Source organism: Phoenix dactylifera, chromosome 10 (genome assembly GCF_051530095.1).
Source record: "Phoenix dactylifera cultivar Ajwa chromosome 10, Ajwa_hap1_PhDact_Kaust_v1.1, whole genome shotgun sequence".
NCBI lineage: Eukaryota > Viridiplantae > Streptophyta > Magnoliopsida > Arecales > Arecaceae > Phoenix > Phoenix dactylifera.
In genome coordinates, this window is record NC_143199.1 from 26,742,840 (window position 1) to 26,803,787 (window position 60,948).

The 60,948-nt window shown below is 36.9% G+C and overlaps 4 protein-coding genes across 8 annotated transcripts in view; 2 read left to right on the top strand and 2 right to left on the bottom strand.

The window, feature by feature from the left end:
* The window catches only part of LOC103722574 (protein CCA1-like), a 19,393-nt gene extending 9,358 nt beyond the window's left edge, over nt 1–10,035 (top strand). For all 4 annotated transcript variants that reach the window (XM_008813175.6, XM_008813176.6, XM_026810575.4 and 1 more), the window contains 3 exons: nt 7,618–7,845; nt 7,964–9,385; nt 9,477–10,035. In XM_008813175.6, the coding sequence (XP_008811397.3) occupies nt 7,618–7,845; nt 7,964–9,385; nt 9,477–9,845 (2,019 nt within the window). In that variant the 3' untranslated portion in view covers nt 9,846–10,035. The remainder of the gene's footprint in view (nt 1–7,617; nt 7,846–7,963; nt 9,386–9,476) is intronic.
* Nucleotides 10,036–16,077: 6,042 nt separating this feature from the next.
* On the bottom strand, nt 16,078–23,138 carry TIM13 (translocase of the inner mitochondrial membrane 13). Its single transcript, XM_008813174.5, has 2 exons — nt 22,921–23,138; nt 16,078–16,588 (listed from the first exon to the last, which is right to left on the bottom strand). The coding sequence occupies exons 1-2, from the start codon at nt 23,035–23,037 to the stop codon at nt 16,439–16,441; spliced, it is 267 nt and encodes an 88-aa protein (XP_008811396.1). The 5' UTR covers nt 23,038–23,138; the 3' UTR covers nt 16,078–16,438.
* A 16,081-nt stretch (nt 23,139–39,219) lies between these two features.
* Nucleotides 39,220–41,185, top strand: LOC103722572 (B3 domain-containing protein Os03g0120900-like). Of its 2 annotated transcripts, XR_016396667.1 has the most exons (2): nt 39,220–40,748; nt 40,961–41,185. XR_016396667.1 is itself a non-coding variant. In XM_089925851.1 (1 exon), exon 1 carries the CDS (start codon nt 39,643–39,645, stop codon nt 40,528–40,530), a length of 888 nt encoding a protein of 295 aa, XP_089781977.1. In that variant the 5' UTR covers nt 39,220–39,642; the 3' UTR covers nt 40,531–40,864. The 2 variants fall into 2 exon arrangements, 1 of the variants encoding a protein (XP_089781977.1); XM_089925851.1 differs by lacking the exon at nt 40,961–41,185 and having other exon boundaries at nt 39,220–40,864.
* A 9,037-nt stretch (nt 41,186–50,222) lies between these two features.
* LOC103722571 (uncharacterized) lies at nt 50,223–60,672 on the bottom strand. The gene is made up of 6 exons (XM_008813172.6): nt 60,061–60,672; nt 55,106–56,389; nt 54,799–54,974; nt 51,554–51,775; nt 51,296–51,467; nt 50,223–51,192 (listed from the first exon to the last, which is right to left on the bottom strand). Exons 1-6 carry the CDS (start codon nt 60,584–60,586, stop codon nt 50,507–50,509), a joined length of 3,066 nt encoding a protein of 1,021 aa, XP_008811394.3. The 5' UTR covers nt 60,587–60,672; the 3' UTR covers nt 50,223–50,506.
* Nucleotides 60,673–60,948: the final 276 nt, after the last annotated feature.

Here is a 60,948-nt window from a genome sequence, read left to right on the forward strand (position 1 = left end):
CGGAAGAGAGGGAGAACGAGAGAGAAAAAGAGAGAGAAGAGGGAGGCCAGCGGAGGGCTAGGGAGCCGCCAGAAAGCCGTGGAAGAAGGGCTCCGCTTTAATCCCCTGTTTTGTTCAAAATAGGGGCCAGAGGGGGCCTTTTATTTTTGAGATTTTTAAGTGAAAGTTGGCAATGGGTTTGCCGATTTTCACTTAAAAACACCAAAAAAAAGGGGCCCCTTCGGTCCCTGTTTCGAATGAAACAGGGGACCGGAGCGAGCCCCTCTTTCGCAGCTCCCTCCGCGCGGCAGCTCCTTGGCCTCCGCCGGCCGGCCTCGACCTTCCTATCTCTTCCTTTTTCTCCCTCTCCCTCCCTCGTTGTCTCCCTCTTTTCCTCGTTCTCCTTTGTCTTCTCTCCCTTTAGTCCCTGCCTCGTTTTCATCACTGGAACCGTTCTGGTTTGCACCCGGTATGACTCGGGGCGCCCCGAACCGTCCGGTTTGGGACGGTTCCACTGACACTGGATGACAACCGTGCTTCATGAAAAGCATATGCTAGCGAATTATCATGATAAGTTGTGCAAACAATTTGTGACTTTGAAGTAGGCAGCATGTCGGTGGCAGAGTATATGCAAAGTTTGATGACTTGAAGACTAGGAGCCAAGATGTGGAGGATCCCATCAATGCTTGGTTTATTTAAGGTTGGTTAGAGGCTGATATATGGACAACATTAATTTGACAACCAATTTATAGCGTGGAACATGCATTCCAGGTAGTTCTCAACATGGAGGAGTATTTGAGGTTCCCTAACACTAGAAAAATTAGATCTCAAGCTAGGGAGCCAAAGTTCCAAGGTTGTTGAATAGAAGAATTTGGTGAGCTAAAGACTCAAGTTGCTGCTGAAGATACGAAAATGCACCTCACATCCTAACCAAAAAGTACTTTCAAGTTGAGAGCAAGAAATCAGATGTTATTTGTGCTGTAGAATCTCAAGAAGTGAAAGAAATAGCTATTGGTTATGACTCAGATATGCCTCCGGAAGTATCTAAGTTGTTGTCTGAGTTTTTTCTGATGTAGTACCTGAAGAGTTGCCAAATGAACTCCTTTTGCGTAATATTCAACATGCTATAGACCCTATACTAGGGTCTTAATTTCCTAACCTTCGTACCTATGGCATGAATTCAAGTAGAAGAGCTACTGTCTTGCTTTATGTACACCAGAGAAGGATGGTTCTTGGCATGTGTGTTGATGGCTAAGCTATTAACTTGATTACTGACAAGTATCGGCATGGTACACTATACCATACCGAATTGGGCGGTACAAGGCGTACCGTATTGGTTCAATACTGGTAAATGGTATGGAGGATGTACCAACAGTCCATATGCCAAACTAGCCCTCCGTACCAGGCGTACTGACACAGTGACAAGGTGACACTAGTACAGGGCCTGGTACCGAGACAGCGTACATTGAGTATCGGTTTCCACCTTGTGTTGATGATATGTTGGATGTTACAAGGGGTGATACTGTCTTTTCAAAGATAGATTTGAAGAGTGGCTATCATCAAATCCATGTAAGGCCTGGTGAGACCAAGGATGTCCTTTATGAGTGGGTGGTCATACTTTTTGGCCTTTCTAGCGCCCCTAGCACATTCATGCACCTCATGATTCATATATTACAACCCTTTATTTGCCACTTTGGGGTTGTTTATTTTTTATGATATTTTGATATATAGTAAGACCAAAGAGGAGCACATCTCTCATCCACAACAAGCTATGAGAGTTCTTCGCCGAGAGAAGTTTTAGACAAATTTGAATAAGTGTTTATTCATAACTTCAAAGGCTGTCTTTTTTGGTTTTTTTGTTTCTTCTAAAGGAGTGGAGGTTGATTCGGAAAAAGTTAAAGCTACTCGAGAGTGGCCTATTCCTTCTACTTTGCATGAAATTTGAAGTTTTCATAGCTACATTCTATGATGCTTCAACAAAAATTGCAGCACTATAATGGCTCTGATCACTAATTGCATGAAGATAGGACAGTTGTTTTAACCTAGGCAACAACAAAAACATTTGAAGCAGTTAGGAAAAGGATGACTGAAGCACCTCTTTTGCACTTTCCGGATTTTTCTAAGGTTCGAGCTATTGAGGTGTCGTGATATTACATGTTGGTATAGGAGCTGTACTTTAGTCAAGAAGGCCATCTAATTGCTTATTTTAGCAAGAAGCTGAATGAAGCTAAGCAAAAGCATTCGACTTATGATAAAGAATTCTATATTGTGGTTGATACACTTCATTATTGGCAACATTTTCTTATTCCTAAGGAGTTTATGTTGTATTTCGAGCATGAAGCTCTTAAACACATCAACTTTCAAAGTAAATTGAGTTGTCGCCATGGCAAGTGGGTTGCTATTGTACAAGAATATGCTTTTGTTATCAAGTATAAGGTGGAACTGAAAACAAATCAATTGATGCTCTCAGCCGTGTAGTGGGTCGAGTGGCACTAATTCTTTCTTCTATGGCTGTCCAAGTTGTGGGGTTTTATTTGCTTAAGAAAGATTATTTTTCTTGCAAGGATTTTAGCATCATATATGCTAATTTGATGGCTGGACAGCATGCCGACCATTCAGATTTCTGTTTGTGTAATGGTTATCTTTTCGAAGGAACTCACCTTTGCTTGCCTAATTCCTCTTTACATGAGCAAGTAATTAGAGAATTACATTCCGCTGGGATGGCTGGCCGTTGTGGAAGAGATAAAACCATTGCAATGGTTGAGGACTGTTTCTGTTGGCCTAGTTTGAAGCGAGATAATGCTAGAATTGCGTCACAATGTTGGACTGGTCAAATTTCAAAGGGAAGAAAGAAAAAAAAAGGTTTGTACATACCATTACCTTTGCTGCACGAGCCTTGGCAAGATCTAAGCATGGACTTTGTCCTAAGGTTGCCAAAGACTCTTAGTGGCATGGTTCGCCGTACTGGCCCAAAACGGACGGTACGGAGCGTACTATACCGTACCAGTTCGGTATTGGTATTTGGTACAGGTGGCGTATTGATACTCGGTATGCCCAAAAAACTCTATATCGTACCGTACTAATACTGTGCTAGTGTGGCATTGGTACGGGGTCCGGTACCGAGACGGCGAACCTTGCTTAGAGGTCTTGATTCTATTCTTGTGGTTGTGGATCTCTATTCTATGATGGCTCATTTTATTTCTTGTTCGAAGACTTCCGATGCTTTCCATATTGCCAAACTCTTCTTTAAAAAGTTGTTCGTCTTCATGGGTTGCCTAAGACTACTGTTTTTGACTCCGATGTAAAATTCATAAGTTACTTTTGGTGCAGTTTATGGAAGATGCTGAAAATGAAGATACAATTTTTTTCAATTTCATCCACAAATCGATGGTCAAAGGGAAGCTGTCAATAGGAGTTTGGGTGATTTGCTTCATTGTTGTGTTGGTGATCATGTTAATAATTAGGATCAAGTTCTTCTTATGGCTGAATTTGCTTATGTGAATTAAGTAAATCGAGCTACAGGTTGTAGTCCCTTCGAGGTTGTAACAGATTCAGTTCCAAGGAAGCCAGTTGATCTGGTTCTTTTACCTGTTGATGCACACCCTAGTGTTGAAGCTGAAGTTTTTGCCAAGCATATCTGTGAGATGAAATTCGAAGAAATATTGCTTTAAGCAATGAAGGCTATAAAGAACATGCTGATTTGAGGCGATGATTTCTGTATTCAAAGGAGGCGGCATGGTTATGGTGTGAATCAGACCTGAATGTTATCCTAAGGTTGCATACAAGAAACTACATCCATAAAGTGCTGGTCCCTACAAGATTCCAATGTTTATATTCTTGACCTGCCCGAGGATGTGGGATTTTCTAATATCTTTAATGTTGAATAGCTCACTTTTTGTCAAGGCCATGATGATATGATGCACAACATGACACATCCATTGCTAGACTTCCACTAACTCTATGTTTGAAGGAGGAGATTGAAGACATTGTTGACAATCAAGTAGTTTCTACAAGAGGTGGTGGCTACCAAAAGTATATTGTCAAATGGAGAGGGCATTTGCCATCAGAATACACATGGATCACGGATAAAGAGCTCCAAAAGCTTGATCATGATCTTTATGAGAGATTCCATGCTTTTAACTTGCCGGAGTCAAGTCTTCTCAAGCCGGGGAGAGATGATCAAGGATGTTGGTAGCAGCCATTGAAGACCCATAAAAGGCATCCTAAGGCTGGTTCTAATTCTCAAGCCTTGATTTGGAATGTATTGGATGATGTGGTTCCCTCTTGGAACCTTGCTTAGGGTCAATTAGTCATTATAGAATCTTAGTTTTATTAGTTGAAATTACGATTTGTTATTTGGAGTCCAAGTCCTAGCCGGAGTAGGAAACTAAAACTCTATAAATAGGGCTGTAATCTCTCATTATTTGAAAGGAAATCTCAGGGATTTTTCCTAAGCAATCATGCTTTCTTTTAGAGTTGTGTGGTGCAATTTTAATGCTTGGTGTGATGCTTATGGGATTCTTGGTGTGTGATGCCTTCGGGATTCTCGGTGTGATGCCCAGAAAATCAATTCTTTTCTTTTCCTTTTTCTTTAATTACAACATACTAAAATCTCAAATTCAGATCTGATTCCATCACACTAAACCCTAGCAACCAAAAGCAACTAAACCTGTGGCTACCCAACCATCAATTAGTCTTTGAATTCATGAAACAAATAAATTTTTTCTTGTTTTTCTATTTTCAGCTCACATAAAACTCTCAAAATTTCATCTTTTTGCCTCTATTTTGCACCCAAATCACTCTCCATCCATATACCAGCATAAACCCTAGTTCTGACACAATTTCCCTTCCCTTTTAGCCGAAAACAATCCATTAACCATCCCTGAAATTTCCCTAGCATTAACCATCCCTGAAATTTCCCTAGCAGAGGATGTCCTACATTTTGGTATCAGAGTTGAGGTTTGCAGCATGTCGATCCATACCTTTTAGGAGATGACTGATTGATATCCAATGAGATGAGATGCTATTCAGAATCATGGAGCAACTAGATAGGATAAGCGCTCGATTGGATGATATTGTAAGCTGGATTTCTCAACCTAGTTACAACCTGACAGTTTGGATCAAGGAGAAACATCCAAATGTAACAATAATGCTGGACATGGTGAAAATTAGGAAATTCAACTTGAAAAACAGCAACAAAATCCTCTCCAAAGATGTGATTTGAGGGCTGTTCATGTGCAAGGAGCTTGTCAAAATCCTAATATTGAGTGTGCTAGAGAATCATTGGAAAGAGCTGGCTATGAACCATATGATACATCTGGTGATATCACAAAGAAAGTTAGGATGGATGTTCCAGATTTTGAAGGAAGGATTTGATTGGTTGGGCTCTATTGAGGAGTATTTTGATTGGTATGACATGATCGTTGAGCGAAGAGTGAGATTTGCCAAGATGAAGCTGGTAGGCCTAGCAAAAGTTTGGTGAACTAGTATTGAAGGTGATATTAGGAGGTTGAGGTAGCCACCAATAAGTACATGGCAAGAGATGAAAGCCATGCTTCGTGAGAAGTATATGCCAGCGAATTATCAATTTATCATGATAAGTTGTGTGAACAATTTGTGATTTTGAAGCAAGGAAGCATGTCGGTGGCAGAGTATATGCAAAGGTTTGCTGAATTGAACACTAAGAGCCAAGTTGTGGAGGATCCCCACCAAATGCTTGATCAATTTAAGGCTGGCTTAAGGGCTGACATATGGAGAGCATCAATTCGACAACCAATTTATAGTGTGGATTGTGGAACTTGCATTTCAGATAGTTCTCAACATGGAGGAGTATTTGAGTTTCCCTATTTCTAGAAAAATTAGATCTCAAGCCTGAGAGGCTACAGCTATAAGGTCTAATGAAAAACCAACTGTCTAAGCTTCAAATTGGCTTCATCCTCAGCATGGTCTCACAGCTACATTGCCTCCCCTCCTCCTCCCAATTAAAAGAACAAAAAAAGAAAAGAAAAAAGGAAGAGAAAAAGAAAAAAGCTTGCAAGGCTTCAGCTATAGCAAATGGGCTTTCAGGTACTCTCCATATGGGGTTTAGGTTGAGTCTTTGTAGTTTGTCCTTTATAACCAAGTCCTTTCAAATTGTTGTCAATAAGTGCTATTTGAAAGGAATTTCTGTAAGATCTTTTTCCATGGCATCCCAATCTGATCATCAAGGACGCCAACCTTTGAGCTCAAAAGGGAAAAAAGAAGAAGAGGAAGAAGATGGATACCTTCAACCTTAGGTTGTTAATGCTTGGCAAGCAGTGAAATTGAATGTATGAAACTTCATCAATCGAATCCTAGTGCCTCAAGTATGCAATTAGATTGGCAACATATAAGATTAGTCTGATCTTTACGCTTTTTGGCAAATCAAGAAAGTAACCATAGTGTCCAAAACATGGTTCACCGTATCAGCCCGAACCGGGTGGTACAGAGACATATCGTACTGTATAGGTTCGGTACCGGTATCTGGTATGGAGACGTACTGACATTCGGCACACCGAAAAGACCTCATATCATAGCGTACCGACGCTGGTGCGGCACCGGTTTCCTCAATTGCAACTTTGAAAGGTTCCAGTTATGAATCATCAAGCCTGATGCAAACAATTTTGACGTTTTTACCACGGCATTAGCTACAAATGCTATACTGTCTCAAGAGTATGTTGCCATCACCTCATATTCTGTTGGTGGGGGTTTTCTTTGCCCTTAAACTCAAGGATATAGCTCAAATTTTCTTGGTATCCCTTGCTTAGTATCAACCATTATCCATGTTATTCTTATCATGGACTCGGCTAGCATGATTAATTCTTTAATTGTAGGTTAGTATCTAACTCGTGTAACAATGACAACATGAAGAAGTTCCAAATGGCAGAAAAAAAATAAAGCAAAAAGGCAGAAAATGTCTTTCTTTTGGCTGTAGTTATGAAAGAGACGTCCTGGTCTTTCTTTTGGCCTTATTACTGAAAAATAATATAGCTTCACAACTTTTACCTAAATCCTCCAATGATTCATATTGTACTTTGTTCCATAACCAGCAGTCCTGGCTGAACCTACCAACATCTTAACATGAACTTTGTCTTGACTCTTTACATGCCTAATCATTTGATTAAAGAACACCCTGCATAGATGTTGAATGCTAAGGATGAAGTGTTTGGGCACAACAAAACTACACATTTAGATATCATATGTAGGAGAATGCCATATAGCAATAAAAGTGCTGCAAATATCTGAAATATATTAAGATCCTATGTACTTGTTTAAGAGAAATGCTACCTTCTGCAATTTTTATTTGTTAAATGAAGTACTAAGAGGTAAACTTGATGATTAAAAAATAATAATTCTAGAATCCTTATTTTGTTAGTAATTTTGCATATTTGCTGAACTTTTCACCAGTGGTCACTTGGGAATTCAAGGAAACGATAATGCTTGAACTATTAGGCAATTTGACAGTTCAGTGCTGTTGTGTCAGCGGTGTTAGATTCATCACTACATGTTGACCAACTTCAAAATTATGTTCCCAGCATCATACAGTCATTAGTATTTTCTTGGACTAGATTTATAATTAAAAATCATGTTTTGCATGGCTAACAAGTAATCAAATTGCAGTTGGAAAAAGAAGCTGTGCTGAAGGGCATTCCTCCAGAACAAGCTCATGACATTGATATTCCTCCCCCAAGACCCAAAAGGAAACCAAGCTCTCCATATCCTCGGAAGAGTTGGGTAGGTTCTGTCTCTCCAACTGGGGGTGCAATGAGCGACAAATCATCAAAATCTGTTTCTCTTGTGAGCACCAATAAACAAGTCTTGGACATGGGAAGTGAAGCACCTCAAAAGGCACACATTTCTCTCCCTTGTTGCTTTCCATTATAAAAGCTTTTCTATGGTTCATTATTGTCTTATTTGGTTTCTTCCCCCCTTTCCTAAGTTTTTACCCCTTTAATTCTTTGTTCAGAAATTTGCTGCAACTGTAACATTGCAAAAGAAAGAAGTTTCTGAAGACAGAAGCTGCTCAGAAGTTCTTAACTTCTTTCAAGATGCTCCGTCTGCTTCCATCTCTTCTGTGAACAAGAGCTCTTCAAATCCTTATACGTACATGGAGTTTGTGCCCAAGATGAAAGAAATAAAAGAGAGTACAACAGACAAATCTTCTGCCTCTGTTGAAGTGAATAAGGATCTAAACATAGATGGCACAGCCTATACCGCTCAGGAAATTCAGAGACCTGAAGGATTTCACATGGATTCACAAACAAATTTAGCTCGTGAAAAGGGTGCAGATACATCAAAGCAGCAAGAGAACCTTGGTTCATTATTAAGGGACGATATGCAAGGCAATTGTAGCAACTCAAAACAAGTTCCTGTGCATTTATTAGACAGAAGTGGTAAAGAAGTCGAGCAGACAACAGACTCTGATGGACATAATTTCACGGCAGTGCCTGGCCACGTGGGAGGAGCTCAAGAAAATTCCAAGTCATTCATCAGTCCTACGGTTTCTGCCACACCAAAGCTCCACAACAGTTCTGCAATGCCTTGTATTCACCAATCATTTCCTGCTTTGCCACCTTTTACCATGTTCCACGGCAATCAGGATGCTTATAGGTCATTCCTCAACCTCCCAACCACCTTCTCTAGTCTCATCATGTCTACCTTATTACAAAATCCAGCAGTTCATGCAGCAGCCAGCCTGGCAGCATCATTCTGGCCGTCTGCAGATGTGGATTCTTCTGCTGATTCAACTCCAGAAACCCTATCTGGGGGATTTCAAGTAAGGCACACGAACCATTCTCCAAGCCTGGCATCTATTGCTGCTGCTACAGTTGCAGCTGCATCAGCATGGTGGGCAACTCAAGGCCTATTACCATTATTCCCTCCTCAAATTGGTTTCACATTTAATCCAGCACCCACAACCACAATTCCCACATTGACTGCAGCCCAGGCTCCAGAATATAAGACAGAAGGAAAAGAAGTCACATTTCAGAATCCTGTAGCAGAAGATCAAGCTGTAAATCCAGATCAATCTATGGCTTTAAATACACGTCATCCTTCTTCTAAATCATCATCAGAAGCAGAGGATTTAGATGACAGTGGAAGTGGTGAAAGATCACATTGCACGGAGCTCAAGGCATCTAGAACTAACAAGTTTAAACCATTAGCAGCAACTGGATTTAATGATTCTGATGAGACAAAGATGGAGAAGAAACCTGATCGTTCTTCATGTGGCTCTAATACACCTTCGAGCAGTGAAGTTGAAACAGATACCATACTGGATGAGCATGAGAAAGTCAACGATGAAGCTAAACAAGCCTGTTTCGGTAATCCTTCAGCTGGACAGACTAACAATCGCAGATCTCGAAGCAATGGGAGCATTTCTGAGGAGGTTGTAATCTGGCAAATTTTCTAGTTCATCACTAGGCCCGTAACTATTGAACACCCATGACTGCTTCTCTAATTTATGTTTTGTTTGTCAGGGTCGACTTGCCTTCCAAGCACTCTTCAGTCGAGAAGTGCTGCCTCAAAGCTTTTCGCCTCCACATACTGAAGATACAATGGCCAGAGAGAGAGAAGCTATGACCTTGCCGGTCGATCTTAACAAGGCATGTGCAACAACGGATCTCAATCATCTTCATGGCTTTACAAAGGAGGCTTCAAACAGAAGCAATGATAACACTGGAAATGATTCTTTGACAAGTGAAATTGGTCAGGGGAAGCTGAAGTCTCGTCGAACAGGATTCAGGCCTTATAAGAGGTGTTCAATGGAAGCTAAGGAAAACAGGACAGCAGCTGTTGAAGAGACCGGTAACAAGAGGGTACGTCTTGAAGGGGAAGCTTCAACCTGATAGCATGGGTGCAAGAACTCGTGCAAGTCAGGTTGCTGCTTCTGGAATGTAAGTTTATTTTTACTACTTATGGGACATAAAGTATGTCATGGACCATGGTTTCGAAACTTATTTTACTGTATCTTGTTGTATTGAAATAATCACGCAGCCCCTCTGGAAGGCGAACTGCTTATAACCTTGCCTTTTTTCACTTTGACTCTCCTTTAAGTATTTTGTTTGGCATTCCAAATCAAGAACTCCTTGATCAAGATTAATGTCTTTGCAGCAAGCACCTTAGAGTTTTGTGCCTTACAGATGGCTCAAGAGTGCTCTCTCTTTCGATATGGTACTTATGATAAAGCTTAAATCTAGAGTGATCGATATTGTCTGGATTGGCATAAAATTACGTAAGACGTAGGATCAATGGTATAAGCTTAAAAGCTATTGGTTCCAATTTTTCAAGGATAAAGCAGACTATAAGGCAGTTATCTTTGTTCCACCTTGTTAGAACTTGGAAATATCAGATGGAACTAGAATTGCAGCTGCAAACGTCAACATGTACAGATCATCTCAAGGAGAAGCATATGGATAAACTTTGTTTGGTGGCGCTGAGGTCCTCAGGCAATTATTCATTTTTATCTCTTTGTTCCCTATTTCATGATATTCTACTAGAAAGCATCTATAAATTCTTTAAATAATAACAATAACTAGAGAAAAATGAAAAGAGATTTGACCATGATTGTCGATTTTTTTGGTGCCCTGCAGTTCATCAAATTCTTTTATAAGCAGGGTCTAACTTTGATTTTCCTTGGAGATATGGTAGAGACGTTGTCTAGGGGAGAGGTAATTTATCGGTTTTTTGCCATAAAAGAATTCCAAAATACCTTGAGAAATTTTCAGCCAAGTCATAAAAGGTGATACCTACAATTTAAACTTAAAACAATTTTTGTTCTACAAACATTCAAGGTGACAATATAATCTTTTCTTTTGCCGCCGCTATTTAGCTAGATGGTCATTTCTCTCTTGTTAGAATCCTGATTAGTTGGTTTCTAGTAGCATTTGGAAACACTTTGAAAGATTAGAAAGATGCTTTTAGCCTTAGCTTCATTGACAATGTACAGTCATGTACTCCTCTTTTTTTTTTTGATAAATCGGATTTATTATACCAGTCTAATGCAAATATATCCGTGAGAATTATAAGATAAAATATCCGGCAATTCAGAAGAAACTAGTCATGTACTGATTTTGGTTAGATACATTTAAACTTCAAATCCTCTTGACTCACCTCCCATGTCACAGAAGTCAGTATCAATGTGAACTAAAATTAGCAAATATCAAGGCGAGAACAGATAGAATACAAAAAAAGTTCAGTTTACGCTTTCACTCAGATTATCATATTTGTAATTGCATACTAATTTCTTCAACATTAGATACCAATACTAAATACTTCTCAAATACTGCAGAGTTAAGCAATTGTGTGATTCTCTATCTTATCTAAGTGTACTGCCAAATTCGGGCAAGCATGTCCATCACAATGGATCAAAACAGGGCTCTTCATCCTAATCCCTTGTTACCACAAAAGAAACACTTCAGGGATCTATTTATAACCAAAGGAAGCTTTTTTAGTGTCTAGTTTATAACCATAGAGTTTCGTGATTCCAAAAGACTCAGGTCTTGTTTGGCAGAGTCGTTGGCAGTAGAATTTTCGAAAATAGAACTTTTTAAAGTAGAACTTTTATAAAAAACTATTTGTTGTTTGCTAACTATATTTCTAAAGTGCTATGAGACTTTAATTTGTGTTTGATAAACAACTGAAAAAGAACTTTTGGTATGACAAAATGACCATAAAGAAAATTGCATAGTATTATACAACAGAGCATAATAAAATATAATATGTATTAATACATAAATATATAATATAGTATAATATCACTATAATGTAATATAATATTATTATAATATAGTAATATAAAATTATATACTATAGCATAATAATATAACATAATTTGATATTATATAACATAATATATCAATGTATTATGATATAATATAATATTTATAGTACAATATAATAATAAAGATATAAAATATTATACTTATTATCATTATATATTAATATTATTATTTTTTATAATTATTATATTTTATTACGAGTACTTTGATCTAAAAAGAAAAAATTATATAACTTAAACAGCTTTTCGACGGAGCCTGAAAATGTTTTTCCGAAGAAGCTCCAAAATGAAGATTCTTCCAAAAAATTGTTTTAGCTTTCTGGCAAAGCTAAAACAACTTTATTCCATCTAAAAGTGCTTTTGAAGGGCCAAACCAAAAACTCTGCCAAATAGGGCTTCGCTTTCTCTTGCACAAACTACCAGCATTTCTCGTTAACAGCCTCATACAGTTCTTCAAGTGCCGGAAGTTGAGTGAGTGACCTTATAGATCTTATCTAGCGAGCTACTAGACCAAAATATTAAATAAAATTGGTGAGTGTCAAGCAAATCATATATGAAACGGATCTTCAAGTGACATCACGATATCACCTTTTTGCCAACCAAAAAAGAAAAAAGGGCTCTCGTAAAGGACTAGCAAGAGAACATTCTGCTGGTCAAATGCCTCGTGACCCGACCCGGCAAGAATTAGTACAGCTCCTTTAGTTTCATGATGCATATTTCTTCAAGACTTTAAACATTTGCTTCGACACTGGAACCATTTGATCTGGAGTGCATTTTATATAGCACCTCTTTCAATCTTGCTTTCAGTTATCAACGAGGCATGCGAAAGCATGGGCACAAGCGTTTTTTTTACAGTACATATAACATTAACATAATTCAAAAGAAATAGGAGAACATAGCCAAAAGTAATTCAAAGGGGGAAAAAAACAGTAAAATGAAATCCAAAAGAAAAATGGGAATCGCACATTATCAAATCGCAAGTTCCAGCTCACTTCTCCATTCCACGTGCCACATTTTCCGGCTCGCTATGAGAATGAAACAAGGGCGATTAGTTTTGGTGCTCGTAACAATTCAGTAGCTTACTATAAAAAAAAAAAAAAATTAGCCAAAAAATATTATTTAATTTTTTTTATATAAATATCTATTCGATGTATAACTGATGTATAACTAAATACAAGCCTGCTCAGATCCTCAAATGTTACTTTGGGACCACTATTTTTATTACTTTTCTTGAGAGGAGAAATAAAATAGCAGTGTATATTAAAGCCCCGTTTGGGGAGCTGTTGGTAGTAGAGCTTTCTGAAGTAGAGTTTTTATAAAAATCTATTCGCTGTTTAATAACTATATTTTTAAAGTGCTGTGGTACTTTAATATGTGTTTGGTAAACAAACTAAGAAAGTACTTTTTTATAACAAAAATACCATAATAAAATATAACATATATTAATACATAAATATATAATATAGTATAATATTACTATAATCTAATATAATATTATTATAATATAGCAATATAATATTGTATACTATAGCATAATAATTTAATATAATATTAAATTATTTAACATAATATATCAATGTATCATGATATAATATAATATAATATTATATTTATAGTATAATATAATAATAAAGGTACAAAATATTATAATTATTAGCGTACATTAATTTTCCATAATATAATATAATATTAAATTATTTAACTTAATATATTAATGTATTATGTATAATATAATATAATATTTATAGAAAGAAATTAAAAAAAATTCTCCTAAAATGTGATTCAAAAGATGCATACAAAAATAGGAAACAAGAATATTTTTTCTTGCATGGAATGGAGTCTGATCTATGGCTAGGATTCTTTGTTAGGGCTCCAGCAGATTTTTAGATTTATAAAGGAACAAAGTATGTAATTGTTATATTTTATTATGGATATTTTGGTAAAAAAATAGTTTTCTGACAGCTCAAAACAGCTTTTTCGGAAAGCTCCAAAATGGAGTTTCTTCCAAAAAGCAATTTTAGCTTTCTGAGAAAGCTAAAACAGTTTTTCAAAATTTTTACCAAAATACTTTTTTTCATTCAAAAGTACTTTTAGAGGATCAGAAAATATTTTTTGACCCTTCAAAAGCTCTTCCATATGGGGCCTAATTACATAGCAATAGAAGCGTCCTCATCCCATCCCATAGGAGGAAGCCGGGAAGGGAAGGCGTTGTATGGTCCTGCATGAATTGATGGCTTAACTTGGGCTAAGTCCAATGCCACCCACTGAGCTAGCCCGAACCCAACCAGGATTGGAGCCATAACCCAACTCCTGTCACGGTACAGATTTTTGATGGGTTCGGTGGGATCCTTAAAAGGATAAAAAAAATCAATTAAAAGGCTGAATTTTCAAAAGAAAATATTTCGTTAAGTAAATAGTGCCCATATCAAATAATTGTGGTTATTTAAATTATATATTAGCCATTACTAAATATCATGTGATAACTGCCGGTACTTTTTGTTATTATACATATATACATATATATAATTGCGCGCACGCGCGCGCGCGCGCGCGCGCGCGCGCGCGCGCGCGCACATATATATATATATATATATATATATATATATATATATATATATATATATATATATATATATATATATATATATATATATATATATATATATATATATATATATATATATATATATATATATAGCAATTGCAGAAGGAGCCTAGTACTGGTATAATGGCCGTTATGCCATTATAACAAGCTTAGGAGACCGCATGCTAACAAGATTGAGATCATTAATTACCAAGGGTGGGTGGTTGGTCCAACAAAAACTTCTCCAGTGGCTCCTCCTCCGGAGCCACTGGAGAAAACCTAGAGACAGGAGTGGCGCTATTTTGGAGAATGAGGACAGACATTACACATATATAATGCCGGAGAGCTATTCTTTCAATCCATGTGCTGGAAAATACTTTCAGGAGTTGAGAGAGAGAAATTCTTGTTCTATCTTAATTTTCCTTTCCTTTTTTTTTTTGAAAAACTTAGCTCTATTCATCAAATGGAAATTCTGGCTTGACATGGATCTCCACAATCCTAGAGCTAGATTCAGTGCATGCCAAGAAGCTTACCTGCAAGCTGCAAGCTCTCCACATATCTTGATGGTTAGGAATGATAAATCCAGCATCAGCTCTGTCCTCAAGACATCAAAAAGTATATACGTTTTCTCACACCTTGTACGCTAAGAACTCATTTGGTTCGCTTGAAGAATTTTACTTTTTTAGATATTTTTTTTTTTAAAATCTAATGCCTAGGTATATATTATCTAGAAAAGTGGTTTTTGTATCTTTAGTTGACCATAAAAAAATGACATAAAAAATACATTTAAAAAGTGACTTATATTTGGATGAGTATCTACTTTTCTTAAAAAAATTGTATAAAATACCTATTATACTCTTAATAAAATGATTACAAAAAAAAAAAAAAAAACTAGATGCAATTTTAAAATCAGATGCTTAAAACATCATGATTTGGAGGGGTTTTTTTTTTTAAGGTTCAACACCAAAAAAAACAGAATATGTTTTTAATAGCTATTTTTAAATATTTTTTACCATTTTAAATCTAAAAATATTTTTAAATATTTAACAATAGCTATTGCAGATATTTATTGGGTTCAGTTTTTTGTGTTTTAATAATTTTTAATAATAGGCAACTCTTTATATTGCAATAGTTTCTAATAGTTATTAATATATTTTTATATTAAAATTACTACAATATCTTCATATTGCGGTAATTTCTAATAATATATTTTCAATATTTTAAGATTGACCATTAAAAGTAGTTATTAAGAAGATCATAATGGCTTAAAAATATTTTTGAAAAAAAAACTACTACAATTTCCACCCGTGGAAAAGTAGCTTTTTCAAAACCCACAAAGATTTTTCTTTCTTGAAAACTCATTCCTATGAGAAAACTACTTCCCATCTCTTTTTTTGACATCTTTAAGCAAACATGAGATATTTTTTTATTTTTTCGTTAACCATACTTTCCTCCCTTCTCTTCTCTTCCCGCGAACCAAATAAGTCCTATGATGGAAGTAACAAGACAGCCACTATGTAAAATGAAAATAGCCAGCAAACAGATTAATAGAAAATTCTGTTCAGAAATCACATCATTAAAATATGAAAAAAATAATAAGTAGCCGCCATGATTATGTGCCTCAAACCTGACGAAATTAACTAAGCATCAGAAAATTACTAAGAAGAACAGGAATACATTCCAGTCCAACCCATAACCTAGGATCAGTTAAGAAAGCTTTATCTTTGTGTAGGCAACGCAAATAACTGCAGAAGCAATTCATTTTTTATGACTGAAAATTGCTGTAAGAGAGAGCATCACAGAAATGTCACCTCAATGTAGCACAGAAAATCATGACCCACACATAAATCTTAGATGTTATGGGCCCATTAAAGTGAGAAAAATTTGCTCCTGCTTAATAATAGGAACCCCCATAAAGCTGATGTACTGAAAATTTGAATATGAAGGTAAATGAAACTGTATATTGTTGTAAAATGCTCAGCCAACAACTTCCCCCATCTCTTTTTTTGAGAATAAAATTCCCCCATCTCGGATTTGTCCAAAATTTCAGGGACCAGGAAGACATTGAAGGTCTTGAACTAGCGTGGGGAACTGAAAAGGGCTCGACCAATGATACCTGTTGCCTCAATGTACCTTTCCACACACCTAGAGATACAGCTGCTCTCACTCCCGCTCAGGCTTGTTCCCGGCTTTGTAATGCACTTTGCAAAGCACTTGCTCCTCACTGTCTGTGAAACGAAAAATAGCAGCATGGCAAGTTAGCAAAATTTGAGTCAGCCATCTGCAACCACCATCAAAGTCCATGTTGCAGACCAAAAAGAGAAAGAGGATCCCTAGAATGTTATTGAGGTGTTTGGCTTCCACAATGCCCAGAGGTGCAACAGTAATGCAATGTTAATTGAGGTCTGACACTCCCATAAAGAATTACAAGAACTACAACAAAAGTATGCTTGCAAGAGAATTTTGAAATGCTACAAACCTAAGACTGTTGCATTGCCATATTAAATATAATGCATAATTAACTATTTGGCTTGTATCTAATGAAGCATGAGACTTCCATATAGCAAGATATTCATAATCCTAGAGCCACAAAAGATCCATAAATATGTATATTGATTAGATCTCCCACACTGCTGATCTGGTCGATATAATATATAAATTGAAGATGAAATATACTAAAATAATCAATATAACCAAATCTGTTAGTTTCAAGGTACTATGGATTTTATGAACACATGTATCTTCATATCAAGAACATCAAGAACATAGAAAATCTGTAACAAATTCATTACAGTCCCAGGTCCCTGAGATGCCAATGAAATTGCAAAATGTTAAAATCTAAACACCACGAAAATCTTAATGGACTACTCTATGTCCAGTAGTGCTAAATAGCCACTCATCCCACCACTACAAACTGATTACTAAATACTTAATAATTTTACCCCAAGTATTACTAGGTACGCACATCTTGCCAGATATTTAAGTCTTAACATCAACAAACAAACAAATTGATTTTTTCATGACACTTCCTGCATATAATCACATGACATGGAAGTAAGTGAGCCCCAAAAAATATTCGCAGTAATATGTACAACACCTCGAACTAATGGGTAAGCAAATTTGGAAATGCCCTGTAACTTTATCATGAAATTTGAGAATATTAATATGTAAACATAGTTTCATAATAGTTGTATAATGTTACTTTCCATGACAATTACTCACGAACCCTTAAGACAAAAATTGATATAAATGCAGAGGATGATCAACGATCCTTGTTCTTAATACAAATAAAAAAATCATGTTCATATTTTTAGAATATGTCTATGCAATAGAGAAATAAAATTTGTTAATATGTGAAAAATAAAATCATAGAAATAGACTAACCAGCAGATGTCATGCATACCATGTGAACTAATCATTTGACTTCAAAAGCTTAAGCTCTTAGGAAATTGATCAACAATGTAAGTCAAGTGAACATCGCCCTCCCCCCCTCCCCACCTGACTACATACCTGGGTGGATAAATGAGATGAGCCATAGGAGGAGGCAGCATGACAACAGGATTAATCAAATAAACAACTAACTAGAAAGTGATCTGAACCTATGAGCCACAAAGACCTTAGCTTGGATACCATGCAAGGAGAGTGAAAAGGTCAAAGCGGTTTTATAAATTCTTGTTGCAATACCTCTTGACATATATTAGCATGTATATAACCATATATGACAATTTAACAACCCTGCTTTAGAACCAGCCTTATCTATAGATGATACATATCCATGTTACAATGACTTATAGTAGCCTAACAACCAAGATTTGCTATACCGGTCGGTATTGGTGCATAATGATCGTGTTACCGTACCGCATACTGGTTACAAAGAGCGTACCAACACTCGGTATGCCGAACCGGATATTATGTTAGGCATACCGGTACTATAATAGGATGGTACCCGTATGGTGTTCGGTACCAAGACGGCGAACCTTGCTAACAACTCTTATCAATATTTATAGACTTGCAGATATGCTATGCCGATGTGTACCATCATCTCAAAGTGCTTGTACCCCATCAGCTCTCGATTGAGATGGGCATGATATACCAATTCATTATATCGTATTTTCAGAATATGCCTATGCAATAGAGAAACAAAATTTGTTAATATTTGAAAAATAAAATCATAGAAATAGACTAACCAGCAGATGTCATGGATACCATGTGAACTAATCATTTGACTTCAGAAGCTTAAGCTCTTAGGGAATTGATCCACAATGTAAGTCTCCCCCCCCCCCCCCACCCACTACACACATAGGGGGATAAATGAGATGAAAAATAGGATGAGTCAACAGGATAACAGGGTTAATCAAATAAACAACTAACTAAGAAGTGATTTGAACCTATGAGCCACAAAAACCTTAGCTTGGATACTATGCAAGGATAGTGAAAAGGTAAAAGCAATTTTATAAATTCTTGCTGCAATACCTCTTGACATATATTAGCATGTATACAACCTTATACGACAATTTAACAACCCTGCCTTCGAACTAGCCTTATCTATAGATGATACATACCCTTGTTACAATGACTTATAGTAGCCTAACAACCAAAATTTGTTGTACCGGTCGATATTGGTGCGTACTGATCGTGTTACCATACCGCATACTGGTTACGGAGGGCGTACCAACACTCGATATGCCGAACCGGATAGTATATTGGGCATACCGACACTATAATAGGATGGTACTAGTATAGGGTCCGGTACCGAGACGGCGAACCTTGTTAACAACTCTGATCAATATTTATAGGCTTGCAGATATTCTATGCCGATATGTACCATGTCTCAAAGTGCTTATACCCCATCAGATATATCAATTCAGCATATCATATTTTCAATAGAAAAATAAAATTTGTTAATATTTGAAAAATAAAATCATAGAAATAGACTAACCAGCATATGTCATGGATACCATGTGAACTAATCATTTGACTTCAAAAGCTTAAGCTCTTAGGGAATTGATCAACAATGTAAGTCTCCCGCCCCCCCAACCCACTACACACATAGGGGGATAAATGAGATGAACCATAGGATGAGCCAACAAGACAACGGGGTTAATCAAATAAACAACTAACTAGGAAGTGAATTGAACCTACGAGATACAAAAACCTTTGCTTGGATACCATGCAAGGATAGTGAAAAGGTAAAAGCAGTTTTATAAATTCTTGATGCAATACCTCTTGACATATATTAGCATGTATACAACCATATACGACAATTTAACAACCCTGCCTTCAAACCAGCCTTATCTATAGATGATACATATTCTTGTTACAATGACTTATAGTAGCCTATTAACCAAGATTTGTTGTACCGGTCGGTATCGGTGCGTACTAATCATGTTACCGTACCGCATATTGATTACGGAGAACGTACCAACACTTAGTATGCCGAACCATATATTATAACTAGCATATCGGCACTATAATAGAATGGTACCAGTATAGGGTCCGGTGCCAAAACGGCAAACCTTGCTAACAACTCTTATCAAGATTTATAGGCTTGCAGATATTCTATGCCGATGTGTACCATGTCCCAAAGTGCTTGTACCCCCATCAGCTCTTGATTGAGATGGGCATGATATATCAATTCAGTATATCGTATTTTCAGAATATGCCTATGCAATGGAGAAATACAATTTGTTAATATTTGAAAAATAAAATTATAGAAATAGACTAACCAGCAGATGTCATGGATACCATGTGAACTAATCATTTGACTTCAAAAGCTTAAGCTCTTAGGGAATTGATCAACAATGTAAGTCTCCCCCCTCCCCAACCCACTATACACATAGGGGGATAAATGAGATGAACCATAGGATGAGCCAACAAGATAGCGGAGTTAATCAAATAAACAACCAACTAGGAAGTGAATTGAACCTACGAGATACAAAAACCTTGGCTTGGATACCATGCAAGGATAGTGAAAAGGTAAAAGGAGTTTTATATATTATTGCTGCAATACCTCTGGACATATATTAGCATGTATACAACCCTATACAGCAATTTAACAACCCTAACTTTGAACCAGCCTTATCTATATATTGCACATAATCTTGTTACAATGACCTATAGTAGCCTAACAACCAAGATTTGCCGTACCGGTGGGCACTAATGCGTATCAATCATGTTACTATACCGCGTACCAGTTACGGAGGGCGTACCAACACTCAGTATGCTGAACCGGATATTATATTGTGCATACCAACACTATAATAAAATGATACCAGTATAGAGTCTGGTATCGAGACGGTGAATCTTGCTAACAACTCTTATCAATATTTACAAACTTGCAGATATTCTATGCCGATGTGTACCATCTCTCGAAGTGCTCGCACCCCATCAGCTCCCCATCAGCTCCCGATTGAGATGAGCATGATATACCAATTCATTATTCTCAATATGAAACAAGTGTTCTGGAATTAACATGCTTCCAAAAAGCATGGGGCTCGGCATTTATTTTGGATGGTAAAAGAAGGGTGGAGGGTTTTTGTGTGATGTCAGATATGATAACACAAAAGGATTTAAGGATTCTTTCCATGTTCAAAACAGAGATTTCAGAGTGTCCAATCTGATTTCAGCTTGAACATAAAAAAGTATAGGCCTTTAAGGGAAAAGAGAATAAAATGAACAGAAGAAGAAATCTTGTCATTTTCAACAATTTTACTGGTATCTGCGAGTTGTATAACTTATAGCTCTTGTTGCTATGAAAAGAAAGACAACTGAGAAACAAAGAAAAAGATTAATGACTTACAATGCTACTGCCAGAAAATCTGAAGAATGGAAAATAGAAAAAATAAGAAGATTTAATGACTTGAATTTAAGAAACAAGAGAAAGAGAGGAAGGCGGGAATGAAACTACGATCGCTATATTTCTTCTTGTCCTTCAACCATGGTTTACAATTCTTGTCATATAATGTTTTCTTGGGTGACCCTATATGGCTCTATGACTGCAAAGATAGTTCTTCAATGGGCCACTACAAATTTACAAAATGACCCTCGGACACAATCAACAATCCTTGACATTGTGACTCCCTTGGTGACAATTAGGTACTTACATTGCATGTAGTATGTAATGCATGAAGTGACATCCCGAAATGGAAACTCTCACCACACTCTGCACAGCATACCTTGGCACTTCATATTAAATGACTCAGATAAAGTAATTTAATGATGCCATGTAGCCAGACCCTCCATGACTCATCAAAGATAATAATCAAAATAGATATCCATAAAGATGAATACCAATCATATGAAGTTACAATCTTATTGATCATAATCTGTGAATCAGAACTAGATATAATGCATAATAACACATAAAACAAAGTTATGGCAAAAGTCTTCAAATGTGAAAAGGTTGCAATACCAGTATTCTATATTATCTATATTCCACACAGAATGTCTCTAAAACTCTTGAAACTATATATATAGATTTTATAACTGCCTGATGTTGAGATACACTCTAAAAAAAAATCATGCAAGGATAAGCCAGTACAGAATGAGGATCAGCCAATCATGTAATATTGTACTGTCAATTGCCATCTGCATAGTAGCAACCCCAGTCTGTCTATCTAGGCACAGCACCATCTTTTAAATATCTCTAGAATATTGCTCAAGTACCCTGCTTCTCCCTTCCTACCTCCCTCCCTCCCCACATCTTAGCTCCAGTCCCTGTTCAATTCTCTCCTAGACCTACTCCAAATTCAGTTAACTAAGATCCATACAACTGCCAATTTGACAGACACCAAGGCAGAATTCCACAACATCCAAAACAAAGAGTATGCCACCAGTATATGACAATCACATTCATGAAATATCGTATCCAAATTGGCACACAATGACAACATACAGAACGATAACTCTTGTAAGCAAGACATGACATTTTGTCAACAAAATGATTCAAGACTGAGAGACTCAACCATAGAGCATCATTAGTAACTAATTTCTAGAAATAGTTATCAAAAATGGAAGTAGAAGGTTCTGAAAACCAGCAAACATACAACTTGCCCAAAACAAGCTCAAGTGTTATAATACCCATATTCCCCTCTCCTGCAATTCCAGCCCACCGCATCAATCGGCAAATAGCTCAATGCCAGACTGTCACTCAACCAAGGCTTGTGAAGGGAAGTATAATTCATTCTTCACAAAATCCAGTTCATACAATATTGTACTTATGATGATTTCTGCCATTGACTTCACCAAATTCAGGTTAACCGCAAATCAAGTTGGTTTTTATCTTCTAATAACTCAATCAAGAAATAAGGGTTTTACAACGACACGAACAGATTAAATCATATAAATAAAAACATCATTGTTTGCATATCAAAAACCATTCCTTTACAAATCCAATGCACAATAAATTGCACTTGTGATGATTCCCCCGACCAACCTCACCAAATCATCTCAACCTCAAACCTACAGCAAGTTAGGTTTTTTTTCTTCCATTATTCAATCAAAAGAACACCAAAGAGACGCATAGAGTTAGACTTCAAGAAAAGGAGGAGAGGATCGGAACCTCGAGGAACTCCTCGGCGTAGGCCTGGGCAAGCTGGGTCTTGACTTGGTCCATCAGAGCCTCTGGCGAGGGGCCCGACGAACCGCTCGACGGCGCCGGAGACGAGAAAGGATCCATCGCTCACCAGTTTTCTCGCGGACTTCGTTGGAGGAGGGAGGGAGCGAAAACCCTAGCGGTCCGCAGGCGGCGTATATTGTGGTGTTAGCCAAGGAACTTGTTTGGATGGGTTGCAAGTATTAGGTGAATCCCAAAACATGGCCTGGCCTGAGCCAATTTGGGCTGGTATTGGGCCTGTTTAGTTTAGATTTGAGATAGGTCCGGTATGGGTTTGAGCTTTTGCCCAAGCCAAAATTTGGATCGAGTTGGATCGGATCAGATTATACCTGCTGAGTTAAACTTTTCTCCTTAAAAATGATTAACCTCGTCTACTCAATTGATATGAAGGTTGGATTTCATTTTTCTCCTTTTTACTTATTGACTAGTCTTTTATTTCATGCAATTCACATAAGTTTAATAGTTGCAGAGACTTGAAAAGCATCTCTCTCTCAAAATGTGGGCCTTGGGGCATATTTCTCTTATTAAAAATTTAACATTATTTTGGAAAAGAATAATTATTATGCAATGACTTCATTTTTGCGGAGTCCTATTTTGTGTGTCCAACTCTTAAGAGTCACACATCCACCATAAGGAACAAAATGGGACTATCATAAAGAATATGACTTCGAGGATAAGAAGGATGATGGCCGGTCTATACTTGAACAAGAGAATTTGACAATTTTTAATCCAAGAAAAGCGGATTTGGGCTGAATTTGAATTATATTATTTTGAGTCAGTTATAACAACAAGATAAGCTGGGGCTAGGGCTAGCTTTGTATCAATAGTTCAAAATGGGCCAATAGTGCAATATGGGCCCATGTCTCTAAGGTTTGAGGAATCACCTCCCTCCTCTTTTAGTTGTTTGTCTAATTTAAGGTGTAGATTGAAGAATAATAAGTCCTGGTATGACTATTGTGTGGTTTTTATGGAAGGCTAGAAATCATGTTATTTTCAAAAGCTTGAGACTTTATGCCAAGAATCATTAATAATGTCTTAGCTTTGTATTCAGACCTATAGTAGGAGCAATTAAAAGAAATGTCACTTCACTTACAGCATGGCAAGTTCTCAAATACACTTTAGTTGGTAATTATAATATCGTCAAGTAGATACCACACAGTCACCTCATAAGGGAGGAGGATTTGGTATCTATTTTCAGACATATCATGGAAGGTTTATTTCTTGCAATGCTACCTATATCACGATTGAGAATGCAATTTTCAAAAAAGCACTTGCTAACGCAACTACATACATATATTCCAACCTTTTTATTTTTTTGGTAAATTGGATAAAATTAAACCATTCTAGAATAAAGATATCCATGAAAATCAAAAAATAAAATATTCAAAAACTGAGTAAGGGATCAGTTGTAGAGTTCTATAATATAGTACCCGTGTGGATGGCCACATGAGGCATCATCAAATCAACTATACTGTTAGCTTCTCTGTAAATACATGAAGTCTTAAAAAGAAAACAATAAACACATAACTTCTTGCTATGTACTTTTTAGTGACTCTCAAGTTGTTGTGAGGGTATATTTCCACAATTATCAACTCCATATTATAGTTTAATCATCTTAGATGATTGTTTGAATTCAAATTTAGAAGCATTGCTTTAGTTATCTAAAGATATCTCATATTGATGGACAACATCACTCCATCCTCACTTTCTAGCTAAGTTTTTGCTCAATCATAAATTATTCATGGTCGTGGAGCTATCCTCCTGAATTGCTCCTTTCATTTTTTGCACTTTTATTATACCATTTTTATGTTACCAGGGAGTAGTATGCCTCCGGGCTTTTAATGAAATAATTTTAAAATAGCAGTTAAGTGAACCTCTACCTTTATTACTAACCTAACCTTTAAGCAAAAGGAGAATCTGAAAGTCCAATCTTATCCTTTCAAAAAAATCTGTCATTCGTCTTGTATCTCTCTTGCTCTCATATTGTTTTATGACCAGAGAATGGTAATTAAAAGGGGACAACTATTTTGATTGACATCTTTTACATTAAGCGATTTGGTAAAGTCCGTCTATATCTTCTGTCAGCTATTGGCAGATGTTATAGATTTGTGACATAGATCTTGAAGTGAAGCAAAGCACTCTTACCCTTGATACTGAAGAATTTTTGTTTTATTTGGCAGAAGAAAATATATCTATAACTTCTAAGTTATCATGCTACTTTCTTTCTAAGTGGAGATATATATATCCAAAGAGAAAAATGCCAATCGACGACCAAGACAAGTCCAAATGACAAAGAGCTAGTTGAAGGCTCTTGGGAAGTTGATTTTCATAAAATGGAGGAGAGAAACTTAAAAATCACATAGGTTTGTTTACTTATTTCCATCTTTTTCTGAAAAGCATTTTAGATACTTGTGTCAACTTTATTGGATACTCTTTTACCATACCTTGTCGGACAAATAATTTTGGTGCATGAAAATTTGAGTTGTTGAAGCTATTGGAATGATAATTTTTAACAAGATTCATGCCACATCATTTCCCCGCTTCCATCTTTGCATCAAAGAAAAGAATAAAAAAGGTCCTCCCTTTTCCATTTTGAAAGTTAAATGAAAGATCATTTCTCTTCTAAACAGAACTAAAACATCATCTCTTTTCTCGATTTTGGATTGAAAAAATCTTTAATTTTTTATGTGTATATCATAACCTACTTCTAAAAGGTACCCTAAAATTAATATGTTATTTTTTTATGACCATTATATATTGATTTTAACAATATTTTGACTAACTTATTCTTCAAGCTAAGTGGAATATCTTTGCTTTTTACTAATAATTACTAGATAGAAGCAGTTGCAAGATATGAGGTATGACTAATTTATTCTTCAAGCAAAGTGGAATATCTTCGCTTTCACTAAGTACTAGCTTGGAACAATTGCTAGATATGGGATATTGTATTATTTTGATATTTTAGGCAATGATGTAGATCATGCCTAGTTGCACCAATACCTCGATGATTCTTGTTAATTAATACATAAAGTCCAGCAAGCATATCTTGAGTTGGTACAAAAATGTGATCTCTAATAGTTGGAGACAAGAGAATTATATAAGAAAACATAAGTAGACGAGCTTCCCTTTGAGCTTCCAAAGATAAAGGTGCATAAACAGCCATTTGATCTCTATCAAAGTCCTCATTAAAACTCTTACAAAGGAACAAGTATAAACAAGTAATGCACCCTCTACTAAAGTGGGTAGGAAGGCTTATAGGCGTAATCTATGCAAGGCAAGTGCCCTATTCAGCAATACAATATGCCCTTGCATAACTTTTTGAAGTATTTCCTTATTAACTTCTCTCTTTATCAACATTTGTTTTTAGCAAAATGGTGGGAGAGCACACCACACATTTCATTGATGGTATTTTCCATCAACATGGACCACAAAAATTGTGATATAAGTGATTACATTTATTTCATCATTCAAACAACTGTTAAGTCATTTGGTTAGCACCCTTTACTATAAGGACTTGTCTGTGAAGGAGGTCCAGGCTCAAATCCTAGGCCTTGCTCAAAAATGATTTACTTCATTACTCAAACCCACCATCCAAATGGGATGGCTGTGTGTGTGTGTGTGTGAGAGAGAGAGAGAGAGAGAGAGTTTTCACCAGATCTTTCATGAGTTTCAAATGGTTCACTAGATAGTCACAAAGGCGAACTGGACGATGTCCAGGGACCTTTAAATTCTAGCTGCAGTATTATTTTTATAAGCACTATTCATGAGCTAATGAACAAATGCATGTTTCACTTAATTCAATGTAATTATCAACACCATGTGCTTCAACTTCAAAGACGTAATGGATCGTTTTCATTCCAATGTATTCCTCAAGCAAATGTTTAATTGTTGATTATGATTTTCAGGCATCATTAGGTACTGCTTTTATATCTTGAGCAAGTGAAATCTATGAAATTCTGACAATACTTCAAAAATTGTTAGAAAGCCATCAATAAATCGTCTATTTAAGATATTGTCCCACTCAATAAAATTTTTGGGAGAAGTTTATCACTTCCTCCAATTTGCATCAAAAAAATTTAAGATATCATCATCACAATGGGTCGAAGAACCATGGGTCCAAGTCATGCATTCATCACAATTAATGATCTTAATGAATAATTGATAGGCCAGGCGTTGCCTACTAAAAAAAGTTGTCTATATAGGATATTATCAATATGAATGCTACTAGTACTCTTTAGCTTCAAAATAGAACATATAGTTTTTCTCTCTTTTTTTTCCCCTTCCTGCTTCTTTTCTTTCCTTTTAACAAATACAACAAAGCCAATGGTAATCTAGCATCCTGCTTACTCTTTTATCTTTATCTAGCACTGTAGTTGCTCTTCCCACTATGCTTATAATTCTAATTTTATTCTTCATTCTGACGTCTTGAATGTCAATTCCCTCTCTCTCTCTCTCTCTCTCTCTCTCTCTCTCTCAAAGTGGGCTAAAGTCAACCTTCTGGGCTAATATATTCTTTACAGCCCACCAAGGAAGGGCCAATCAATGCAACTCATAACGTCCAAAGCTTACAACAGTGGTGTCAGCCACCCGTACTATGAAGGGTAAAAAAGATTTACAGTTCTGAAACTTATTGGCTACCATGGTGTTCCTTCTTACCTGATCCCATGGCAGCAGAGTGTAATAAATTAACGGCCAACCTTTTATTCTTTACTTTAAGTATTGCTCCAACCCGTAAGTACCCGGTTCAGAACTGCAATAAAATAGACCACTTCCGAAGCTTGTTGGCTATGGCGATAGAGCCCAGAGACAGCTGGAAACCCCACAACTTTTTTAAGCCCGCAACACCAGCAGCAACAGCAACAGCAGGCGATATATGCGCTGCATGCCCTCGCAAGAAGCCTAACAGTAGCGGGGAGGAGGATTGCTTCCGGATAGTAGCAGTAAAGATTACCAACTAATACTGCCTTTCATCTTTGATTCTGTCAGGGGGAAGAAAGGGACTCAACAACGGTTTTCTCAGTCATGGCCTGTGCCTTTATCTTTAAAGGCCAGCAAGGGGCCTTTCTTTCTTGTTATATGATCCCTTTGCTCTTTTTTTTTTTTAACTGGCTGGAATTTCAGAGCTTTTGTAGGTTGTGATATAGTATAGTAGAAGGTGGTATGCTGTTAAAGCAGTAGGTTGGTATATAGTATATCCCGCATGTCTGAATCAAGTGGATCCAAATGGATGGTTTTAAGTGTCATTTTTGTCACCTAACTAAGGTTTGCAACTTGCAAGTAATTAAAATGCTGGATGGTGGGGATTAAAACGAGAGAGAGAGAGAGAGAGAGAGAGAGAGAGAGAGAGAGATGAGAGGTCGAGTTCCATGTGGGGTGCTGAGAAAAGGCAAGGGGGAGGATTATAAGGCTGAGGAAAAGAGGGTGTGAATGTTTAGGATGTGGTCCTAGGTCTACTCGCACATATTAAATAGCACATGATAACATACAATAATGATCATACGACTATATTAATGGAAGACACGGTCCTCTCATCTGAATAAATAAGGTGATAGGGGGTGGCAATAATAATGATACTCTCTCTCTCTCTCTCTCTCTCTCTCTCTCTCTCTTTGTGATACAATGCCATGGCTACAGTCGCACTCATGTCTTCTATGATCGCTTCATAGAGATGCAGATAAGATTGACAAGTGGTAGCGAGGTTTGGCCAATAGAAAGGTTATCACATGATCAGCACTACTATATACTTACATTCTTACGGGCTGGTGTTTGGAACAGTCCATTTCAGTTGGCAAGAACTCGCACATAAGACAATGCTTATTGATTCAGCAGTGCAACCGCTAGCTAACGTGGAGGAGAGTAAACTTTGCTGGTCGAAATTATTTGGTGCAGAAGACTTAGTACTGCTAATTTACATTATTAAGAGAGATGATGCCAAGGTAAACGCTCTTTGGTGTATGAGTGAGACTGGTCTCTGACGTTGCACCTGACCGGTTGGGAGTGGCGGTCCCCCTGCCCTACCTCTTCTCTCCCAATTGATTTCTTGCATGTGGAAGGCTCACAAAGTTTGTCATTTGCTTGCAACAGTGGGTCTCTTCCTCGAAAACATGTGCATGCTTTGTACCACGGCACGCTATAGTTGCAGGACTAGGCCAACTCATGCCACTTTCTTGAAGGTGATACCCCCTCCATGGGACCATCCAAAAGGATTTCCTGTCTTGATGCCACACATCATCCAAGGAACGAATATGTTTGGGGCAGTGACTCAGATTCTTATTAAACCAATCTAGTGAAAATGCATCCGCTTGAATCAGAAAATAAAATTTGCAACAAATCAGAAGAAATATCCGACACGGCAGTACATAAAGCAGATGTCATATAATTAGCCATAGACATTGCCATCCAATCCGTAGCACTGTTGTCCATAAAAGAGTACCGTGCATCTTTAACTCAAACATATATAATGATACATCTACAATACTTACAAATTGTATAACAAAATTCTTTTATAGTTAACTATGAACATTTTGCATTTGATTAGCTATTGAACATAAGATACATCCTCGATCGTGGCGACTTGATTTTTGTTGCTATAGTTGACAAAGAAAAAGTTTTCCTCCTTCAGTATTTTAGTTAAGTTTGGTAGGTACATTTTTCTTCTTTTAAACAAGTGGCCTCTAAGTCAGTTGATTCATTTACCTCCCTAAGTGCATAAAATTTGCTTGTTATATAGGACACCGGCAGATATAGAGCAAGTGTTATGAATCTTTTTCCCTTTTCGGCTGATATAGCTTCTTAAAGTACTAAACCTCTCAAGACTGTCATTGTATATTGATGTAATATTTAGGTCAACATTCTCGGAAAGGCTTTTTGTTGAAATTCATCTTGTGTTCAAGATTTTATGTTGGCAATTAGCTAGCATGCTAGGAAACAACAATTATGAAGACCTCTCCCCCCTGTAACAAATTTTTTTGATAAATTAGGATTGGTGCATGTCTTAATTAATTACCAGCACCACATAGTGCACACATAAAGGAAACCCGACTTCTAAGCAATCGAAGCCTCTAAATTAGAGAAACTCTTATTGTATGTGTTCTTAAATTTAACTAAAATATACCTATTGTGATACCTAAAGGAATCCAGAGTGCGCAATCTATTGCCAACAGATACAATAACGAAGAAAGCTTCTGACTCCAAAGTTGAGAAAATTTACTAAAATTAATCAAACACTTGTCTAGAATGCATAACAAGAACTGCGCTATCCTCTTAATTAAAAATTTTGGTCATTGCTTAGGCACATTCGAAGCCTAGACTATGCATGATTTTTGAATGCATTGGGAAGTTCCCTCCAAAGAACTTTAATTGATAGTGGTTGTGGTTTAAATTTTCATTCCTTCTTGTACGTCTAACTTAAAATCTATCAGGACTTTTCTTCACTATTAATGATTGTTACCAGTAATGCTAGCTCCATTTGCTAACACTAATAAGTTCATGTGAACTGAAACTTTCAAATCATTTTCAGCCAAATCTCTTTCTACCAACAGTAACAAGTTTATATGCACTTTCTCACCTAGATCAAATGGATGCATATAACTAATAATAGTTTCACAAGAACAAATTAATAGTAGCACTAAAGCTAAACCATAGAATGATAATAGCTAAAGAAAGACAAGACTCAGAAAAATTCTTTATAAGAAGTTCTTGGAGTTGCGGTAGGCAAACATGCTTGTGGGAGTCCCTAGAAAAGAGGTGCATATGAATTAATGAAACTATTCTCCATATTGCTTAACGTACGTGATGTCTTGGTCATAACTCTCCTGCCTATACAGGGGCCACTTATTCATTTAAATTAAAACTTCTTCTTTTGTTACCGGGACCACGTACTTAAGGATCTAATTCGAAATCTCTTTTTCATTGCAGGAGCCTCATATGGTTGAAATTGAGTTCTGAGAGAAAATTGTCACAACATTAAAATTATATGAAGCGCTGAAAACTTGTTATTTGCAAATCTAACTAAGTCAACTTTTCTATTAGTTCTGAACTACAGTTATCAATTGAGTGTATTTAAATTTAAGATTGCCAATTTTTAAATATTACTTGACCATAAAAATTTTCTTTCATAAGAAGTACAAATATTGATCCTTCTTAAGCATATAAAAAATTGCAACATGATTTCAACATGCATAAATTAGGCACAAAAAAATGAAAAGAAAAGAAAAGAAAAACCTCATTTAAAAAGCTCTTAGGCCTTCTTATTTGTCCATTTTAAACAACAACAAAAAAAAACCCTTCCTGTATCAAAACTAAAATTTCTTTATTAAAGCTACTTCTCAACCTTCTAAAATTCTTCACGAGATTATATGTTTTTCCTGGAGTTTTAAGATGATCACATTGCATACAAATGTGAACATTATCTACATAAAACTTTGGCTCAAGATAATACGTACTGGTATGTTCTCCTTAGTTTTCACCAACTAATTCAAATGGCATGCTTTCGAAGTTGGTTTCTTAAATTGTGATATAATGAATCTATATTATGAGTTGCTGCATGTCATTGATCATACATCTTGGTTATTACTTGAATTGTAAAATGAACATGCCTTAGCATTTTGAATAACCAAGATTTCACAAGTCAGAATTTCAAGAATAAGTACGTCAATAACTTTTTTTTTTTTTTTTTTTTTTTTTTTGGGGGGGGGGGGGGGGGGGGGAATTATTAGGCTAATAAATTACTTTCATTAATGAGATGAGAGAGTACAAAGGAAAATACAAGTAATGAAGAATTCCAACAACCAGGAAAAAAGAAATGGTACCCACATTACCCGATAAGTAAACAAACATCAAAACAAGCAGCAGGAAGTAGGATCTCGAGAAAATGCCAACTTGTGGAACAGCGGTTTAACGTTCAACATTGATCTGCAAGAGCATTAATTGACTAGGTCAGTTAGAATATCACTTTTTATTCACCAACTCATCCATTGATCGCATTTCAAATAGACTACTACTTCGTTCTTGCCATAGCGAGCAACGTAAAACTGCTGCAAGTGAATGCATGCCAGCCAAGTGCAGGCTCTTTTCATCCTTGGGCAGCCTGTCATGCTCATAATCCGGAACATAACATGACATGCCACCGAGGGGCATAGCCTACGACAACACAAAGCCAACAATCATAATCTCAAATAAAAATAAAAGATCTAAATCCATAATCCATTAAATAAATAAATAATTGCTAGTTCAGAGCAACTAAATCCAAATTTAAATACCAAAATCCATAATCTCAAAATTCATAAAGTCACTAACTAGAAATTTATAATTAATTTAAGAACTAACATTTCCACTATAAAATCTCCAAGCTTGTTAGCGCGAATTCCAAGCCTAAACCATTCTTCATTCTTAGTGATCTTATTCCTTTAGAAAAAGAAAATAAAAAGAGATATAAACTATAGTGCTTATTAAGTAAATCGTAAATTACCTTACTAGATCAAATATAAGTTTTATATAAATTAATGCATTATTTAGAGAGAATAACTATCATTAAAAAATAAATATTTCATAATGCATCATGATATAACAAGTCATAGAAATCAATCATATATGCATAAATCATGAAGATTTCATAAACATAGTTCCAAATGTATAGCATAAACAAAGTCATAAATCATAAGCCATTTAACTAATTCATAGTGCAAAATATTGCTCATGGATATTCAGTGTTATGGTCACTTTATACCGTAATATGATCGTTATCGTAATCACAAAGTATCATGATTCATATTCGTTACCAAATTTATAGCCATCATTAGAGATCCATTTTCGTTAGATGTTAGCTCCCTACTTCAGTGAGGTTGTCATAGCGATTTGAGAGCTTTTAATTATATTTCTTAAATCATATTTTTTAGGTCATATTTTGTTAAAATATATGGTCTTAATCATAAGTAAATAAATAAGTTGAAAGACATTAAACATGTTTATAAAGTTCATTATCAATAAATAAATTATTAATAAGGAAATGGTCGTGCAATCATTCTATTCATAATAAAATATAAATTTCATAAAAGTAGTTTATAAACAAGCTATTAATATTAAAATATTCATGAAACCATAATTTTTACGATAATACATGTTCTTATAATATCACGTGTTGTATCCTTATTTAAAAAAACATAGAATTATCCTTTTTATGATAAAACAATCGATAGTTCAAAAATTAATAAGGAGTATCGGGATTACTTATCTCTTTTGCTTTGAATCTTCAAAGTTCAACTATGCAAATCACCCGAACCTAATCGAAGCCATTAAAATCCATCGTCCACAACTTTGAAACCAAAAAGAACTGAGAACAGATTAAAATTTGGTAAAATAATCTAATTTGGGATATTGTCGAGTGTGTAGCTTCATACCTAGACCAGGGTGAAGAAAGGATAGGGTCGATCAGGCGATGGTGCCCAACTATCTAGGTCAGTCTGAACATCATGAACTCAATTGATAAATATCAGCCATAGCTTAGGTGACTCAATAGGGGTCAATGGCAACCAGATTCTAGAGGTACCTAGGAAAGACTGGGGTAATAGGTCGACATGTTGCCCAATACCCAAGAGGTTTGAGGCCTCCTCACTAGCTTCAACTTGAATCCATCGAAAAAGGAAGACAGAACCCTATAGTGGGATCCATGAATCAAATAGAGAGAGAGAAAGAGAGAGTAGAGAGAGAAAAATAAGATAGAAATGGACCTTCCTCTTTCTCTCTCCTCTTCTTTTTTCCCTTCTTTTTATTGTTTGCTAAAATAGAGGAAGGGGGGGTGGACCACGGCTATGGTCGTGGTGGTCAACGCCGGAGTGTCAACAATAGAAGGGGATGACAACAGCACAACTGGAGGTCTGATAGTGGTTGAGAGGGCAACAATCGTCGGCGACCGGTAGAAAAAAGGCCGAACAGGGGCGTTCTTTGGTTTGGTCATTTCGGGTTCCAACCCACTCACTAATGGTTGGGGCTCCGATGCAAGAGAGAAGCTGAGAGCCTCAACGACAAATGCTGGTGGTGAAAATGGCCGGAAAAAAGAATAAAAGTTGGCCAAAAGCAGGAGATGTGAATCAGGCTTTTTCTTTTGGTTGATTTTTGGTGAAATCGAGATCAGTAAAAGATCTTTATTGCATGAGAAGGTGAAGAGAAGGAAGATCGAAGCTGACTCTGGTGAGTTTTCGTGGTCGGCACAATGAACCTGACGGCGGCCTTCAAGAGGAAGAAGGGGAAGAAAGAGGTGGCGGTGATCGGTGATCAATGATGCTTCGAAGGGGTGGAGGATTTCTGGAGTAGAGGGCATTTTAAAGGAAAAGGAAAGCCTCCAATTGCTTGTAGAGTTCGACTCCCGAATGAAAAAGAGCTCTCATTTGGAGTCTTCCTCCTACTGGGTATGTAGAAGGCATACACCCAATTGACATTTTTTCTGCAGGCTCGGACTATCTCAGTGATGGGCGGATCCGGTGGACCAAGTCATCACATAGCTAATCAAACTGAATCTGTTCTAGAGAAACAGATGGAGATGTTATGCCTCATTTAGAAAGGAAGAAGAAGCTATTATACATCAATAACATTTTAATCTCAAGAAGTAAATTTTAAAAGGGCTTATAATTTAATTTAATATACTAATAATCCAATTATAACTCAAAACAAGGATGTCACCTAATCAATTGATTTTAGAAACTTAAACTGATAATAGAGAAAGGAATAACAACATATATTAGGCTTAACCCTCACCTCACTTGCAGTCCAAACCATATCAGTCGAGACCACAATGACTGAAATAGTAACAAATCATGATGATGGGAATGAATCAAGATAGCAATTGTATTGATAAAATAAATAATTAACATAGATGGAGGTTGAATCCTTGATATTCAGTAAACCTGAGTTTTGATTCCATGTTAACTAATGATTAATTGAATTATATAATCCTATGATTTCTTAAACTAATAAGTTCATGAAATGAATCGTAAACACAATTGAAATGATCAAAAAAGAGATAATTAAGCTTCAGAAAGCAATGCTTGAAACTGAACTTTGATAGTTCTTATTGTTGATTTATCTTTTCTGGTCATTTATGTCAAGATACATTACGATAGGAGGAGGAGGAGGTGGAGGGGTCTATAAACTTTGATGCGGTAGCCGGTTTTGGGGGCATGTGCTGCTAGTGGGATTAGATGGTCATTAGTCCGCTCCTAATTTCAAAGTAAAAAAAATACATAAAATATCCCTTAAACTAATGAGTCCTCCCACGCATTGATAAGACCCATAAACTAACGTCACCCTCCTTCAGGCAGATGACATCTTTTTTTTCCCGTTAAAATAGGAAATTTATGAGGCACCTACTCGGCCACGACACACTCATAGTTTTATTTCAGTGTATGTAACATTAGAGTCTAGTTGGATTTTTTAATCAATTAGTACATTAAAGTTTCCTTTTGGTCTCTATCTAGGCGCCTCAAGCATTCCTCTTGCGATCTTAGAAATTAATATGGTGGATATTTATATCTTAATGAATCATTGATGGAAAAGACATAGCTTGCTAGGGACCATCTTCACTTAATAATAAGTAAATATATAAACAAAGTAAAGAACAAATTCAAGTCTAAGGGTGTGGTCTTCTGTTCGTGCGGAATAAGTAAGCAGTGATGCATCATAAGTATGTAGGGAACGTGCCTTGGATATTGAATCCCTGGATCTGGGAGGATACTGTAGTTTTCTGCAAAGCTATAACTATGATGTGGATTTTTTTTTTTTTCTGAAGCATAAATGTGGGCCGAGGGTGTGATTAGGGTTAAAGCATCATGTTATAACCCCTTCTTGTATGTGTGCCTCGTGTACTGGAGCTAGCTGGCTGGGTGCATGACATGGAAGTGTTTTATTTTGAAATAATAGAAGCAGCTGGCTGCTACCATGCATGGGAACATATGTTGGGACTCTGGCCTACTTTTTAAAAGGTTATGTTATAAATAATCAGCAAGTTGTATATGCATCTAAGTATTGTGTAATCGAGCCAACTTATTTAATTTCAAGCCGAACTGGAGCTACTTGTAAGCAGCCAGAATGTCAAAAACGTGAGAATGTGTATCTGCTCCCCATCCCTATCCAACTATTGCTAATGTACCTTCCCCTCTTTTTTGTTTTTTTGTTCCCAACTTGCTCTTCTTCTTCTCTTCTTTCCTTTCCTTGTGTCGCCTGTTTGGTACTCTCCCTGAGCTGTTCTTTTTCTGATACGTGGATTTATGTTCTTCACGAATTCTGATGGTTTTCTTTACCAAGTACATTTCCATCAATAGAAAGCAAAAGATCTATTATACATACTTCAGCTAATTTTTGACATTATATCTTTATGTTCAATTGAAATGTATTCTTTTACATATAATTTATATTAATATTTAAAAATTATAATATAAATTATTTTTATTTAAATAATTAAAATACTATATAATGTATAATTTGTTTTTTTTAATTTCTACATCCAGCTTAATCAAGTTAAGCTTAAATGAGCCAGGTCTAACCAGCTCTACCTCAGTTTGTTTAGTAACCGAGCGAGTCAAAGTCGAGCTAAATTTTGAACAAGAAAAGAGTTACACATAAACAGCTCGTACATCTGATAGTTCTATACCAAACCCTCTATTAAAATAATTTTACTTCGTGGATAAGATTTTTTTTTCCCTCGCTGGATTTGAGATTATCAAGTACTATAACGGTGTGTTATTTTTGCAAAATCTTGCATGTGTTAACCATGATAGGATGTTTTTGCAAAAAAAGGAATGCCATACATGATCTCAACTAGGAGACCTAATTTAATGCATTAGGATATGATAAAGGTGCAGTAATGCCAAAAATTAATATTGGAGGTACCGACCCTGCTATGGTTGATGCTTGTAGGGAGTACTGCAAGCTGATCCATAGAATAGTAATCTTAAGAAATTCCACTTGAAGTTGGGACCACCAATGGTTGGCGTCTTCAAGTGGTTCAGAGTTTAGTTTCAAGAGAGTTAATCCTTTGCAATTCAGAACGGATCATGCGATGGATCTTTTGAAATTTGGTTAGTGTTAGGTCTTTATCAGTCCCGTAAAAATAATATGTGGCAGCTGGTATAGATGGGCCAACTGCATGGAAGTATGCAATAAACCTTTGCCAGTTGGAAGAGTAATTAAGGTTATTCTCTGAACAAAAAAAAAAAAAATCTGCGTATCTATTTTCAGGAGTCCACCAAGGACAACTCATGTTGAGGACTGAAAGATCATGAGGTTTAAATTGAAAAATTATTTGCTATTAATTATTTTCATCTGATCATGCAATTGGTTTTCCACTTCCATTTGTTAAGAATGTAAAGGTTAGGCTCATTCTTTCTAAGTTTGGCTCGAGAGCAATATTTCTTCTACACATTTTGCAAAATAAAATTAATTTTATTTTTTTTGAAATAAATATTACTTAAAATATGTCATATATCCTGTTATTTTAAAGAATATGTTATATGTTAAAAGCAGTGATGGAAGAAAAACTATTGGGATATCAAAGGATAAAAGAATAGGGTTTAAAGGATAAGAAGAATTACATAATGTAGTGGTAGGTATTTTGCTTAGTTTCGTTTTGCTTTACATACCTTAGCATTTCAACTTTTTTTTTTCTAAAAATGACTAGTATAATAATTAGCTTTTATAAAAGAGTTAAATTCTCTGTGGTATAAAAATATAATTACGTTGTATGGAAGAGTTCGAATCTTCTGCAGAGCAATTTTTGTATCATAAAATATGACAGTATTGCAGATAGCTACCACCTCATTTATTTTGGAGATAGATATGATTTTTATTTATTTTTAAAATATGATGAGGTATTTTAGTATGATGCATAATGTATCACAGTGAGGTAGGAGAATCGTTGGTCTTCCAAATAGTAGGCATGGTACATGGATGGATGGTTATTTCCTTTCTTTTTTGTTCCCCTTCTACTTTCTTATTGAATTACAGGTGGGAATGTCAAGTCACTTGTCTGCGTGACAACGCTACTACACAAAGCGCATGTTGCCCTTCCCACTGGAATCTCTCTATCATGTCGTTTCAGAAAGGGATCAGGCTGCTATCCTTATAGTACAAAACCCATGCCTTCCAAAAGTCAGAAACACCTCCAAAAGCAAATCAAACAAACAATACCCATTTGCCTTCTTTTAAACCCTACCAGACTGATCAGCAAATTAAACAAACAATGCTCATTTGCCCTTCCATCAAAAAATAAAACTCATTTGCCCTTCTGTGTCTGAAAACGTCTGTCATTCTGTATCCCTCTTTCCCTCCCCCCATATAAAAGCAAACAAGGTTACTCCAACAATAGAAAAAGCAAATAACAGATCCTATACTAGCATAGAAATTTTCATATATATTATAATATCTTTGGTGTTATTTTTATTTCTTATTTTTATTTTAAAAATAATATATAGAAACCAAGATAAAAAAATGTGTTTGATGGAATTATTTTTTACTTTTTATTTATAAAATTATATTTAATATTTTTAATAAATAAAAGTAAAAAATTCTTACTTTCAATATTTTCAAAAATAATAAATATATATTTTATTATTAACATCAACGATACCTCCAACACCGTAGTAGTGTCGTCATCTCTACAATTGTCACTGCCTTCATCATACCACCACCATCACTGTTGCCGTTTCAACCACAAAATCAGTATTCCTGCCATTATCGTCACCAAAAATGGCCTTCACCAGACCGTCGTCTCTATCAACATCACCTCATTATCAATGCTTTTATTGTCCCCATCACTACTACCATCGTCTCTAACATCATCGCTATGTTTATATTTTTAGAAATGTTTACTGCACTGTACATTTATATTTTAAAATTTTAAAACTAAATTTTTTTTTAGATTTTTGAAATTAAAAAAATAAAAGTGATGCGAAACGAGACCTAAACTTCTTGTTTCTCTCTATTTCACTGGTATATGAATCTTCAATTGTGTATTTTAGACATCTCATAAATTATACGATATTATCCTATCTTATGGTTTATCATTGTTTTGAGAAACATCTCATAGTTTATTCTGAAAAAATTATAAACAAATTTTCTTGTCCCACACTGGCATATCAATGGTAACCTCATATTGCCCATCACAACAACTGGACTTTGTGGACTTATCAACTCATACATAAAACATTGATGAAAAGGAAAGGCTCGCATGAGCCCTACCAATACCAGATAATTCGTGGACCAACCTTCTTACAAGCCTTCTGAGCTTACATTTCCTCTCTCTCTCTCTCTCTCTCTCTCTCTCTCTGACTGATACCTCCATCCTTCTCTCCAGCATCTTCCCGTTTGATTAACCAGAAGCCAAATAATCCCTCCCTTCCCTGAAGGATTCAAGGAACCTTCTAGGGCAGTCATATTGGCAGAACAAAAATACAAAACATAGTACTCATATCTTTCCTCTTTCTATCTCAATGTTTCAATAGTGTCCAGCCCAATCTCTGAGCCTTCTCCTTCCTCCCCGGCCCTTTGATCTCTCTTGGGACCCAGAGATCTCCGGAGGAAACAAATAAAAAGAGACAGAGAGAAGCCACATCAAAGAAGAGGAGTACTACAGTCTTTCCTAAAAGTTTCCTCTAAGAACTCAAACAGTTCTCGAGTGACATGGATTTAGCCCACGGAAGAGGAGATAGGTATCGCTACTGTAGGGGAGAAGACCAAGAGGGGGCATCCAAGAGCCCTTCCTTCACTCCCTCCTCCTCCTCCTCCTCCCTTACTTGGTTCCCTCATGCCGAGGCCACTGCCCGTTCGATCGAGACGGAGCATATGTTTGACAAGGTGGTGACGCCGAGCGATGTCGGGAAGCTGAACCGGCTCGTGATCCCAAAGCAGTACGCGGAGAAGTACTTCCCTCTAGACCCGTCGGTGGCCGACAAGGGGCTATCACTGTGCTTTGAGGACCGCAGCGGGAAGCCATGGCCGTTCCGTTACTCCTACTGGAACAGCAGCCAGAGCTATGTCATGACCAAGGGATGGAGCCGCTTCGTCAAGGACAAGCGGCTCGACGCAGGCGACACCGTCTCCTTCAGCCGCGGTGTCGGCGAGGCCAGCCGTGGCCGCCTCTTCATCGACTGGCGGCGCCGCCCCAGCTCCCACCACCACCTCCTGCCACTCCCCAGCCCGGCGGCGATGCAGTTACCCTTCACTGCCGTCGCACCGTTCGCCGGGCTCTTCGCCCCTCCGGTGCCCGCCATGCGCCATGCGCCAAGCCCCGGAATTGGTGGTGATGGCGGGTCATACGTGCATTTTCGGTCAGTTTGCCCCCCGCCGCACGTACGGGTGCCGATGGTCTTGGACTCGGTGCCGGTGGTCCATGGCGCAGTGGAGACCAAGCGAGTCCGGATCTTTGGTGTGAACCTGGAGTGCTCCGAGCCGAACGGGGGGCTGCCTCTGACCCGGCCTAAGCCTCCTCAATCTCCTCTCCAGTGGAGAATTGGGGCTGGCGGGTCTCTCGAGTCTACTGTAGTGTCTACAGGAAACAAGCTGCAGTGATCCATAGATCTCCACTAATAATTCAGGAAGAAAGGAGGAGAAGAAAGAAGTTTGATATACTTACTCTTATTATTTACTCCATCTTGTGCTTACTTGAATGAAAGGTTTCAGGATTCTGTCATTCCCTTTTTCTGTTTCATCGTCATCTTTTGGAGCATAAAGAAAATTTGAGCATTTCGAGTGCGTTTGGGTGAGAGCGAAAGGAAGTGAAGAGGGATGTATGTGAACTATAATATTTCTATACTTTTGTTCCTTTCGTATTGAACCATTATTAAAATTGTATGTATATTCCCCCAGATGCCCGACTTATGATGCATAGTAGCCTTGTTCTTCTGATCTACCTTTTCATATGCTTCAAGCTATTGATATTTTTAGTATACCAACTTTACTTATTTGGTCTGGGATTCCATTTTCCTATTATCCTTGCCAGGAAATTGTAGCTTCATCCCTCCACTGGTAACAAGACAGCAAGCTTCGGATCGGAGAGGTGATTGATGGAGTATTAAAGGTGGGATTTAACCCTAATTTATTATCTCTTATATATGTTTGATCTTTGCCTCCTTTGTTGGCTCTTGATTTACTACATTGTTAATTGAGCTAAGAATCACTTTCATTTAAGAAACCTCACATTGCTTGAAAAGGCCATGATGCAAAGCTGGAGAGTTATATATATATATATATATATATATATATATATATATATATATATATATATATATATATATATATATATATATATATGAACAAAGAAGAAGCATCCCTACTTATATATTGTGCTATGAAAAAATAATTGGGCTCTATGAGATATGATACCATTTTAAAGGGTTTTCTAGGAGTTGGTAAAAAAAAGATGACTATAAGGCTGCACCTTTAGATGCTAGTTAAGTGTAACGATTGTGAGGTAAGCTGGTGGGTGGACTTGCTACTGACTTTAAGTGTTGTCCATAATGCGCTAGAAGGGTATACGTACGATATACAATATCTTGGTCTTAATTTCTTACCTAACAAAAAAAAGAAGATGAGAAATAGATGGGAAACTATATAAAGAATAATGAGAGTAATAGAAACCATTTAAGTAAATATTAACTAGACATTTTTGTTTAAAAGACACCTTATAGCGAGGATTTTCATTTCTATTCTACTTTTATTGGCCTCATCTTCTGCATAGTGTGAGTTATGCCTTGGTCTTACAGACGACACAATGTAGCCTATAAGATGAAGTAAACTCATTTTCCCCCTCAAGAAAGAAAAAGGGGTGGGGAACGTCTTACTTCATTCTTCATAAGCCGTTATGTCTGCAATAGCAAACACGTTAACTGTTAGTTTTTTGAAGTTTGAAGTATGAATAGAAGCCTTATCTGAACATTATAAGGTAGCATGGAGCTCCAAACAGTGATCAATCATCTAAAATCCAGAATTGTTACAGAAAATAGGAGCATGAAAACAAATGTTATTTTTCCTAAACTTTGGACTCGTTGTGTACAGAGTTCAAATTTTTTTTAAAAAAAGAATTAAGAGTGAAGACCATATTGGTTTGCTGGCTGTGTGATGCACCTTTTTCTATCAAATCCTGAAGTTCTTGGAGCATGCTTTAGACTTGTGTTTTTCCTTTTGTTAGATTGAGTAATATATGCTGAGAACAAATAAAGAGTTTGAGTCCAACCAGGAGAAAGCTCTGATATACAAGTGGAACCCGATTTAACTTTTAGGCCCGATCCTTTGTAGCAATCCTTCTACTTCTCACGAATTCTTTTTATATGCGACTAAATTTCACACGCAATCCCCAACTTTCTCCCTCTTCAAGTGTGAGCCAATTTCAACTCCCCCTCGAGTCCAACCCACCACTCTTTGTCAAGCTCCATGCCCAATAATTTTTCTGAGTGCACCATGTATTACTACTCCAGCCCAGGATCCCACAGGTGACTGATTATACATATGAATTTATTAATTATATATGAATTTACATCTGTGCTCATGAATCAATTAATTATGGTCAAGCATACAATATATGAGTATTAAATAGTAGAATATATGTTTACAAATTGTCACAAACATAATAATTTTTAGTTACCAATATAACAAGATAACTATACATACCCACACATAAAGTTTTAGTGAAAAATCGATTAGTATGTTGTTTAAACTATTAACGTACGCTAATCAGAAATATCATTATTGTACCTTGATCAAAATGCCATTATAAGATCACCCATAGTTATCAAGGTTGCTCTTGCAACATCCATCTATATACTAATTCTATTTGAATAGAAAAAGAAAGAAAATAGACATTAAAGTTTTTATTTCATACTGCCAATTTTAAGTTGAGCCAAATGGCTAATATGGATTTAGATGCCCCAATGTGAGGGAAAAACTTCATATGTCATAATGACATATTTATCCACTTTTTAGCTTGTTAAATTGCATGATAGGGCCAGAGATTGGTTCTTGTAGATAATAATAAAAGCATTGGATCGATATTGTGGTGTGAAGTGTTGTGAAAGAATTATCATACCAGTTATTTAGTTAATTTATGATCATATAGATATGTTGCACTGGTAATTTTTTGAGAACATGTAAAAGTAATGAGATACATCAAAAAAGAAAAAGATAGAAGAGCACCTAAAAGCACAGGGTAATCCTTATTGTGGTGTGAAATGTTGTGGAAGATTTCTCATGCCATTTATTAAGTTAATTTTATGACGATATAGATATGCCATATTGCAATTTCTAAGAACATGTAAAAGCAAAGATACATCAAACACAAAAGATAGAAGAGCACCTAAAAGCACCGGACAAGACCTTATAAATGAGCATTATCAATCTTTGTTGACGGGAATTTTTTCTGCAATTATTTCCTTTATGGAAAATATCAATTCTAAAATCAATGAAAGGAGGTCAATGATCCAATATGATATCACAATGATGAGTTTTGACCAAACTTTATGGAGATTAGAGAACCAATAAGCATCAATCTTACATTGCAAATTAGTTCATAACCAATTGACCATTCAGTATTTTCAAAACAAAATCTAAATAAGCTTCTCTAGTCTGTAGATCATTGTTTTCATAGAGGATGTCGGCATTCATGGTAAAGGTAATGAACAGGCACCTTAGAGTTTGATTTGATTTCGGCACATCGGTTTCTAAATTTATTAGCATAGTTGAGAATCTCCTTAGAAGAAAAGATTTCACAATAATTGGTTCATTGCTGTGGAATTTGCATCATGAGCTAGGTTCAATCTCTGGATGAGTTTTTGATGATATACCTATGAAGTACAAAATTATCAGTTCTTTTTACTTATGGTCCTTAATTTTAGTACAAGGTTATGCCAAATATTTGCAGTTATGTTTGTTCTTAATGGAAGTCTTTCTCCTTTCTCTAGTAAAGCTGAATACCTACTATTTAGAATTCTGAGAATCTTATTTGCAAGCATAGTAGCTGACGTATCCTTTGGAGCAAGTAGTGTTTCTATCCTTCCATGGATTCTAGCTAAATTTGAATAATTAATATAGGAGACATAGCCTCCTGTTCCCTGAATCACATGTTGAAGCATAAGATCCTACTTTGCAATCAGCTCTACTTATTTTCTCAACTTGCAGGTAATACATATAAAATTCTAAATATCCAATGTCTGCTATAATAAGAGATGCCATAGTTTCAAGACTTCTTTTAAGCACACCATATAAAGAAGGTGGTGAAACTCCAATTCTATGGAAGTACCTCCTTTTTCTTTTAACCTTTGAACTTCTAGAGGAAAAGAATCTGGTTTTATGTAAAGTACAGAGTTTCTTTCTTTCTCTTTTTTTTCTTCTTTTTTTCTTGGAATTATGTAATTAGCTGTCATGATGTTGTTCATGTTTTTTCCAATAAAGATACTTGATTTGTGAACAAGCTTGTTTTAATTCTTCATCCCAAGGAACTTATATTTTTGAAGCAAAAAATCTCAATCTCTACTAAAATCTTATATTCCCTTGTGGATTTAAGGATTGTTATCAATATGATGACAGCATGTTGTCATTTCATATAGCTATAAATCACTTGTGGGGTGATAAGAAAATATTAGAATAACATTCTTTTTTTTTTGGAGCAAAGGAAATACTGGAATAACATATTATGGAAACCCTCTTGCACTCTTAAAGGCCAAGCCTAATCAATGTTTTACTGCCAAAAGAATTGATCACTGCTCTCCATGAAGCATTAATAAGGAACTATTTTTTGTATAACCAAAAAATGATTATATTTGTGTGTCTGTATTTGGTTTTGTTGAAAAAACTCATTCTAGTTGAATAACTTCAGTAAGCCTTTTGAACTAATGATAAACTGATCATATTAATTACACAAGTTAGTGATGTCTAGATGTGATTTATATGCTACACGGTCATACTATATTTGTAGTGTAAGAGATCAGCATTAAATTAACGAGTGGGCGTTACCATGTGAGTGTTAATAGCTTTACAGCAATGTATCCATAAAACTTTCACCCACACTGAGAAACACCAACTACCCTCGGATTGTTTGCCTCTCGAAGGATACTTTGATGCTTTACTGCTGCATGAGTTACATACCTGTGCTACTTAGACTCTCAAGTCTCTGTACAAAACCTTATGTTCATTAAGTAACATATTGTTCACTAATTACTCCTTCAATATTTTGATCCTTGTTCTTTTTAACCGAGAGAGACCTTTAACCTCTTGATAACCTTCAGTTCGGCCCTTCTTTAAAAATTCACTTCTTTTGATAGCTATAATGATAGATTGCTTGGCAACAAGTATGCTGATAATATTATACTTGGAAAGAGTAGCAATTTGTAAACGAAGGAAAATTATAAAGTAGCACAAATAATTATGGGTGCAGAAACTGATTCACATAAAATGCTATGATGATTTATACAAAAAATTGAATATCTATGTACTGTCTTCTCAATTTTTTTATTAAAAAAAAGTATGTAGTAATTCTAGTACAACCATCAAGATTTCTTTAGGAAGTAATATAGTTGTTGGCTTCTAAACAGATCCACTAGCTGAAAAATTGGAGTGCCATTTGTCATGTTCATTCCAAGAAAGTAGGTGTATATATAGGGAATGGTGGTGTAGTGCAAGAAGATCGAAGGTTGAAGGATTAGATGATGGAATCATACAGATAAACTCCAATCCTTCCGCCGCAAGCAACGAACATGGATCGATCCTTCAGATCATAACTCGGTTAGGCATTGAGTACTCAACTCAAAAGGAGGGACAAATAAGTCGAGCTGATCTTTTGGGTTTTAGGACATGGAAAAGTTTTGAGGGTGGACCATCCTTGGCAATAGGGACCCTTGTAGACCCATGAAACCAACAGCATGCCTTGCTCTTGCTTGTAGGTCTTGGCTTGCGTGCATGAGGATGGGAGCAGGAAGAAGGCAGGAGTATGTCCTTACCACACTAAATGGTGTGGTCCAAGGGCTAGAGTGTGAATGGGAGTGGAGCGAGGACAGTAGAATCTTAGGCCCTATTAGCATCAATTCTTGTTATCTCTGAACCTCTGCCGTTCAAGCATCTCAAGCAAGGGTCGCTGTAATCCATGTGAACTCAGCATCTGGGTGCCGGCACCCCATTGACGTCTATAGTTGTCACTTTGGACTGAAGCCGCCACCACCACTTGTTTGTGGCATCTTTACTGAAGTGGTACGTGGTATCAGCATCTTTTGCTCTCCACAAATAACTCATTGTTGCTGGAAAACCAATTCATCAACAAATTGCCGCTCATAACCGGTGTTGGATCGAAATTCACTAAAGATAAGATTTATTAGGATATGTAAATATTCTAATTTTTTCTTATCGCAAATTTTAGTGTTGCCCAGCTATGCAGTCCAAGAGAGGAGGGGGGGGGGGGGGGATGGGTTTTTCAAAAACTGTTACTAAATGCAGCGAAATTAAATACTTGATATAAGAAAATAAATTTCAGTAAATGATTAATAAGCAAATGAGCTGAAGATAAAGGTAAACAGATCAAGCAACGCAAACACAAAAGATTGATAGTGGTTCGGTGCCAATCCTGCACCTACGTCCACTTTACAAGAGTTCTTTTTTGGAAATTCACTGTAATCTATAACCCAGATTACAGCTCAGTTGTTCTCTGAGTTCGCAACTAAAGCTAGTTGATTTTTTCAGATTAATCAACCAAAACTTACAACTGATTGTTTTCCAGGGGATCACAAACAACCCAGTTGATTTTTTCAGAAAATCAACCAAAACCTACACAGATTGTTTTCCGAGTTCACAATCAACCCAATTGATTTTTTCAGTTAATCAACCAAAACCTACACAATCTAATTTCAAGTTTGAATGGACATTTTCTACAAGTTTCAATTCCTGAAACTTGTTACAGCAAAGTTTAAAAGAATTTAAGCACAATGAATATAGCTCCAAAATAATAAATGCAAAATAATAAATAGAGCTGGACTCTGTTGGTTGACTTGATTGCTCTTGAAGGTGCTTCACCAACTCTCTGGTGTAGAATATGTGATCTTTCAGCTTGCAATGAATGCTTTTGAATAATTTTTTTTTTTTTGAAGCTCTCTCTTTTGCTTTCTCTTTCTTGCTTTGATGAATTTTTCTTTGTAGTGCTTGAACTTTCCTTTTCCTTTGGTGTTCCCATGCATTTATACTATTTGGAGAAGTTTGAAATACTTTTCTAGCCGTTAAACAGTTAATAGAGTCGTTGTGAAATAAAAATAACTGTTTGGATTCACTGAAAAACTAGTCATTACTATTGTCAGACGTTGAGGAGTCGACTCGCCATTTTCTAGGGTTGACTAATGATCTTCAGGAGTCGTCTCAAGCTTGCTTCTATTTTTGTTGCGCTCTATCTTTCATTTGTGTCACTTATGAAGTCTGCTCTCTTAGTTCAAGGATTGGCTCGTTGCTTTAAAAGGTCGACTCTTCAACGGACTAAGTTTTACTTCTCTCTGTCTTTCTACTATAGTCGTTCTGGAGTCAACTCTAGTTTGATTGGAGTCGCCTCGTGAAGTCTATTGGTCAACTTGCTAATGCAATAATTTTCTCAGCTCTCTATCTGTCCTTTGAGATTGTTCTGGGGTCGACTCGTGATCTGCAGGAGTCAGATTGTAAAAGCGTATCAGTCAGTGACAGTATGTCGGAGTCGACTCGTTGCAAGCTTAGGGTCAACTCTCAAGGTAACTTATAATGAAATTTTCTATGCTCGTATGTGAGCTTCTAAGGATTGGTTTCATGGTCTTTTGGAGTTCAGCTTCTTGATGTAGAGCTTCAGATGGATGATCTTCACTTAAGAGTGGCTGAAGGCTTTTTTCTTACTTGCTGAAATTAATCAATTGAACTCAAATCAATAGATTAGTCAACTTTTGACTTAACTATTTTGCATCATCAAAAACACTCTTTTAGGGTAATAGTTATGTCCAGCCTATAATATTTTTCTTTGTTAATGTAATACTTAAAATCATGCTAACAAGGAAAATATCCTAATTATAAATAAAATATAAAACTTTTTTTTATATTTTTGAGGAACAACCTTGGATTGCCACCTTCTAGCTTCAAACTCAACCTAACCAACATATATATTTAAGGAAAGAGATCGAAGTCCCGTTGGCCTTATTCCTATCTTATAGTAAATGATATTAATGTTGGAATTTGTTTTGAAAGATTGCAGACGTATTAGTAAGGGAAAACATGACCCTATCAGAACATATAATAAAGTTCAAAATATGCACCAAAATAAGCGGGAAAGTAGATTGGATAATACATATCTGAATCCAATTTCGTATCTAAATCTATCCGGATATGAATAGCAATTTGAGCATCAAGCTAATATCCATATTAGTACCTCCATCCATCAAAGAAAAATGGATATGAATAAGATAGGCAACTATCTGATCCAAATCCGAATATCTGATTCTATTTGTAACCATATTTAATTTTATATAGTATGCATAAACTTTTAAAGAAATAAATGACCATATTAACATGTTATTAACTTGATTTAATAATATCCTTGTCTCTGTGATCATGAAATTTAATTATCCAACTTATATTTGTATTTGTATCCATACTTTCTATATATGATTTGTATCCGTATCCATTTAAAACAAATAACGATATATATTTTTGCATTTAACTAACCTCCGTGTCCATATCTATATTTGTTAAACAAAATAAATATGCATATGGATATATTAGTATCCGATTAGATTTCAGCCTTGGACCAAAATCATTAAAACATCCTCATGTGGATTTTTGTATTAGAGGGAATTACTCTGTAAAGGATTTAATCATTGTTGATCTATGAAAGAACATAATTTTACTAAATGAGATGAATATTTTAAAAAATATTTTATTCATTGGTAAAGGATTACTCGGTAAAATTTATGAATTTTTGAACTGGGGTGAAAAATACATGTGTAAAACATTTTATATGTTTTGTTACGCTCAAAATGGGACTGGAGGAGTGATTTGAAATCATGACTGCACAATAAAACAATTATTAAATAAATTCTTTTATGTTTTTTATGATATTAAATATCAATATTGCTGTTATGGTGCAAGTTAAAAAAAGACAGATCAGTGGAATATCAGAGGCACTAGATTCGTATATACATACATATATATGAGAATAATCCAAATTTACTGTATTGTATTTTCATCTCCTTCCCCTTCGGCGACAAGCCGGGCGATGGTAATTAATTAGGGCAAGCAATCCCCCAGCACTGCACCCATGGCTCCTCCCATCCCATCACCCCAACCCCAGCCCTTCTTCCATGACCCTCTCCCTGGAGCCCCGACATTGCAAAATGTTACTATTCGTATTCACAAAGAAGCACTCCTTAGCTTCTTACAAGGGCAATTGATCTATTACCACCAGTCCTTTCTTTTTTATCTTTCTGCATTCAATGTAATGGTCATCTGCTACTTCTAGCCTGACAGCTGAGATAAATATAATGGCGATGTGGTGCATGAAATTCAATATATTTGACAATAGCTAGGCAAACTTCAAATTAGCTGTAGATTCTGTGGTTAAATAAGCATAATCTTTGGCGCCTGGAAGGAGAAAGCATTCCAGATGTATGACTAAAACTCGACAACCTCCACTCTTCTGCATCAATCCTGAGAGGGAACTTTTCTAGAGGTCAACCCTACCTAATGGACAATAAAAAAAGGTAAATAATCTAATTGGATTTTAAATACTATATGAATTGTCTATGTGTTATGTATACATTGGGTGGGGTATTATATATTATTTATATTGTAAATATGCATGTTTTCAACTTCAGCAAAACCATCGCTGAGATAATTAACTCAATGCCTGTATCTTCTTCCTTGCAAAAGAAAAAAAACCTAGTATTTAAGTTAATAATAAAAAAAATTAAAACCAAAATTAAGAAACCAAAAATATCATGACAACTATGCTTTGGGTGCATCAATATGCACCCAATGGTTCTCTTAATTGTCAGTACAAGTTCGATCCTCAACTTTTAGAGATTTGATAAAAACGGATAGGGAGAGTGCTATGGTGAGATAGCTTGATCTCATTGTCCTTCTGTAGAGTCCCAGGCTATGTTGTCGTTCCTAATTCCTAAAGCTAGCTGGAAAACAGCAAGGAAGAAGTGAGAGTCAGAGGCTGAACCTTGTCGAACCTAAGTAATAATCATAATCATAATCATAACAAAAACCAAGCTCACTGAGTAGTAGTTTCAGGTCCCCTGGATCCAATTATTGCTTGTTCCCAAAAAACTGAATGCAGCCATCTCTCAATTTATAAAAGAGAGAGTACAGCAGAAACACACATTTAGCAAGTGTTTGTAGGTTCAACATTAGGCTACTTACATCATCTTATACTGCAGTTTAACCATAAATATCCCAGGCAGTTCCATATAAAAACATCAGAATGCACTGTTGTTATTTACATGCTTTTTTGGAGTCCTCGGAAATCCGAAAACTAGAAGTGAAGACTTCTGTTCTGGGGCTACAAAATATCCTCCTTCAGTACATGCTCCCATTCCGATGAGGGGCTATCATATCCACCAGAGAGCGAACAACTCCCCTGCTTCTTTGTTATGGATGGCTGAATCACCTTTCCACCCAAAGAGCTCGAACAGAACTCTCTGGTCGCTGCATCTCCATAAATAGTTGAAGGCAGTCTAATATCTTCATTGCTGTTTGTACGAGGATGCTGTCTCTCAACAACTAAACCTGAATTTCTAGGTCCACCGTTCAGATATGAAGGTAGGCTACTCTCTGTGAAAGTCAAATCAGCAAGCTTTATTGATGGTTGCTTCAGCCCAGAATTATTTTCATTGTCAGAACAAGAACTATGTGCAGTCTCTTTTGTTCCTGAGCAAACTCCAAAGTCCAATGAGTCAAAAATCTTCGGCTGTTCATTAATGCTCCAAGAATTCCATACATCAGTCTGCTGCTTCAGAGATCTTTTATGATCCATTACAAATGCTTCAAGATCCTCCGACTTGCCCCCATTTGATGACAGCACAGAAAGTGCCTTGTGAGGTTTTCCGGAACTATTCTTACCTGCATTTGCCAAGAGGGAAGAACAAACACCAGACAAGTTCTCCTTGGCCTTCAATGGCGCATCATGTCCATTGACATCATGCACCATGCTTGGGCTTGGTGATGTGGTCACTGGGTGCAGCTTACCTGAAATTCTAATGAATCATTAGGATTTGCTGCAAAGTGATGAATCTCTTTACAAGGACAAAAAAAGGTGAACAAGAAGTCCAATCAGCACCAAAAGCATCACCTTTTGTCTGGCACTTACGATTGTCCGCCTCAATCTTCATGCGAGCAAGCTGAAGCTCATATTTCAGTCTACACAGTGCAACTTCTGCCTCAATCCACAGATTCTTATATAACAGCATCCGTGGGTTGTCATCCCCATCAGAGAAAGTTTTTTCTAGAACATTCCCTAGGTCCTGCAGATGGATAAAAGGTGCAAGCATAACAGCATGAATAAAAAAATGTTTCTTAACAGCTTCTATCTCAGAGTTGTAAGTCATACCTGCATTATCCCATCAACTTTCCCCAAATTTATGTCACGACCCTTGGAAAATAAATGCACAAACTCACTGGTCTCCATATTATAACCAATCCATTGCAAGTTAACCTTCATGTCATGGGTGTTGTTCGTGTTGCTCTGGCATGCAGCATCAGTCTCTAGACCTGTATTCTGAGAACAAGCAGCCTCTAGCCTGGAAACATGAGAACTGCCCTCAACAGAACCCTGCAGAAAACCTTCTTTCATTAAATATGGAAAAGTTTGATGCGGTAGATGGTGATAAAGACAAGATCCATGGAGATGAGTTTCAACAAGGATGTTAATCTAAAACATAGGTCCATGCTGAACATATGCACATGAAGCTACCAAAATATAAACATTGAATGTAAGAGAATACAGTCCTGTAAGTTGTCACAACATGCTACTGTTGACTCCCTTCTCAGTAACAATTGACAGGAGAAGAAATAAAGTACGCATAATATCCTCCAACAGAGAATCGATACTAAAGAAATCTATGCATAATGTTTCATTTCCAACATTATGGTTTGACCTGCCTTGAATAATATGACTGTGATTGCTCTATCCACCACTTTAAGGCAGCAGGTATCACCACACCATCCATTATCATGCTGTTGCAAGCCCATCATCCTATAATTCCACCAGTCCTAGTAATAACCACCTTTAATCATCATATCTACAGAACATTCAAGTTTCTCATCAATGACCAAAAACCACCATAAGAAGTGTGGCTTCCCTGCTGTCATCGCAATCACACCTTCTCACTCCATAATCACTGCCAGACATTCTTCAAGGTGCCAATCCATGGCCATCCCGCCCCTAAAACCAAGGTTATCACTCCATATCTCTAGCAGGACACTGATGCTATGGCCAGAGTGGCAGAGCAGAAAACAATGACAACCGTGTTGATGGAAAAGTCTTTAAAGGGGTATAGGGTAGGGGTGGCAATCGGATCGGGTCGGATATAAACGGGTCGAGTCATATGCAGATCGAGTCAGAAAATCATAAATCTGAACCCGACCTGTTTATTAAACAGGTCAGAAATTACAACCTGAACCTGTCATATTTAATAAACAGGTAAACCGATCCGACCCGTTTAACCTGTTTAATAAATAAGTAACCTATTTGCTCAATCTGACCCGACCTGTTTAACATGTTTAGCCTATAAAGAAACAATTCGAAAGCCACCTTTGCCGAATCTACCGAAATTAGCATAAAACCAATTCTAAAGACGAAAATAGACGATCAAAACCCCCAAGAGTTTTAATTAATCCGTAGAATGAGGTTCACATCTAAATGATCACAAAACTAGACACCGAGATCGCTACTGGACACAAAAGTTAAAAAAAAAAAAGACACCAGACAAGAAATCAAGAAACCAACACAACTGCACTAGAAAACCTTCTCTGGAAACCAGATAAAAAAAAGAATCAAATAAATCACCATCGAGCACCGGAATCAAACTAGAAATCAAGAACCATAAGAATGGGAAAGTTACCCTAAAGAAATGCCGAAACTGGGCATGAAATGAAGGATCATATATCAAGAATACAAAGAAGAAGCAAGAAGAAAGGAAGGGGGGTGGATCGCTTGCCTTGGAATCTCCGGCTATCGGCGCCGTCGCACCCCTTGGTCGACTTTCTCGTCCCCATGCCTTGGAGGATCCGGAGGCCATCGGGGGACCACTAAAGGTCGTCCATGCGGCCGGAGAGGACGCGGAACTCGATCTTGAGGATGCAGTCGCCGTAGCGGCCCCAGATCCGAACGGTGCCAGAGAGGTCAGCGAAGGCAACCCACTCACCATCGGGGGAGAAGCGAGCAACGATGGCCTGGTAGGCGTGTTCGCCGTAGATGGATACCTCCAGGGGGCATCGAGGCAGCAGATGATCACCGACCGGCCATCGGTGTAGACGATGGAGTTGGTTTTGGGGTCGCCGGAGATCAAGATCCCGCGGCCGCGCTCCGTCAAGGGCGCGCACGCGTACGTCTCCGAGAGCTCCACCATTCGGTGACAATGAGAGATGGCGGAAGAAGAGTGGACTAGGGGAATATAAAAGAGCTAGAATTTGTGAGGACCCTGCTGATTATAAACCGTCTGATCGAGATGGACGACGATAGATCAAATTACGACCTAAACGGGTTAAACAGGTCACAAACATCTAAAATATATATCCGACCCAATTAATAAACAGGTTAAACGGGTCAAACTGTTTACGATCCAAACCTATTTAGGCCAAATCCAAACCTGTTTATGACGGATCGAACACGGGTCAGGTTGGCCGGTCGGGTCATATTTTGCCACCCTCGGTATAGAGGCTAAATTCTTTAAATATTAGGATGGGTCATTCCTTGAAATTAGATACCGGGACATTTATTTCATTTAAGAAAGATATAGCATGCCCTACATTAGAAATATATTATGAAGTTTAAATTCTTGTATCAAGGGTGGATCAAAATGCAAGCATTATATACAAAAAAAAAATAGAAAGCAAAAATATTACTGATTACATGTAATAAGCCTCCAAAATATTTATAAACTTAAAGAATGCAAGACAAACAAAAAGAAAAATGCATTCAGACAACCCAATTCCACATGGTCAAATTGATGAGCTCTACATTAGGAAGTAAGATTACCAATAGATAATTGTGAGTGAATACAGAACTTTGAGCTAACTATTCTTCCTTCTATATGTCAAAACTCAAATCTGAATAAACTAATAAAATGCATGATTGCATGTAGTTATGTATCCCTTGCCCTCCCCCCAACCAACAAAAGGAAAAAAAAATCAGCATGCGGACAACATAGTTATTTTTCAGATAATAAATAAAAGGTAGCAAAAAGATTCAGAATTGCATCACTAGAATGATTAGTTTTAACATGGAATTTGGAAGAAACACCAATTCAATATTTCGTAGATTAATCATATCATATATAACTTCCAAAGACAAATTTTGATGCTTCTCTCAGACTTGAGTGCATTCTACGAAGAGATGAATATAACCAACCGAATTTTAATCTCCGAATATCCAACAACTAACACTGATAACACAGAGCTGGTTAAAGCCGGAGAGACTGATTCAATTGTAATATTCACCTATTCTGTAAACTATACACAGGTAAATCAAGTATATATTGTAGCACAGTTGACTTGCAGAACATAGTTCTATCATATTTGGACTAAAATAAGAGACAAACTCAAGCTAATGATGAGATAGTCAAAATCACATACCTTTTCATTCCTCAGCAAAAATGCTTCAAGATTTTGAATTACTAGCCAGAGGAGCCTACGGTCATCTTCTTCCAATTTATTGTCATTACTCCATTCAGTAGACAAGAGAAGTTTTGAGGAAGAATGCATTGCCCTAATAAGCAGCTCTATATTGTTCAGTTTCAATGAAGATGAACCTGAAAGAAGCAATGAGCCAAGTAATTCAACGCACCCGCAAAACTAAACTCCTGGGAAAAAAAGGAAAAAAAAAGGTATCCAAGTATGTAGATTAGCATCAACTGAAACATTTAAATTGGAGAATCAAGACCTTTCTCAGGATTACTATTTCCATCGGCTGATGTGAACTGGTCAACAGCAGTACTTTTTTTTTTATCGCATTGTGTTGCATTATCATCTTTTGCTTCAGAATCAATATTCTTGTCTTTCCTAACTTCATTTGCCTGTTCTCTAAGGTTATCTGCACATTGAACATCCTTTCTATTGGGATCCTTTTTGCAATCTAACCCTGTCTTGTAATCATTTTCAGATTTCTGCTGCATGTTTAAAGAAATAACTGAAGAAGATCCCCCTATCTCAGCTACAGAAGATTTTTTTCTGTTCTCACCACAAATCAAATTTCCAACATGCTCAGCAGGAGTTCCTGAATATGCAACACTGTCAGGAAGAGGCTTTTGACCTTTATCCAAACAACTGTTACCTTCTGATTCCTTACATACAGGCTGAACACATACTGTTTCACCGACTTTAAATGGTGATTGTCGAGAAGCTGGAGTTCCTTTCCAACATGGTGAATCCACAGCAAGGTTGACCTCATCGAGTGTTTCTGAAGAACTTTGCATGGAATCTTCAAGTTGTGCAGAATGACATGCAGAGTTAGAGGAATCAGAAATTTTCAAATGTTTGATTTTCAACCCAGAATCTCCCTCTGTAGGGAAACCCATGTATTTTTCAGTAGATGAATTGTTGCTAGAAGGGAACTTTTTTTCATAGGTCACAGTCCCAATGATATTATTGTTCAGACTGTAATTTGCTCTGCTCTTCTCATCCTGACCCTCTTTACACTGTACAAATTGATTGATGCTAGGCTCCTTTTGGTTGGATGCTACACTGCCTGTGTCAATCATCTTATATGGAACGGCATGATGAACTGTTGAATATCTATTTTTTGATGTACTATAATCCATGGTCGAACTAATTAACGCTGATGGTGTATATACTTGGCCTGAGGTAGAACATGCTGTAGCTTGATTGTAAGCTGTGGGATTAGTCGAATATGAATCAAGTTGTGCCATATACCTATCATAAGAAGAATTTGAGATAAAGGGGTCGCATGGCTCCATCACAGAAGTTGAGTCTGGTATCTGAGAATAAGACGTTCCTTCAAGTACTGCACTTGGAGACAAAACTGATGCCCCAGAAAAGTTATAAGGGTAGGTCGTGCTTTCACCATAAATTGTTGACTGCTTCCCAAGAAGCCATTCAGAACTTTCTGATCCAAAGTATGCTCTTTTTGCTGCAGAATTAAAATATTTTCCATGCCAAATACCATAAGAATTATCTTCGTAGGTGCTAAGGCCTCCAGTTGCAACTCCTTCAAGTTGACAGAAACACAGGAAGATCATGATGTATTAGTTCATTTATGAATGTTCCCTTTTTCTGAGAATCTAAATACAATGAAGCACATTTTACCATATGGCTAAATAAATATATATATGGTAAGTTTCACAAGTTACTAAAACAGCATTAAACACTGTTCATACAAAGTACAGTCAGAATATTATTTTCTAGGTCATAAATTGTCGCATATTAAGCCAACTGAAGAGAGACAAGCTTTATTAAATCCAAGATGCATTTTACTGAATTCAAGTAGCAAGGGCAAAACAAGGTCAAAAAGACAGCATTGATCTATTTGCTGTGACTTATGCAGACCTAAATGGAGAGAAAATGTAAGATATCTCATACTTGGACAATGTTGGACCTCATTTTTGGTCGTCATCAACAAGGACAGCAAAGAGTGTCCCTACCACGAAGTACAAATGCAGGAGCAGAGCAAGTGATTCGCTAAGACTCGAGAGTGAAGCACTCAGTCAGAAACCATCTCTAAGCAAAGCCAAGTAGTTCAACCGCGATACGGGGAAGCAAGTGTTTTCCCACCTTTAATTTTGATTTAGCGGGAGTTAAATTCCCTAAACAAGGAGAGCTCTGATCCAGAAAAATTACCAAACTTGATGTGGACCAGTTTGGCCATTATGAGTATTCAAGAGAATGAAAGGAGTAAGTTGGTATTAGAGCTATGCTCTTACCTGGTGGAATTTCAATTTGATCTGATCATATCAAGTTGGTATCAGAGCTTCGGTCCTTTACATCTATAGGAGCTTTAGTGCATGATCCAGATGCGTGAGCGGTACAAGCAGTCAGAAGAAGGACTATCCATACTTGAAGTACATTAAAGGACAAAGACAACTATGGCCGCTACTTCTACCTCGATGGATAATGAGATGATAAAACGTCTCGCACAACTAGAGAAGAAGATAGCCCAACTCACTAAGATCGTGTCTCGATTGGCGATGCCTTCAATACAAGCATCAACAACTCTATCTTTGAGCAAAACTAAATGGTTCAGCCATAAGGCAGGGAAGCAAGCGTTTTTTCATCTTCAGTTTTGATTTAGTAGAAGTTGAATTTTCTAAACAAAGAAAGCTCTGATTCAGGAGGATCACTAGACTCAATGTGGACCAGTTTGGCCACTAAGAATATTCAGAAAAATCACCAAACTCAATGTGAAATACTTTGGCCACTACGAGTATTCGGAAGGATTATCAAACTCGATGCGGAACACTTTGACCACTACAAGTATTCAAGAGAATCACTAGACTCGATGTGAATCACTTTTGCCACTACGAGCAAAGCTGGATAGGGTTCAAGAGCGAGATCCGTCACATCGAAAAGTCGAGTCGCAGCCAAATTTCCAAAGGCTAAAACTTGGTCATACGATGCCCGATTGAGATGATTTTTTAAGAAAATTAGATATCTTTTGAAGATCTACAACTAAGAGAATGAATTTGAATGAAATTCCACCATTAGACCCCAAAACGGGCTAGTCAAACCGAAAATTCTTTTTTGGGTAAGACTTTGATTGGGCGTCTCTCTCTATCCGAGAACAATCAAGCGAAGCAATAAAAGACAGAATTGATATAGAAGTCGAGATCTATCTCCTCGAGATTTTTATTTTTTTTACAAGAGATGTCTATTTTAGAAAAAAGAGTCCTACTAGGATTCAGAAGAAGAATCCGACCCAAATTGTGTTAAGACGGACCTCAAATTATAAATAGAGGCTATGTACCTCTTTTTTTAAGGATCAATGAAAAAAAAGAGGACTTAAAGCCTTACTTCAAGATTTCTCCATCTTCTTCTAGTTTTCTTTTGAGAGATTTGAGTTGAGCGGGTTGAAAAAAAAATTTCTTCTCCCCGATCGGATCAAAGTCTGAATAGTGGCCTTTTGCAACCCCCGTCGTTCTTGAACCATGCTTCTTTACATTAATTTGCATGTCTTACTTCACCATTATAGACATCGAGTAATTCAAAATAGAATCAACAAATGGTAGTCACTTTCTTTTGTAACTTCTTATATGAATTCATGTCCATAGGAAGTAACTATAGTTTCATGTCGGCCGTCAACCTACTATAACCCTCCTATATCTAGGCTTAGGTCCAGCTATATACAAAACACAGGCAGAGTTTGTAATATAGCCGAATGGAGAAAACGGAAATATGTAGTGACCCCAACTAGTTTGGGATTAAGGCTTAATTGAGTTGAGATGAGTTTCTTTTGTACCTTCTTGTTATCAAATTCAAGTTAATTTTCTCCTCTCTTTTTTGATGTAGTAAGAAAAAAGGAACCTTTATTTTTCTAATGTATTGCATATTTTCACATATTATAGTAGAATTAAGCTTACAGGAAACATTATGATGTCTAGAAGAGGGTAATGGAACCTGAAAAGCCAGTAGCAAGAAAGACAGGGTGAAATTATGCACTATTAAACCTCTCAAGCACAAATTGTTTTAATTTTCTTTTTCCATTTGAAATTTACCTTCACCTCTCCCATGCCTGAATTGCTCCATTGTAAGAAAACTGAGTTCATGGAAATATCAAATTGTCTTACTTTCGTCATAACGAAGATGAAAACCTCAATTCCATTATTTGACTGGGGCAATAATTGAAGGCTAAAACATTCACATCCAATAAAAGTACATAAGACCTAAGGAATGTAACTAAGATGAACCTCTCTTTGTGAGGTGAATGGCTGTGACTCCATGACACCTCAAAGATGAAGTCTCAAAGCATCAGCAATTTGTATATGTTATGGTAATGACAGCCAATAGATGGGAAGACATTGCAAAAGTACAAAAAATAGACACGTTAAGCATTTAGATAACCATAATCTTACATAAGCACAATTACTAGGAAGAGATTCAGAATAAAAATTAATAAATATGTACATGGGTTACTCTCAAGTTCATTGTTACCAAGTTCACCATCATAAGTCAGGTGCATCTCATGATTCTTTCTGACTCAAATACATATTTCTAGACAAACAAAAGTATTTGTAATACTTCTATCTTTACAGAAACAATTCAATAAGTGATCACCAGCAATGGGTAAAAGGCCCAACATGCGAAATCAAAATACCAAGCCATTTCATATAGGTTCGATGCTTAATCGTAATCTCATAAAAGAACTTTTTCTCCCAATTATTAAAGTTCACCAAAATATTATTTCAACACATGGAAGAGGGATCACAGTGAAACGATGCAGTACCCTTCCATCATCTATTCTCAGAGTTTCTTGGTCAGATACATTTTCATCCTATAAGAATGATTTTGCATCAATAGACCATAGACATTGCAAAGAAAAAAGTACATCATAAAGAAAAAGAAAAAAAAGATGAAGTTACATCACACAAAATCTTTTGGCACTTCCATCTTTTCTTTCTTTCCTTCTTGACATTGGCATCTATCTTGTTTCAACCTAATATATTAAAAATGGTAACTTTAAGAAATTCCGTTAAAGAACATATTTATAACAGATATCTACAATCCACAAATCATATCAGTAATGTAGTAGTAATGTTATCATGCAATCCCTAAACTCAAGAAGCTACCAGAACTCCTTTACCACTAAAGTTCAATTATTTGTCACGAGTTTCAAAAGAAACAAACATCATCCGAGCCACAAGAAGAACAATCACAAAGAAGAGATACCTTCCTGAAGAGATGGGACCCCGTAGCTCGAGGAAGGATCCATCCACGAAGAGACCCCATCGGGAACCTTCCCCCGCCCGACTTCCCCTCCATCGAACGGCCCGTTCCACGGGCCCACCCCAACCCCGGCATAACCCTCATACTCTGGAGGGGGCTCCAGGGGATCAAGGCCGGAACTCTGCAAGCTGGGACAGTATCGATGGTAACAGGGGTTCTTGATGACGCCGGAACTCGGGAAGGAGCGGTAGGAGCCGGCGGTGATGGAAGACATCCGGGAGGCGGAAGAGGCGGCGACGGAGGCGGCTGGGGACCACTCGGGAGGATTGCTGGGGAACGCAAGAAAGGGCTGGAAGGACGACGGTTGCAGGGCGGGCGGAGGTGGGGGCGGCGGGGAGAGGTTGGTCATGGAGGCGACGGTGAAAGGAGGGGCGAGAGGCGAGAGGTTGGAGGAATACATGGAGGCGGGAGCCGCCGCGGCCGGCGGTGGGCCGTAGTTGCCGGAAGGCCCGCTGCTGACGCGGATCATCGGAGAAAGAGAGAGAGGGGGGCGGAGGGAAGGACCAAAGAAGCCTCTTTAAGTCGGGACTCGGGAAGGGGTAGACTTCTTGTGAAGTTCCAAAATAAAATTATTACTACACGGTTATTAGGGCTACAAATGGATCGGGTCGGATCCTTAATGGCCCGATCCAATCCAGTTTCTAATTCTAATTTTCGATCCAAATCCGACTCAATTGAAAATCGGATTGAGCCGGGTCGAGTCGGGTCGGGTCGGGTCCATGCCTACAAATTTTGACCCGACGGGTTATTTAAGTTGGGTCGAGTCAGCTCCGAGTTAGGTCCGAGTCGAGTCCGAGTCTATGTATTGTTATATTCAAAGTTCCACTATAT

Excerpts from the sequence above, each read along its gene's own strand:
- TIM13 (XM_008813174.5), bottom strand. The coding sequence starts at position 23,037 with ATGGATCCTTTCTCGTCTCCGGCGCCGTCGAGCGGTTCGTCGGGCCCC. Across the intron at positions 16,589-22,920 it reads ACGCCGAGGAGTTCCTCGAG|ACAGTGAGGAGCAAGTGCTT; the intron begins GTTCCGATCCTC and ends TTCGTTTCACAG.
- LOC103722572 (XM_089925851.1), top strand. The coding sequence starts at position 39,643 with ATGGATTTAGCCCACGGAAGAGGAGATAGGTATCGCTACTGTAGGGGA.
- LOC103722571 (XM_008813172.6), bottom strand. The coding sequence starts at position 60,586 with ATGATCCGCGTCAGCAGCGGGCCTTCCGGCAACTACGGCCCACCGCCG. Across the intron at positions 54,975-55,105 it reads AAATAGTAATCCTGAGAAAG|GTTCATCTTCATTGAAACTG; the intron begins GTCTTGATTCTC and ends TGCTTCTTTCAG. Across the intron at positions 51,776-54,798 it reads TTTTGCTGAGGAATGAAAAG|GGTTCTGTTGAGGGCAGTTC; the intron begins GTATGTGATTTT and ends GGTTTTCTGCAG.